Source organism: Uloborus diversus, unplaced genomic scaffold (genome assembly GCF_026930045.1).
Source record: "Uloborus diversus isolate 005 unplaced genomic scaffold, Udiv.v.3.1 scaffold_1247, whole genome shotgun sequence".
NCBI classification, from domain to species: domain Eukaryota; kingdom Metazoa; phylum Arthropoda; class Arachnida; order Araneae; family Uloboridae; genus Uloborus; species Uloborus diversus.
The window spans coordinates 1-55,604 of NW_026557929.1; the positions used below are offsets into that span (position 1 = coordinate 1).

The window sequence follows — 55,604 nt, forward strand, 5'->3', positions numbered from 1 at the left end:
GCAGCTGTTATGCAAAGCATGAAGCTTGCAGAAGTGCAGGATTTTGATTGTGAACCATATTTATTTGTGAATAACTAATTTTAATACTGGTGCTTTAATACTCATTGCAGATAAAACTCATTCTGAAGTGCTAATATATAGATATATTCTGAAGATATTAGTTTCAAAATGTGTGAATTGATCTGTATAACGCCAAAACCTGTATAACGCAAAAGCTCTGGTCCCAAGGTGTGCGTTATAACGGTCTTCTACTGTATTGCCACCGAATTTGTACATAAAGTTCCCAAACCCGCAAATAGTGAGCTAATGGATTAGTACACTACGCTGGGCGGTCAAACCTCAGTATCCACAGAAATCAGACATTTGAAGAAACAGGTTTTGGATTCAATATTAACAACAAGAAAATTTCAGTAAGTTACCGCCCTATAGCCGGGGCTAAGCAGAGCACGATCATCCTGATATTGTATATGGGGCACATTTCTATTTCAGGGCCCCCCTAAGGTCTGACTAAGATTTTTGAAGACAACAGGCACGAAATTCATTTTGTGCCCCCCCCCCCCATTCCCAATTTTTTTATATGTTGAAGCAATAAAATATTTCAATACTTGCGTTTTTACACAACCATACTAAATTCGGTGTTACCTCATATCACAATATAATATATACATTTAAAAAGTAGAAGAGATGTAGTAGTATACGATAAATATATAAAATGTGGTTAAACGTTGAAGTAAACCAAAATTATCTATGATATAATTTTTATTAGTAAAGACAGAGTAAACTTGGAGTAGTTTTCTGATTTGCAAAAAGATCATATTTTTAAGGGGAATTTTACCAACAAATAGATGTTTTCCTTGTCTTGGCATTTGCAAAACTATCAACGATATCATTGTACTCTAGATTCTGAGTGAAATCATTATTTTTTTTTAATTAGCAGGATAAATTGAGGGGATTTTGGCCCCCCTGAAATCTAAGAGGAGGGGCCTGTACCCCACATGCCCTTGCAGTAATCAGGCTCTGGGGCTAAGGCAGAAATACATAAAATACACCGGCAGCTAAGTCATTCCAGCCGAGGACTGCAGTTTCGTGCTCATTAGCACTCATCAGCCCCGCATAGGAAGTGACTGAGCTGGAGGTGGAAAACCTCTTAAGGAAGCCAAGAGTGCCAAACAAACTGGTAGCTAATACCGTATTTTCCTGCGTATTACGGATAATGCGATGTAAAAAGATTAAGTTTGAATTTAACATACCATTTGAGCAACTAAACTAAAAACGTGAAAAAGTAATTACTTTGAAGGCATAATCAAAACTGATCTGAAATATAATCTAAAATATATTGATTTCTTCTTGAAATCTTGGTTATAGTAAGCTAATTACTTGAAAAACAGAGTCGAGACAAAGGAGCAAGCGGTCTAATCTTGTGCAAATGTCTACCTATTTCACTGTAATCTTGTTTATTTTACGTGACATAATTCGCCAAGAGGAACATTCAAGCAACGTAAAATAACCAACATACGGGCAGGCAGCGAAGAAGAACATGCATGCTTCGTAAAATTACAGGGGTCGATCCAGGTTTTATTTTTTGGGTCCCCATTTTGTGAAAAAGCAAAATATTTTGGTGAATTTTCTTTATTTTTGTAAAAAAGAACTTCATGTGATTTTTTTCTTGGAAAAGATTATATAAAAGCATTTTTAGCTGTCGTATCGTTATAGAAAAGCATTAGACAGGTTTCAGGGGTGATTGCAAGTTCTTGAAGAATACCTGAAAGCTGTCTAGAGAAAATGCGCTGGGGGAGGAGGGAAGTAAGACCCTTAACATTTTAATTGTAATTTGATACACATTACATTTATTGTTTTTTACAAATATACATATGCAAGGCACACTTTCTTAAGGTGAAAATCTCACAACAGATTTACTGTTTGCCCTTCTCAAATACTTTTAGATCAATGAAAATTGCACATGCTGCTGAACGTAATGATAACTCCCAATAAATACAATATGAACAGACTTAAAAATATTACATATTTCTTAACACAGAAGAATGTATGTGTTTGAAAAACTTATAAGTAATTAAAACCCAAAATAATACTGCACCAGCATTCAGCGTTTAATTTTTTGACATTTGACGTTCTTACAGAGTAGGTATTTCGTTTAAAACTTTGCAATTTAATGATGTTAATAAATATATAAAGAAATTTTATTTGTTTGCCACTTAACAAGGTACAGTCAACATCAAAAATGCGAAAAATTCATTTACCATGGCGCATGTAAGGAAATCAAGATCTTCGAAAGAAATAAAAATATAAAAACAGCATATAAAAGAATTTTATTTTTAGTAAAGTTATTTTAGAATTGGATTTCGAAACTCAATACAAATTGATACTAAATATATATTGCGTAATCAAAGTAAAATTTAGGATTTTCCTGAAAACAACAGAATTTTGGTATTTTCAAAGATAAATGTTTTGAACTGAAATGTGGGATAAATACGTGGCATTCTTACCACAAGTTAGCAAATGTTTTTTCATTTCATTGTCATCTAAATTTACCCCCAAAAATCTAACTAGAGATTCAAAATTCTAAAAAATGGCCCATTGCTTCATGATTATAAGTACAAAATTTGAATAAACTTACCAATCAATTTTCTGTTTTTTTTTTTTTTTTTTTTTTTTTTGCTTCATTTCCAATCTCTTCACTTTCAGATTTTTTTGAGAATTCCTTCTTTTGCACTAGATTTTTGTATATTGACAGCCTCTCTGTGATTTTTGCTGCACTCATGTTTTTTTAAAACTCTATAGGGTGACAGCTTTTCTTGATATCAACTCCAATATTTGCTCAAGGTTTGTTCAAATCACTAACATTCATGAAAGATGAACATATTTTGCACAAAAAACCCTTAGCTGAATAACTATAGTAAAGCCAGCTATACACCTTTTCATAATTTGCAATGTACTTTTTATTTATTGCATGCTTCTTATTTCCATTTGTACTCCCAAATACAATGCTTGAATCATTATTTGATGGCTCAATCTCAATATCATCATCAGTTGAAGTTGCTCCAGATTCACTTCCAGTATTTTCTGCTCAAAAATCGTTATACTTTCGCGAACTGACTCACTGTCATTTGATGTACTATCTTTTACCGCATTTCCCGAGCCCTCCAAAACGGGAACATTTGCGTTACTGTTACTGCATGATGAAGTGGTGGTAGCGATTTTATCGGGGTTGTTAATTGCTGACTTGAAGAAATTCACAATATTTTGGGACCGAACGTTCGAAGAGCGAAATTTTTTAACATAATACGCACAATTTCGGGAGGTACCTCCCGTTGCAGGACGTCCTCGTTTCATATTTTAATTTCTTGAAGAATAATTTTCAACGAACAAGCAATCTCTCCAAACTGAGATTATTGCGGCTATCTCCAGCGCTCCATTATCCGTTAAAATTATCCATTATCCGCTCCCACACAAATTATAATCGAATAGAATATCAATTTATTCTTTGATGCGCCTAAAAAATGTCCTCTTAAACACGCGAAGGCGCGAACAAGCTAACTACGAAAAATATCGTTTGCGCTCCTGGATCGCAGACGATCTGTTACAAAAGAAAAATTAATACCGAGAAAGAAAACGAACTGGAATAATATACAATTACCACATTTTTTTAATTTATCGTCTGCAGATTACGCGATTCCCGCCACTTTTTAATAAAATCCCACTCAATAAAACTTCCTTTGCGCGCTGTTCCCGTTGCTCACCATTAGCGGACATGCGTTAAAAAATTGAAATTGCTCATCTGGAAGTTTCATATTTATCTTAAGAAGACAGCAAGATTAAATAGAATGACCGACGATATTTTTCAGCTGGCATTGTATTTTATCAATAAAAGAAGGAATCTAGGAATTAAACTACAAAAAAATAATACCGTTATTCTTTTGGTTTACTGTATGCTGTACGCTCAAACTAGCGTGATGGAAGTTATCTTTTGCTCTTACGCGTACAGTCTACAAGAAAAATAGCAGGAAAGAAAAAATGAATAATGCATTTTAAACCAGCAATTCTCCGCAGGCACCGGTCCGCGAGAAAATTTGACCGGTCTTCGAAGAATTATACCCGTTTCCAATAAAATAAAATTTCCTTATTTTAATTATATTCCTAATTTTATACAATATTTTATGCATTAATATATCCATTACTTTGCATACGTTGTGGTTTCTCTATAAGATTTATTCGCTTATGAAAATTTACACAAATTAGCTGCGCTTATTTTTACATTCAAAGTGTGTAAGTTATTTTAAAAAAATCTTACAATTAACTTTTGTAAGTTTATTTTAAGTAGAAGGGTTTTCTTTCTCGCATTTGTTTAAAAAAAAAGGACAAAACAGATTAGTTTATTTTAGTGAAAAAAAAAATAAAAATTTCTACCGGTCCGTGAAATTTTTTGACGAAGTTCTACCGGTCCGAGATTCAAAAAAAGATCAAGAAACGCTGCTTTAAACTAAAGAATATGAGAAAAAGTGGGTACCCCTGGCCTAATCACACCTTTTTTTTCCATTAAATGCAATCGTGTCAAGTGAGCTTTCGAGAACGCACAGTATCAACTACAAACTACAGGGAATTTCGCCAATCGGTTTTTCGGCGTTTCCCGCGTAGTCACTCATACTCTAACAGGATTTAATTAATTGCCATACAATATGATTTGCATGAGCATGCGCCAGTATTCAATGCGAATTTCTATGCAATTGATTAAACAAGGAAAATATAAGATTTTCGAATGTTCTTTTAAACCTTCGTTCGGGAATAATTTTCAGAAATTTTGCTCGTCCGTTCCGTAAGATAACCCCCCCAACTATGAACCTTAAACTTTTTCAAAATGAACTGAAGAAAATAGGAACAAATTGAAAAAAACAGGTGAATATTTTTAAAAAAAATTAAAAAAAAAAAAGAAAGATGAAAAAAGCTAGAAGATTTGCAACTGGCAAGGTTTCAATTTGCAACTACTTTTGAGAATTAAAAGTGCATAATTTGGCAAAATAATATGGATAAAGGAAGGATGCGTGCAAGTAAGACACAATTGAAAGTTACAATGATTCAAAGGAATATTTAATTCAGAAGTATTTGGTCATTGAAGCAAATCAAACCAACAGAATATAGGCGATTAATTTGCCGTGGGGTGAAATGAGTCAGTCTTCAATTCGCACTCGTGGAACAGCAGAAAATCATCGAATCAATTCTTTATCACGTGCTCATCATTTTTCTTGGGATTTTCGCTAGCCACCAATCACAAGCGTCCCTCTCTCGTCCCCCCCCCCCTCTGACGCTCTCAAGCAAAAACACCTCACGCAGCACGCAAAAAGATAAGATGGGGGAAGGTGGAAGAGGGGTAGGCTTCCGCGTAGATGCGTACACATTTGCGGTTAAAAAATATTGTGAAAAGGCTGCCTTTTTATAAATTTTTGTGAAGGGGGCTGCTTTTGAGACGCGGAATTTTGTGAATGGGACCCGCTTTTGCGATGGGGAATTTTGTGAATGGGGCCGCTTTTGCGACGCAGAATTTTGTGAAAGGGGCCGCTTTTGCCATGCGGAATTTTGTGAAGGGGCCGCAAAGCGGCCCCAATTTCGCGCTGGATCGACCCCTGAATTAACAACATCGGTCACTTGTCTGTGCTAATTATATTAGCTACCAGTTTGTTTGGCACTCTTAGCTTCCTCAAGAGGTTTTCCAAATCCAGCTCAGTCCCTTCCTATGCCGGGCTGACGAGTGCTAACGAGCACGAAACCACAGTCCTCGGCTGGAATGACTGAGCTGGCGGTGTATTTCAACAGCAAAATGTTGGAATTGAACTTTAATTTCCGGCGAAAACTAAAACAGGAAGCTTGTGCAATAAAGCTAACATAATAGAAAACAAAAATGCAAAAAATATTAAAAATTTGCAGTGACCGCCCCTTTTACCTGCTGACGGCAGCACAGTGCTGTACTGTTTTCTCCCTCCCCCCTCCCCCTCAAAAAAAAATACAAAGAGAAAGTAAAACCCACCTGACGACGTCAGAGGTAGTCAGTGCAGGGAAATATTTCTTCAGGACCGCAACTTGGGCTCCGATGTTGAAGTTCTTGTACATTTCGTTCAGGCCGAAGAGCAGATGCTTGCTGGCCAGCCTCCTGAAACCCCTGGAGAGAGGAAAAAAACAAGAATTAGACTTTGCATCGCTTCTATGTTCTTAATGTTCATTGTAGAAGTGACTGTAGGTAGGTCCGTCAACAAATACCTAGTTTTTTAAAACACGAAAAATTATATACGAGCATATTATATACAGTAGACCCTCGTTTTACGCGGGTTTATTTTACGTGGTTTCGATGATACGCTTTTTAAGATTTGACGCCTTTGTTTTATTTTACGTGGATGAGTTTCAGTTTTACATGAATGCGGCAATGCGAACAGATAACATTTTTCCTCTTCCAAAATCCAAACTCTTAAAGATTGCAGATGACGCATAATCGACTGCATTTTGGCGTGCTAATCATCGAGCTTGAACCGCCGAAGACATTTTATGCGATTGGGTTCCAGAGCTCTTTCCAGAAGTAAAGTTATTCAACTCACACGGTTCAGAACTCAATGGAAGAAGAGCTTTCAGGAGTGACAAAGGAGGCCAAAACCAACGAGGATACCGAGGTCGTTGACACACAATCAAAAACGTTCACATTGAACATTTTGAGCTATTCCTAGACAATGGAAATGATCTTTCTGATTTGTTAGTGGAGGAAGATTCTATCATGGAAAGAAAAATCCTTAATGACTGCCAAAAGACTATCATGACCAGCTCCTTTTTCTAAACAGAACACTAAATTAATGTAAGTTTTCTTTATGCATGTTGCGCATAAAAGTCGATATAAGTACACATTAAATTTTCATAAAATTAGTTAGGGCCAGATTTAGGGGAGGGCAGGCGGGGCTACTGTCCCGGGGCCTCCACAATAAAATTTTTACAAAATATCCTAACTTTCACGGCTCGAAAATATCGGATACAGTAGAACCTCTCAATGAGGGACACTAATGGGACCAGACATTTTGTCCCTTAAATAGAGGTGTCCCTTCTTGGGAGGTATTTTAGTTGTTTATGCATGCAATGTGTTAACTTAATAATATTTTTTATGAACTTAGATTATTGACGGTTAAGATTAAATACTATACACTTTTCATACACAACTAAATAAAATTCACACTTTTTAAATTTTTAATTTTTTAACGTTTTTATTATTTTATTAATTATAATTGAGTCAAAAATTTGGCAAGTAAAAAATTTTGCAGCATAAAGCAATTATTTGGAAGTAATTCATTGCATGAACTTGCTTCATGTCACATAACTTACAATGTCTTGCATTCAATTCACATTTCAATTACTACATAAAAAGCTAGTCAGTTTGTGCCCTCTCCTTTGGCCCTGAACCTACTTGAATAAATATCTTGATGGGCAAATCGTGCATGTAACTTTCAGCCAAACTTTTACAATATATACTTGTTTCTTTAATATATGTTAATGTTAAACTCTCTTCAATTAATTTCGAGAGGAAAAGTGAAACTTGAATTCCAGTAAATTCACTCTTTCTTATGCATACACATAATTTTTTGTAATGTGACTATCCCTTAAATAGAGTGTCCCTTAATTAGAGGCAAATACATGGAGGTCCCTATTCAAAGGGACTGGGACCAGAAAAAGTGTCCCTTAAATAGAGGTGTCCCTTATTCGGAGGTGTCCCTTATTCGGAGGTGTCCCTTAAGGGAGGTTCTACTGTTTATACATATGTATCAAAATATTCAGATATATATATCAATGTATCGGATATTTTGGAAAATAGGATGATCTTTTCGAACCCTGATTAGGGGCCTCCACTCCTTCATTGCCCCGGGGCCTCCACACTTCCAAATCCGGCCCTGAAATTGCTTGTCACTAGACTGAAGTATTTTGTTATCTGCGGGACAAAACCCTTATTTTAACACTGGTACAGTAACCCCTCATTACATCGCGCTTTTCGGGGGACAAAGAAAAGGAGCAATATATCCGAAAGCGCGATATAACGGAGATCATTAAAAATAGTTATAAGTCCAATACACAAGTAAATTAGCATTCGTTCTTTTTGACAAGATTTTTTAATGGTTTGGATGTAGTTCACGAATGTACTATCACACCTATCGAAATTTTAAGTAAATTTTCACCGTCAGAAAGAACATCAAATGGCGAATGAAGACGATCTTACTGAGCTACCGAGAGATTAAGAGTGAGCATTCCAATACCCTCTTATTCCCAATAGATTTTTAGACTTTCTAATCCGTTTGACTTGCTGTAGAAAGGATGTGAAAAGTAAAAGTAACCACATTGTTTACAGAAAACTCCTTTGCCCGTCCAGATCATTCTTACTTTCTTTGATGCTAATCCCGGTCTATGCAAACAAGACCAATCTTTTCTGTACTAAAATAAGAGCATATGTTCTCTTCTACATGGGCTACTATGACACTTGCTTCATGTCTCTCACTCATTGTGAAGGTAATGTATGAATACAACAGAAGATGTCCAGTAGTTTGCAGACTATCTTCAGCTGAAATATACTGCACGGGTATGTATATTTGGATGACAGGAGTTGTGCTGCTGCTTTTCCAGCAAATCCAGAAGAATAGCTTCCTTTTGGTCATTTACAAAATAAAGAAAACAGAGACCTTCTCTGAGCAATATCATATGTTTTCAGAAATGGCTTCAAACTTAAAGCAAAGTTTTTTTCTTATATTATGCTTTAATATTTCGGGAGACTGAAGAAAGGAGCGATATATCCGAATGAGCAATATAACGAGGCGCGATATAACGAGGGGCTACTGTATTAGGTTTCAATTTATGCAGTTTCGATTTACCCGGCATTTCCGTGGAACGCAACCCCCGCATAAAAAGAGGGTCCACTGTATAAACACAATCAGAATTGTGAAAAAAAAACTTTACAACTACATAAAGGAAAAACTTGGTGTATCTTTTTCTCTTCTGCTTGTCAACCGATTTTCTTCATTCTTTATTTGTTTAGTAGCTATTGCACAGTTTCAGTACTATCAATAATTTTTTTTAAATCACACTAATTAACGATACCATTAGTTTAAAAAAAACTCAGGCACAGTGAATCAAAGCTCAACAAGTGAAGTATTAGGTAAATGAACTGAACACAAAACAAGTAAAGTATGAAGATGATTCAAATAAAATAAACAAATATGTCAAATACAATAAATAAATGTGTGAGATTTTATTCCTTTTTTTTTTTAGACTGTTTTAAACGGGAAAACCTGTCGACAGCTTCGCAATGGCAAAGTTGTATTTTCATTTATTTTGGGACTGGGCCTTTTTTTTTTCCTTTTCTACAGTTCTGTCATAGACACCCACCAGTGGTCTTGTTCTGTTTTAATTTCATCTTTAGTGAGTCTCTGCTTACTTCATTTAACCAATAGTCCAGTCTAGAAGGCCGGATATCTTTTTTTCGAACATATATAATGTTTCTTGAATGTTCCTATGCTGTTTTCACCTGCCGCTTCCAAATCCGTTGAGTGCCAGACTGCCAGACAGGGCCCGATTCGGGAGTGTGGAGGCCCCGGGGCAGCGAAGGAGTGGAGGCCCCAAATCAGGGTTCGAAAAGGTCATCATATTTTCGAAAATATCCGCTACTTTGACATATATCCGAATATTTTGATACATATGTATATATCCGATATTTTCGACCCGTGAAAGTTAGGATATTTTGTAAAAATTTTATTGTGGGGCCCCTTTGTTGTGGACGGTAACTTGTGTCCCCCTCCCACACACACACAAACAAAAAAAAAAATATGTAAACATGTAATTCATGCAATTCAAAAACTATCAGGGTTCGTGATTTTTTTAATTTTTTTTTAAACAGAGATTTTTGATCAGATTTTTTTTATTTAAAGCAGATTTTTATTAAATGTTCAAAAATGTGTAGATATTAATTACTTTACCATTTATAAACATAATATATTTCATTAAATAGATGAATCCATTCAACTTACCTAAGATAAGTTCTCTAACTATTCAATAATATTTTAAGATTTATAAATAGGTTATAATGCTTAGATAAGATGTGATTTTATGCCTTGCTAAAAGATAATCGAGTTCTCGAATGATCCCGAATAATTGAGCGATTCGATTACGAGAACTCGATTATGCCCATCAGTAACTTGTAGTGCTACTTCCAGCCAATGGGATGTTTCCACTTTGCTAAATCGGTACTGAGTATTGCCGAGGACAACACGTCATCATTCAACTACACATTAAGTACAAACCCCACATCAAAGTACATCAGCAATGAACTCTCCGTGGACCTATCGAGACTAAAAAAAACGAAGAACGCGGACTCACTGAGAGCTGATGAGGCGCGAAAGGTCTCTGGGGTTGAGGTCGGTGAATTGGTAGCCCTCCCTCTTGAAGGCCAGCACTGCGTTGGGGCCCAGCCACACAGATCCATCCATGCGGGGGGTGAAGTGCACCCCCAGGAAGGGGAGCCCCGGGTGGGGGACCTGCAAAAAGTAACAGACAGAAAGCTTCAATATCCAGCAGAAGACTGTTATAACGCACACCTCGGGACCAGAGCTGTTGCGTTACGCGGGTTTTTGCATTATACTGTAGAATACCTTTATAACGCCGATCTGTATTACGCAATTCTCTATAAACCGCACAACTTTTCAGAAGTAAACAATAAGTTTTGAAGTTTAAAAAATCCTCCTGTTTTGCCTTGCAAACATAAAAATTGTTAGGAAAATTAAATTTTGAAACAGTTTTTCATCTTTCCATCTTATTTCAAAGCTTTTAAATTGAAAATGAGTACTCAGAGTAAACAGAAAATACCAGATGATTCTTGAAAATGCAGCTGTTATGCAAACCATGAAGCTAGCAGAAGTGCAGCATAGTTCACTTTCTTGTAATAAAGAAACATATTTATTTCTGAATGACTCATTGTATAATTAGTATTTTAATACTCACTATAGATAAAACTTATTCTGAAGTGCTAGTATATAGATATATTTTCAATATTAGTTTTAAAAGTTAGTGAAATGACCTATATAATGCCAAGTCCTGTATAACGCAAAAGCTCTGGTCCCGAGGTGTACATTATAATGGTCTTCTACTGTATAGATCATCTCACATATTGTGAAACTAATATATTCAGAATATATTTGTATACTGGCATTTCAGAATAAGTTTTAACTGCAGTTTGTATTGAAGCAATAATTGTACAATGTACTATTCAAAAAGTATGTTTCACAATCAAAAAAGCAATAATTATTACTATTCAAAAAGTACAGTCGGCTCCATAGGCGGATTTAGGCCGAAATATTTGGGGGTGCAACAATAACAGGGATCTGAAGAGGGGGGGAGGGTTATTCCCGGAATAACAAGGCAGTGGCGAAATCAGAAAATAATTTTAGGGCGGACACACTTTTAAGTCTAAAAAACCGCGATGTAAACCATATTTAGTAAGATTAGGGGATGGACAATTCTTAACATTTCAAACTGCAGAAAAAGTCTTAAACGAAAGTCGATATTACACTGTTAAAAAAATTTCCTGAAAATAACGGAGAAAGTACCGGCAGCAAAGTTGCCGTAAATATTACGTTTCCGTTCAATGACTTTCCGTGATTTAACAGAAGTTCCATTTCTTATTTCTCCGTAGTTGTAGTTTTCCGTTTATAAATTTCTCGTGACTGAACGAAAATTCCATTTCTTATTTTTCTGTTCATTTACGATCTTTCTGTGTTTTAACAGAATTTACGTTCCTTATTTTTTCATTGCGATATTTTTTCCATTTCTCACTTTCCCGTATTTATGTAAAAAGATTTTATTTTCAAAAAATATTTAAAAAGATACGTCAAGTATTGACTTTTCGTTTCATTAAAAATTTAGTTCTTTAAAATGATATACAATACAGATATAGTTAACTGTTCTAAAATTATTACTTTTTTTTATTTGCATTTGTTACTCAAAGATTTTTTAAATTAACATCTGGAGAGAGAACTTACCTAACATACCAAGCATCCATTTGCTGACCAAAACTTTTTATATCAACTTCAGATGAGTCAAATTAATCAAATAGTACTAGCAGAAAAATTGATGGATTTGAATAGAACACCAATTATCCCTGCTGATACTGTTCGATATTCCCTTCGTCGTACATTGTCTGGGGTGGCATGGAAAAACATACATGAAAATTATGATATTTTTATTTGCAGAATATGTCAAATAAAATGCTATTAAAAGCAGGTTGACGTTATCATATAATAATATACCTGATAGAGAGTACCGCATATCTATTGTGTTTAAAAACAGAATCATTGACATGCACGTGAAGAATTTTTGGTTCCCAGATGCTACATCCCCCCCCCCCCCAATGATATCCAAATTTTTCACTCATTGGAATCACAACGTAGATTTTTAGTACATAATCATTATTACTTAAGCATATATCAATCAGTTCATTTTACCCGAACTGTTTTTCCAAGAAACTTGCAATAATCTCAAATAAGTTGATGGATAAGATCTTAATAAATTGAATTAAATACTTATTGTAGCCAAAACTTTCAGTGTATATATAAAAGATCAACAATACACCTTTATTTAGAGATTTAAAATAGTTACTTTCAGTATTCCAAACTGTGAAGCGAATCCCCCCCCCCCCCCCAAAAAAAGAGTGATTTTTCCTATCTTGCTCGCATACCACGATAATCTCCGGTATAGATACGAAATGGCATTTAGTGTATTAACTTTCAAGAATTCATAAGAGCAGTAAAAAATAACTCTATAATAGTTGTATAAATTCTAAATAAACTATCATCGGAATTCTATCAAATGCATATTAACAAGGAAAATACATTTGTATTAACATGTACAAAGATATTCAACAACACTTACATATGACCAGCGGTGCTAAATGCATCTGGATACAGCTAATCCAATAGGCTTTATTTTAAATTGATAACACGAGATCCTTAAACTATTCTCACTGCTAGAGCACACAATATGACTAACGAATAGAATTGTTCAAAGTATTGAGCAAAATATTAAAACCACAAAAATATTCTAATACTGACTGAGTAAAACCCACATCAAATCACCAGGGCGATCAAAACACATCTGCCAGTCTAAAAATGGCGCGAACATTTTTCCAAACCTACAAAGTTCAAAGGCTTATAAACAATTTCGACATACGAGTATATTACTCTCCAGACATGAAATAGCAAGCTATCTATTTTGTCTACAGCATCTGAGTTGTTATTCTAAATATGCTTTTAATTAGCAAAATTTAACAGTGCGATTAATAAGCACTATCAATAAGTGATGTTTATCATGACTTGAAGACTAATCAGAGCAAAGTACAGCACAGCGGCAACCCTAGAAATGGAAAAATTCCGTTTTCGACGGGATGTTTACGGTTTTGTAAGGAAAAAATACATTTTGAAGCATTACGGAAATATTCTGTTAAAATCAATCAGAAAACTACCTGAATTTTCAGGTTTTTTTTAACAGTGTAGAAGCAATGTTTGAATCTAGCTACTGGTTTGGAATGGGATTCACGCTCCAGAAAAAATTTGAAATAGTAGTTTTGTAAACGCAGTTTTACAGTTCTTGGTGATATTTTAGAGGCAAGAAAGGTACGTGTGGCTCGAAGGCTATTTTTAGAAATTTTAGTCTTATAAATGTGATTATAGTTCATATTTATAGTTTGGGTTATGAATGAGACTCATAGACTGTCTCCAATCGATTTTTTGAAAAGCAGATAGAAATACGTAACCCCTCCCCTATCCCCCACGCTACCTCTTTAACTTTTCATAATTGAAGTTTCAAAAATACTACGGAGGACAATTTTTGCTGCTGTTACCGGACGGTGTGTTCTAGAACTCTCCACTGGAAAATTTTCGAAATTGAAGTTCTTCTGCAATAATCCATGGTATTAAAAAAAAAAAAGATTCTCCCGCTTAAATATTTCGAAATAGTGGTTTTCAAAACCAAAATATTAACACCTCTTTGATGATAATAGAGAAAGGGGGATCAGAGGCCCTTGTTCGAATATTTTCCAAAATTAAAGTCTTAAACACATGAGTGTAAGACCATATTTGGTAACGTTAGGGACACTGCAGTTTTTCAAAACTGAAGCTCCAAAAACGCAATTTTAAACGATTTTCGATGTATTTAGGTGATTAGAAGATCTTCCTTGAAAATTTTGCGAAAGTGAAGCCCAAGAAACAAAATTTGAGATACTCTAATACCTTTAACTGGAGAAAGGGCTTTGGAGAAGAAACATTTTGAGGACTAATAGAAAAAATGAAAACAAAATAGAAAAAAAAAATAAAAAAAAAAGGGAGGGGGAGATATGAAAGAAAGAGGATATTGTGCGAGAAGGCACACAATTCGCCGCCAATAATCTGAAGCTGTTGAAAAATTTATATGTCAATATTTCTTTTTGAAATAGAAATTAAGAATTTTTCCCAACATTCTTTTTTTTCCCAACATTCTTTTTTTTCCCCCCGTAAAATAACTGCGTTTTCTCAAAATGAGATCTTTTCTTCTCTTCAATAATAAAGAATATTTTTTTTAAAAAACATCTACTCAGCATTTTGTGGGGAGGGTCATTAGTCTTGTGCCCCCCCCCCCTGTATGCACAACTGCAGCAAAATGTCCGGAAGTCCTCCTTCAAAAAATTTTGATTATTTACCTTAAAATTGTTGGTTTTCGGTTGATTTCGGTGTAGATTTTATTGATCAAGTTTCTTGCAATAGCCATGTTTTTTTTTTGGACTTTATTAGCCATTGTTGTTTTAAAATAGAAGAGTTTGTATTGATATACGAATAATTACCCAATTACAGAATATGCAATTATTCTATACAATAACACAGCACTGAACAATAAATTGTTTGAGAAGTTTATTTGCATGAAATTATTTATTAGGTTTTTTTTTTTTTTCCAAATGGATAAAATTACTTCAATTCTTAATATGAGCACAGTTATGTTTTTCTTGCACTAGTGACGTGTGGTGATACACTGGATTCAAGTAAATTTACTAGTATAGCAGCTATGAATTTTTTCCCCCAACTGCGTTTCTGAGTGAAATATACTGAACTAATTTTTTTTCAAAACCCGACCAAAAATTTTGGGGGTGCGGCGCACCCCCTGGCACCCCCGTAAATCCGCCTATGGTCGGCTCTCCGTTTAACGACGCTCTATTTAACGACTTTCTCTGTTTAAAGACGACTTTTCGCGGTCCCAGATGGTCCACTGTAGTGTTAAAAGCATTCTATTTTCGGACGCTCTCTACTTAAGAACGATTTTTTTGCGGTCCCTCGAAAGTCGGTAGACTGAGAGCCGACTGTATGTTTTACAATAAAAATAAAGTGTAATCTATCTTTATGGTTTGCATAACAGCTGCATTTTCAAGAGTGATCCGGTATTTTTCTTTTTTTAAACTGCAAATTCTAATTTTCATTTAAAATCTTTGAATTCAGATAGAAAGATGAAAAACTGTTTAAAAATTTAATTTGCCAAACAATTTTAATGTTTGCAATGCAGAGGGCTTTTTTTAACTGCAAAACTAATTGTTCACATCCGAAAAGTTGTGCGGGCTATAGAGAACTGCGTTATATAGGTCAGCGTTATAAAGGTATTGCACACTATTTACTTAGGAAAATATTGCTACAAAGATGAACTGAAGCACCTTGAAGACAGGGGCTGTAGGTGCCAAAACCAAAAATGTGGAGATGGCCCTGCTAAGCACAAAAGCACTTTTTATCAAAATTGATTTACTCTCCCGAGGTGCAATAAATAAATAACTTTGGGCCTAGGAATAACAGGAAATATCCAACCTTGTTTAGCACAAATGCACAGATTACAGAACAGGATTGGCAAAAACCCGGGGTTTTTTTAAAAAAGCCCATTAATCCAGGGTATTCCGGGTTTTTTTAAAAATAAAAGCTGGGTTTTTTAAAAGAAATGTGTTTTTTTTTTTTTTTTTTTTTTTTGTCTTTTTTTAGGAAAAATGTGGGGTACTTGTAGCATATTGTAGCGTAAGTATATGGACAAAGCAAAAAAATTGTCTTGGGGCAAAAAACGCTGGAAAATTCAGCGTTTTTTGAAGAAAAGTAAAAAATATGACGAAACCAAAAAATGGTGAAGTTTCAGATTTCTTAGTTTCTATGATTACCAACAGTTAAGGCAAAGTTACTTCTTGAGTGATAAAATCTATTGTTCGTTTGTAATTACATTTTTTTTTTTTTTTTGCATTTTACTTTATTGTATTTCATTTTGTTATGCAAAACTACTGTAGAACCTCAAGCAGTTTAAATCCCTTTTTACTGAATTCCAGCTTCATCAAGACATTTCTTTGAATTTTATGTCGCCTGTTTTCCTATTCCTGTGTACAGAGTAAGAAATATTAAACTTTTTTGTAAGATAATGAAAATACTGTACCTGTTCTGTTTTCTGTCGACCGTTTAAAAAATCTGTTTATTTCTAAAAAATATACCTTGTGTTTATTCAAGATTTGTGACGTGTTGGTTAGCAGAAAATAATTCAAATGAAAGCCTTTTAACCGGATAATTACATAGCACAAAATAAAGTCAGGTTAAAACTTAAATCTAACTTTAACTTAATGTGCAGTCATTAAACTATTCTATTATTAACTTTTTATTAACAAATTTTCGTTCATCTGTTTGGATGGATTATTGAAACAGGTAGTATATCTATTGACAGGCTAGTAAAAAAATATTTTAAAAATATTATATACATAAAAAGTGTTTCTTTAAAAGTTTTTGCACAAATTTCTTTGAAGCTTAAGCTAGGAGCTGCTTTTATTTCCAATGTACCTAAGCGTAGATTTTTTGCAGCGTAAATTTGTAAGCAAAATTCATGCTTTTAGTTTTAAAATTAGAAAAACTAAGTTTTTGAAATGATACACATTTAAAATGTGAAAAAGAACAACACAAAAGCGTTATATCATACAAAATCTTCGGATCTAATTTGCGCTTATGTTTTTTTCTCAAATTGGAATTTCCTTTAGTTTCAACTTATTATTGCTTATGATATAGTTAATCTGCGTAGGTGCTAATTACTAAAATAACTTCCCATTTCTTAAATTAGGGACTGAAAAAATAGTTTTCGTCTTATCCAGCAGCGAGATTTGGCTTGTTGGGGTGTGTGAATCTCTTTCTCAAAATACCATATTTTTATATCGAATTACATATGAAACTAGACAGAAATTTTCTCTAGACTTCAAAATCGTGGTTATTTTTTCTGCGATTAACAGCAAAAAATATGCGTACCTTCCAAAGAGACTGGAAACCATCCGGCTATTCTTGCTCGCTTTGTGTAATACACCGCGGTCGTAAGTGCTAAATGAACTCAAATATTTGGTATACACTTGATATTTTTAAAATTTCCGTGGGTCTGGTACAACATTAAGTATTTTTATTTCTCAGTCATCTTAAATGATAGGAGTGAGTCATCTGGAAATTATAAATTTAGATGAAGGTCGGCTGTTTAAGCTCCTCTATATGAGTGTTTTTTTTTTCCTGAAGAAACATAATTTTACACGAAAATAAACTTTTTTTGATGGAAAGTCTGCTTCCAGTTTAACCCTGGGAAAAATATAAATAAAATCAAACCGTAAACGATTTGTAACTGTGACGACAAAAATTTCGCTCTCTACATAAATATAAAAAACAACTATCATTATGGCAATCTTAAAAATCAGAGCAACACCAACTTTGGTCAAGCGAAGATAATAAGTAACTTGTGATTGCACCCCCCCCCCAAAAAAAAAAGAACTTTTTTTCGAGTCACTTTGAAATTTGAGGAATGAGGATTCATAATGGAAGACTTACCGGGTAAATGTTGGTGGAGATCATCTTGGCTTTTTCCGGTTTCAGGACCAGGTATTCCCCCGGAAAGGAATGATCGGGGGGTCCGGGGGGCATCCCGTCAGTCCCGACAGGAGGTCCGACTGCAGCCCCCCACAGGTCACCACCCACTTGCAAGGGATGCTCTGGGGAAAGAAAAGAAGTTTGTGAAACGAAAACCGAGCTTATTCGTTGCTCCTTCACATTTGAACATTTTTTTTTTAATAGGAAGAACAATAACTAATGTCCGAATAAAACAAAAAACAAGAAATTAAAATTCTCAAACCATTCTACATATAAAACTAGATAGTAAAAAGTTTTCCTTGGACAATCCAATCCTCCTCCCCCCCCCATAAAAAAGGGGGGTGACAGTTGTATCTATCCCCAAACCAGGGGTAGATCCAGTAATTTTTGTAAGGGGGTTGTCAAGTTTCAGTAGCCAGTAAAGTGGAAGAAAAATCAAGTACAACTAGAACTTTCTTTAAAATAATATGCAAAATAATTTTTTTTCTTTAAAATAATATGTATTAAAATTGTAATGAAAATTGTTGTCGTGAAAACAATTATAAAATTGTTTGAATAAATGAAAATAAAACATTTTTTATGCTTAATGTGTCGAGAAAATTTTCGTTTCAAGGAAAACGAGAAAGGCACAACATTAAATTATGCGACAAAGTTAAAAGAAGTACAGGATTGCGGACATACGTTTCAAACTTTGAATTGTAAACTGCCCTGATTAACGCTTGGGGCTTACTGGGCCTAGACTCAGCCCCTGAAATTTAAAACCCCTATTTTTTACAAAGTTACATTACATGTAAAAGAATTTGTATTTATTAGACTTCAAAAGACAAGTCCTACAAGACTAAAAGTAAAAAGGAATTGACATTGATTACCTACACTAAAGTTTCCAGGACAAAAAATTGACATTTAACAATAATAATAATAATGCAGGGTTGGGTTTTGGACTGTCCAAAACTGGTTAGGACAGGACAGGAGGTTTTTACCGTCCAAAACTGTCTAAAACTGTCCAAAAGTGTCTGAAACTGTCGAAAACTAAAGCGGTGTAATCTAACCAATTCTTATTCACTGCACTATTCGTAATGCATAAATATAGATATTAATGAGGTTTAATTTATACATATATATATATATATATATACACTGGTGTCCAAAAGTTAAGCATAATTGCTATTTATGTGAGTAATGAATGAAATATACATCGGAATAGGAGTAAACGTGATATGCAAGTGCAACACGGTTACAAAACAATGAAACTACAGTCGGACCTCCATATAACGAAGCAGCAAATTGCCGGGGAAAAATTCGATATATAGAAATTTCGATATATAGAAACAATCTAATTTTCTCATAAAAATCTCCTAAAACATTAAAATTAAAGCTAATTTTCGTGCATGAAACCCAATTTCTAATTTATACGAGCATTGGATTAAACGAAAGTTAATAATTGAAAAATTAACAGAAATTACATTTTTGTGCCTTCATACATCTTCATTCTTGGCAGTTTAACTTGATCCGCAACATTAGGGGGATTTTCGTTTTGACAATGTAATCCGAGAGAAAAGTAAAAAATCAATCTACTTAACTTGAATTATTTTTACTGAAGCTAAAAAGACTAGGAATGATAATCAACAGACAAAAAGGATAACTTGAAACTAATTTTACAGTGTTAGTGGTTACAACTAAAATTTGAAATAAACTCGAGGGAATTTAAGAACTCCAGAACGGAACAACGACTTATCTACACACCCCTCAAACCCAAATTTCTTATGAGTTTCTTAGCAACCGTTGGTAAACATGATTTTCTCCCGTAACCTTCATTTTTTCTCGAAAAAAATTTCGATATATAGAGATTTTTTTCGATATATAGAAACAATTTTTCTATGTAATGAACATTGAAATTTGCTGGGATTTCGATATATAGAAAATTTCGATATGTGGAAGTTCGATATATGGAGGCTCGACTGTATTAAAAAAAACTGTAATTTTTACTTTTATTATTCAAAAGAATAGTTTGAAAGAAAATTAGGCGTATGAGGAATCTGCTCTTCACACAAAAAAAAGAAAAAAAATATGATACTGAAGTTTAAAAATGTGTATGACCACGTCTGACAGCCATGCACTCTGCACACCGATCACTGATGCTTTCTATGACATGGTGGATGAGTTGTGGGCTCAAACAGTTCCAAGCATGCTGGAGAGCTCTTTTTAGCTCCGGAACGGAGCTTGGCGGGAACGAATGGGCTGGAAGTTCTCTCGCGAGAATATCCCAGTCATGTTTAATAGGGTTCGAATCAGGGGAATTCTCTGCCCACGTCATTCGCTAGATATTTTCTGATTCAAGGAAGTTTTCGACCACAGCTGTACGGGGATATGGCGCATTATCACCCATGAATATGAAGTCAGGACCGACAGCACCTCGAAACAAGCAAACATAAGGTTCAAGAACTTCGTCTCTGTATCTTTTACCAGTGACAGGACCTTTCTCGCCCATAAGGAGGTCGCTGCGACCGTATAACATAATGCCCCGCCCACACCATTACTCCCACTGACGCAAAGTGATGTCTTTCTCTTATGTTTCGCGGTTGGAAACGAGTTCCCTTTTCTCTCCATGCTGTTATCTGATGAGAATCACTCTGTAGAGTAAAGCGGGACTCATCACTCATCATCACATTGGCTCGCTGTCCCCACACCCCAATGGTGATGTTGCAAGCCCCAGTTTAAACAAACGAGTTTATGCGCTGACGTGAGAGGAATGCAAACTGCTGGTCTTCTGGCATACAGACCAACATGATTGAGTCTCCTGTAAACAGTTTGCCTCGAAATTGTTATTCCTGTGGCGGCACTGAGCGCCAAACTCAGTTCTCTGGTACAGCTGTCCCTATGACGTCACGCAGAAATTGCCAGAAATCGATCTTGGCGAGCGGTTTTGACTTTTGTTCGACCTGGTACTAGTCGTCGGGGAACATCTCTCGTATTTTGAAACCTCTGTCACAGTCTCAAGATTACACACTGAAGCACATTAAGAATACGAGACACTTCGGATTGTGATTCCAGCATTCCAACGATTATTTCCTCCGCAAACATGTCCAATTGGCACCTTTGTACCATTATTAATCTTGTTTCAATAAAACCATTGTTTTTTGGTACAGCAATTGCATGAAACGCGCCTGAACTTTCTAAAATGTGAGAGTCGTTTTATCCACACTCCGACATGCGCACCTATTTCGCGAATGATACCATCGACTATGACATTTTGCATAAGCATAATGTTTCTTCTTCAACCAATGAATCTCCATAAGTAATTTTATATAATTTTATGAACATTTACAAGAATTTTCTCACATTTTATGAATTATGCTTAACTTTTGGACAGCAGTGTACAGTAAACTCCCGATTATTCGCGGAATAGGGTGGCACGGTAACCGCAAATAAGCGAAACCGCGGATAATCCAAATAATAAGTAATAAACAATACTTAGTGTATACGATGGCAAAAAAAAATATATATATATATATATGTATATATTAATATTAATAACACTCGCGCATGCATTTAAATTATAACTGAAAACATTGCTACATTGCATTTACTGACATTGATTATAAAAAACTGTAAAATCTAAAAGCGAACAATCACACGATCATAATTTTGGGGGGGAATGTGAAAAGAGCCGCGGATAATCCGAGCAGCGGTTAATCCGACCGCCGATAATCGGGAGTTTACTGTATATATATATATATATATAATGATATTTGATAATATTTTTCTCCAAAATATTCATTTAAAAATATTTTACTTTAAAAAGTTGTCAATAACTGTTACATAAAAAATTCCTTATGTAACAGTTGGTAGAGTTGTGAAAAGAAATTCACAACACTACCAAGACAACTAATTTCAGTTCCATTCATAACTCAAAGGAATGTTATTAAATGTACAATATTTAGGTGCAAAAAAAAAAAAAGGTCTTTGCAAATAGGTTTTACATGATGTTTTAGTAAAAACTATTTTTTAAATCATAGATTAAAGAATGGGAAACTGATGATTAAACACTAATGCTATAAAACTTGTGCTATTCTTTTTTTAATTCATATTTTTAATACAATACATTCTGTAACAAAAAAAATTGTAATTTATTGCATTTAAGTCAAGTATTACACTATGTTTTGAACACTTTCTTTTGCACACATGCATAAATGTCGAAAAATTTGGTTTGTGGAAGAAAAAAAAACTCCAGCATACAAATTGAAATTTTTAATGAAGAATTTAACTTCTACATAACTAGATTAAAATCAGCTGAATAAATAAGTTACATATATATTTATACTTGAATGCTCACTTTGAATAAATATATTAAACACTCAAAAAATAATTTTGACACATTTTGTTCTGTTTTTGACATTTTCTCACAAAATATAGTTTCTCAAAAAGTAGTTTTGGACACTAGGATTTTGAACAGGATGGTAAAAACCTTGTTAACCCTGCTCTCATTTGCACACACGCATAAAGATAAGGAAATTTGGTTACTAATGTCAAAAAAAACTAAATTATCTCATGCATACAAATTTTAATTTTAATCAAGAATTCAACTTCAATGTAACTGGATTAAAATCAGCTGCATAAATAAGTTGAATGCTCTCATTGAACAAATGTTCAATATAAAACATTACTTTGATACATTTTATTCTGTTTTTGATCTTTTCTCACAGAATAAAATTTTTCTAAAAATATAGTTTCAGACACTTTCACAGTTTTGGACAGGACGGTAAAAATCAGGGTTTTTACCATAGTGTCCAAAACCTTGCCAACCCTAGGAAAAATAAAATAATAATAATAAAGAAAATGTTTCTTATCACAGGGGGGTCAGCTGACCCTTTGCCACCCCCCCCCCCCCCTGAATCCGTCCAAACAGTCGATGGCTTCGTTAAATGTAGAAGAGTAGAAGCAATTTTGTCTCATCATACCTAGACGGGCGATTTTCTATTTCATACTTACCAACCTCCGAAGGAATAAAAACAGGAGATTCCACAAGAGGTATATAGGTGATTCACCAGAGACATATCTTCACAACAGAATTATTAAATTATGCATTTAAATAACATGAATACTAAATTTAAAGTGAAATGGCGATTTTTCGCAGATGTAAGCAAATTGGTAGCAGCAATAAAAAACACTGCAAAGGAAAAACCAAATAATAAGGAGCGAATTTGCTTAAAGTTTTGTACATTCCTCAGTCTCTACCAAAAAAGTATAGCTACAAAAATTTAATTACTAAAATCCCTCCCCCCCCCCCAAAAAAAAAATCAATATATAATGAAAATAAAATATAAAATAAGTAGGTAGAGGGTAGCACATGTTAAAACAACTTCAGACTTTCAAAATAATTGAAATATTTTCAAGATGCAAAGAGATTGAAATCTGCTGTCATTTTCAGCAAAGCATGTGCTTCGTTGAACAATGCAATGTGGAAAGCTTCCAAAAAATTAATTTTTACTAAACCAGTTATTAATTGGAAAAATTCTTACTCCCTAACATTGGTGTACAGTAGAAGACCGTTATAACGCACTCTTTGGGACCAGAGCTTTTGCGTTATACAGGTTTTTGCGTTATATAGATCATTTCACACATTTTGAAACTAATATTCAGAATATATCTATATGTTGGCACTTCAGAATGAGTTTTATCTGCAATGAGTATTAAAGCACCAGTATTAAAATTAGTTATTCACAAATAAATATGGTTCACAATCAAAATCCTGCACTTCTGCTAGCTTCATGGTTTGCTTAACAGCTGCATTTTCAAGAGCCATCTGGTGTTTTCTGTATACTATGAGTACTCATTTCCAATTTAAAAGCTTTGAAATAAGATAGAAAGATGAAAAACCATTTCCAAATTTGGTTTTCCTTACAACTTTAGTGCTTGCAAAGCAAAACAGAGGGCTTTTTAAAACTTCAAAACCTATTGCTTACTTCTGAAAAGTGGTGCGTTTTATAGAGAATTGCGTTACATAGGTCGGCGTTATAACGGTCTTCTACTTTACTAGAACAGGGCGATATCTATTGAGAAAAAAGTGTAAGTTCTTTATGATTGAATGAAAAACTGCAAAAACGGGAGAAAATCGTAAAAAACGGTAAATTGGTAGATGGAAGCAATAAACCGGAGTCTCCCGTTGAAAACAGTAGAGTTGGCGAGTATGCTATTTGGTCAGTGAGTGGGGGAAGGGAGACGAAGGGGGGTACCCACCGTGGATTTCCCGCAGACGAGGCATCTGGCCAAGAAGTGCTTGACCTCAAAGTCCAGGTAGAGGTCGGCCCCCGAGGTCCGGCAGTCGTCGGCATAGCAACGGGTGACCTGCTTCCAGTCCACTATGCCCGTGGAAGGGGACCAGATGGCTTTTAATCCCTGGAAACAAGATCGAAATTAATTTTATTTATTGTCATTTTGCACACTAAACATGGTTAAATATAAACTAAGGCTTGACCATAAAGTTTTACGAAGCAATTTTGAGTTCCTCTTTTATAAAATCAGAACTTGCCCGTAAATGGACGAAAAGACTGAATTTTGAATCATTAATTTATGTTATTCCTCTTTTGCTAGGAAATCTTCTTTACTAATAACAAAGCTGAAAGTCTGTCTGGATCTCTGTCTGTCTGTCTGGATGTCTGTGACGTACATAGCGCTTAGACTGTTTGGCCGATTTTCACGAGTTTGATGGTTCTCATCAAATAAAATCAATCTTGCCCATCTTCGTTACACCTCCAATGCATAAGGAGTTGTTACACAACAAATTATAACACAAACAGCATTCTTTATAAGTCTCTGATTAAAGTCTGGGGGTTTCTCCAATAAATGGAAAAGTTCTGTCATTTTTAGAAGAAAAAAATGTAATTAATATATCCATACTTTTTCTTTCATAAAGCAGAGGGTGGCAAATATTACCGCACATAATGAAATTATATTCAATGTCCAGTAAATTACCGCTCAATAGCCAGGGCTAAACATGAAATACACCGCCAGCTCTTCAAATATTTTAAAATCCTTATGCTGAAAGCAAACAAGGTAGTCCAGATAAAATTTTAAAAATGGTATCTGTACAGGGGTGTGCCTTCAAATATTGGGGGGGGGGGAGGGGATTTTCTAAATTTATTTACATCAATCTATTTATTGATTTCTTTTTATTTTTAATTATTTATTTTATTTTGTTCTGTTTACATTTTATTTCATTTATTTATTTAGTTTGTGTGTGTGTTTGTCATTAAAAGTCAGAACTTTTCTAATAAAATAATAATAATTATTATAAATAAATAAATAAATAAAAAATATTTTTAAAGAAGTAAAATAATAAAAAGAGAGCTAAAAAATAAAAAAATAAAAGGAGGGTTGAGGTTTTTTTTGGGGGGGGGGTATTTGCACCATTGAACTTGGGGGGGATGAGCACCCTTGTTCCTGTACATAATAAAATAAGAGTAGTACAATCACGAGTATTTAGAATTGAACGCAGGTATTATTTGACATAATCACACAACTAAACATGAAGGGGAACTAATTCAGTTTACTGGAAAAATCGGCAAAAAGGGAGAAAAAAATTATATTTTGCAAACAAAAATAGTTTTTTAATAGTTCTTAGAAAATATAGTGTATACTGTTTAAAAAAATATATGTAAAATATTTTTTTTCTTTTTAAAGGAAGCATATATAAAGCATTTACTATTAAAAACAGTAGCGTTTCTGTGTCTTAACTGCAGGTAGTTTTCCTTATTTGAAACAACAAAAGTTGTATAAATTAGTCAAAATATCATTCAACCAACAAATTTGAATAGGATGTGCTTTTTGTAAAACGTCATTCGATCTTTTTGATAGTCATTAACAGTTTTTCTTTTTCTCAATTATAAATTGAAAATTTTAAACAAAGCTGCAGTTTTTTAGCTTGTTATATGCATTTAAATATGCATCCAAATTCATATATAAACAGTTGCGGAAATCCCGGGGGGGGGGCAAAGAGGGGGGTGACTACCCCGCACACTTTTCATCATCAGATTGCCTAAATGTTAAGCTTTTAATTTAACAATTTCAATTTTTTTATTCGATTTTGTGTGAGATTGCTCAAACATTAACTTATACAGGGTGGCGACAGGAATTGTGAAAAAAAGTTCCCTGATTAAGTTCACCAAATTTCCCTGATTTACGTTACCAATAACAATGGTTTTCTTTCTTTGCTCTACTTGAAATCCATTGTACGTTTGTATAAAATGCAGTATTTTAAACGTTTTAAGTTGTGTAAAGTTGTTGAACTAAAGATATGTTTTTAAAAAATACTACTTTTTAAATAAAATGGTCAAAAAAAAAAAACATATCAAGTCAATTTCTTTTGAAAAAAAACCCCTACAAAGCAGTATGGAAAGATTATAGGAAATTTAAGAAAAAAAAAATACTTTACTTCCAGAAACCACTTAACATAAGAATTTTAAGAAACTATTAAAATTACTCTTAAAAACATATTTGTATTTATGATAGAACTAAAAAGTAATTGAACTTATTTTGAACTAAGTTTTCAAACAGTATAATAATGGTTGCAAGAATAACAAGTAATAGTGAAAGAATAGAAGTAATGTAGTTACTCTTATATAACTAATTGACATATTTATGCAAAACAGATGAAATCATTTGACATCCATTCATAGGGAGGATTTCTCTCATCAAGAACATAGGTTTTAATGAATGAATACAGCATTTTAACAGTAAAAAATAAAGATATTTACTTAAGTACACAAGTTAACTCTATTTCAAATGATTTCAGTATGTAACGAAAAAAAATCTTAAATTGCTTTTGTAACAAACAACTTTGAAATGCAAGGAAAAAAAAGAAAAAAAAGCAATTAGTTAATTTCAAAATATGTAAAAGAAGAATACAACTTGGTTATAAAATTAAAGAATCACTTAAGTCTGAAGAAAAGAAAACCTTTATAATCTGCGGTGACAACAAATAGTATAACGGCAAAAAAAAAAAAAGTTTTTTTTATTGAAAGTTCAATTTTAGCAATTGAATTAAAAATGCGAAGAAGTAATAACTTTTAAGCTTTTATAGTATTAATTCAAAAACCAAAGATTTCTTCTTGAAATCGTGATTATAGTACACTAATTACTTCAAAATAATGGAATAAAGGCAAAGGAGCTAAGGCATTAATGAAGGCTTCCTCTTTGCCTGTAGGGTTGTTTATTTTACGTAGCATTGAAAACATAAAAGGAAATTTCAAGCTAGGTAAAATGAACAACCTAACATACACAGAAGCAATCTTAGGAAGTTCATCCTGTGGTTAAAAAGTAAGATTCAATACTTTGACGTTGAGGAAAAAGATGCACAAATATGCGGCAGTGTATAATCGCATTTCATTAATTTAGCTTTTGTTTTGAACAGATAATTGGCGGAAAATGCATAGGGAATTAAAGTACTTATTTTTGTAAAGCAAAAAGATTTTTTTTCTTCATAAAATCAATTTTCCCTGATTTTTTGTTATTTTTTCAAAATTCCCTGATATTTCCCTGACTTTTCCATGATTAATAAAGTTCCCTGACTTTTCCCTGATTTCCCTGATCTGTCGCCACCCTGTTATATTGCTTAAAATTTCAGTTATAAAACTTAATTTTGAAAATTTTCCAGGATAAAAAATACCTGAACGCACTCCCTCCTTTCTTTAAATTTGAAGACGACCTAAATTTGCGTTTTAAAGACTCCAGTTTGAGGGGGGTGGGAATGAGGAAGAGAAACCTCTTTGATAGCGTAAAACTGCATTTTTTAAGATTCTAATTCAGGAGGGGGGGGGGAGATTTTCGGAGATCTTTATCTGAAGTCCCAAAAGGAAGTTCAAGTTTTAAGGATTTCATCAATTAAAAAAAAAAAAAATACTGGGTGAACCTCTGAACCCTCTCATTCCTCCTTTCAATAAAAGAGAAAATGTGCTAAAAGTCGCTTAGAAAACATTTCAAAGTTTAAAATTTCTGGGAGAGAACCCCAAACCCCTTGCTGCAAGTTTGCTAAAGATGGCTTTAATTTGCCGCTTTATGACATCAGTTTCAGATTTTTTTTCCTCGAAGAGCCTTTCTTGATTGGAAAACATTTACGCAGGAGAACTTCAGAAGACCCTCCCCTCCCCCACCAGGGTTGTAAGAGTTTCGGCCATTGGTGGTTTTTACCACGGATCAGGGTTGGCTTTCTGCCGACAGAAACTAGTTTTTGCCGTGCGAGTAGCAGAAACTGTTTATAACCGGTTAAAACCGGCAGAAACTGGCAAAAACTTAAAATTGTCTTAAATAACTAAAGTCATTACTAAATGATATTTGTTTAGATAAACTAAAAAATGAAACTTCATTTCATCATTGTAAAAAAATAAAATGTTATGCTAGTGCCCTTGATTTAGTTCAGAAAGGGAACTTTTCAATTGCTGATGCTCGTAATATTTGGATTAATCTAACAAAGGACGAAAATAAAATGGGTTCTTAGGAAAGAGGCGTGACATGCAGAATTAAACTGGCATTACTGTTTGTAATTTGCTCGAAAATAAGCTTCATCTAAATTGCTTGTGATTGAAATTATCATGTGCTTCAAGAATTTTGCTTTCCAATATTAAATCTAGATTTTGTACCTAATATCACAGCCCAACAAATTGGCCCCACTTCTCGAAATTCATTTTTCCACACAGTCGAATTTTCACCACTACCCTAATTACTACATGATGGACCAGTTTAAAAAAATATACAATTTGAAAGTTTTATGAATATTGCTAGTTCTTTGATGCATTGCCTGCTAGCTCTTCTGTTGGAAGAATATTCTAAAGTTTCTCATTTGAGAAACTTTAGAATTTTAGAACCACCTTTTCCAAGAAGCAACTGCGGGGTCCAAACAATGTAACATTTGATTCTGAATTGTGATAATATTGTAAATTAAAATGTGCTTTGGTTAACGATCAATTATGTTTTCCATGCATTTTCTACTGTCTGTCAATAGTTTTTTTTTTTTTTTTTTTTTTTTTTGTCGTTTTGGGAGTTTTTGCCAGTTTCTGCCGAAAGTGGTTTTTGCCATGCCGGTTTTAACCGGTTTCTACCAGTGGTTTTAACCGCCCCGGCAGAAGCTTGCCAGCCCTGCCACGGATAAAACCGGTTAAGACCGGCTTGGATAAAATCCGTTTTGTCCAGTTTTGGCTATCGAACGTGGATATAGGAAATAAAGTTTAAAATCAAAATGGAAATGAGTACATAATTAACAGACACATTAAACATCAATCCTATGATCAGTCACTATTCATTATTTAAGTAAACAATTTATTTTATACCCTATGGAAGTAATAAATGACGGCATGTTCCGAAAGGGTCAGTCAGATAAAAGGAGAATTATGTGATTTTTTTCTATTTAAATATATTTCAAACAGTATAAATAGAATAATATATACCTGTTTCCTAGTTTTATGCAAACAAAATGAATTTCAAATTTATCAAAGTATATTATTTATTTCTTAATACATTGAATTCATGTTATGTAAGAAATTATATGCTCTAAGCGGTTACATTGCGTAACACTTGACAGGGATCCCAAGATTAATAACTCGGGATCTCCATAACTGCGTAATGGGGCTTTCCGCGGTTGCCTACTGCGCAGATGCATGAGAGTGCCTGAGTTTATATGGCTATAGACAGTCATGAAGGCATGACTGCAAAAAAACCTCCCGACCGAATAGCGGGATAACTTTATGGCATATCTCTTGACCGCTATTCCGGAAAAAGGGCAACTTGGCTGCCCATCATGTATATTGTGAGTAGAAAAATAAATTAGTTTGTGTGTGTTGTGAACATGGTCTCTTCAATTCTCTCCCTCTCCAAAAGTTGATTTATGGAAAATGTGACAAAGAAGAAGGGGCAAAAATCCTCTTCATGTTACAACTTTTTTGAAGAATAGCTATTAGTTTCTATTGCAGGGTGTTTAGCATTCCTAATAAACGAGTGTTCTTTGTCTTTGTTATGAACAATTTTCAATGTTAACATAAGAATAATGGTATTTAAATCAATAAATCGGTTTTACAATTTATTTCAATAAAGAGAATATAGATATATAGAGATATATATTAAAAGAAATAAATATGCATCTTATTTATTCTAATCATGCATTAAAATGTGCAATATTATGCATACAAACTGTATGTGTACACTCATTAGTGTGCATTTATGCAATAAAGTTTTGGCCAGCTCTGTGTTGGTTAGATCCAGTTTTGGCCGGTTTTAACCGGTTTATGCCAGTGGCATGGCCAAAATAGCTTTTTTTTGTCCGGCTAAAACTACAACCCTGTCCCCCCACTCCCTAGTTACTCAAAATAGCCTAAAATGGTCTTCAACTTCCAAAAAAATTCCCCCCCCCCCACTTATAAGCCCCAGTCCCCGCCTCTGTATATACACCACACTTTTTACCGAATCGGAGCTCAGGAGATTAGAACTCACAAGAGTGTCCTTCGATGAAAGGATCAGAGAATCACCTGGATGTGCGGCTCCATCTTGCGGATGTCCTCAGGACCCAGCAACCGGATGTCCTTGACCCCGTTCTCCAGGGCCCTCTGATAGAGGGCCTCCAACCGGCCGATCTCTTCCGGTTCGACCGCAATCACCAGCTGCAAGGACAAACAGAAGGTCAGTGGCGAATTCAGGGTTTAGTTCTGGGGGTGGTTGAGATCATTAAAAATGTATGTCTCCTTGACATCACCAAAAGTTCATTGATGTAAACGAAGTCGTTTGAAAAAAAATTTTTTTTTTTCAGGAGGTATCAATGGCTAATGAAATTTTCTGAGTCACAGTCGAAATGATCTAAAATTTGGTATTTAGTGATAAAATTTTAAAATTTAAATGTCAGTAAAAATAAAAATAAATTTAATTTAATTTAATTTAAAAAGAAAATTTAGACATTATTTTTTAACAATTTGAAGGCAAAAATAACAGTTCTTGTTGATTGTAAAAAATATTGCCCATGGCAAATGCAAGTACACTAAATGTAAGTAAGAAAACCAGAAAAATTGTGGACTAATAGTTAAAAAAGGGAAAAAGAAGATAAAATTCTGAGAATTGACATTAAGCGCATTAATTAAAGAGGTCTGAAATTTTTTTTTCTCTCTTTCTTCTTATACAGTAAATAAATAAATTTTTTGAAAAGGCAGGGAAAAATTTCCGAAATTCGAAAGGAAATTTCGGAAAACAAGTATCTACATTACTATAGCAAATTCGTGTCCTGAGGGAAAACGAATAAAATGATAAAGATAGGATAGATATAGGAAATAATATATTTAATTATTTTATATTAACATACATACACAATAAAAAAATTCTAATAGAAAAAAAAATTAGTTCTAGTCTGGGGCGGCTGCAGCCTCATAGTCGCCCCTTTGGATTCGCTACTGCAGAAGGTCAATGACAAGGTCATGCACTCGCATTTTCCCCATTTGCTGCCGGATGAAGACGAATAACTTAAATGCCGATGGTTTGCATTCGCATGAATAAATTAATTATTTTCCCCCAGCATCAGTTCATATGCAATAGAATAGAGCGAGGAAAAAAAATCCAATTTCGAAAAAAAAGGGGTTTTAAAAGTAGCCTTTTAGCTACATCTTAGCCTCCAAGGATAATATCTTAAAGTTCCAAAATTGCTCCAAAAAAAATCTATCTTATTTGAGATTTTTATATGAAATTTAAAATATACCTATATCATTTTAAAAACATTTTTAGGTGTAAATATTAACTCTAAATGAAATCAGTACTTTCTAGACCCCTACTTCAGTAAAGTATTTTTTTTTTTTTTTTTAATACTCTAAAAACAGCAAAATAGACTAAAAATCGACTTTTTTCTTCTATTTTCATGCGATGTTGCAAAACAAATATATTTAATAATAATTTATTACATTACATTTAAGAACTTTTGCTGCATGTCATTGTTGTAGTTTTTTGTACAAAAATGGTACAATCCGATCAGGGCCGTAACCAGACTTTTGTTTCCAAGGTGGTTTTACCAAACATATTTTTTGAAACATTTATATGGTCTATCAAATTTGGTTTCAAATGTATTCTATTGATCTTTGTTACACTTTATGATCTAAATGGAAGGAGGGGCTGTTCTTACAAAACGTCATATTGTTACATAATAAATGAATTTCTCAATAACTAATCATAAACTACCATAAACATACAATGAGTTTGTACAATTTTTCAGTCATGCTAATTTCTTTTCCCAAATAAAACTGAAATAACACCGATAACAACAATATTATTTTTATCTTCAAAAAATAAATAATAAATAAAATAAATAAATAAATAAATAAAATAAATAATGGGAAGTATTTCTTTGGATGAAAAATTTCGGACAGGGTTTGAACCCTACAAACCATCCCCTTGTCTACAGCCCTGAATCCAATTAACGAGCATCCCGCAAAAATAATTTTTTTTTTCACCAGTAAAAAAGTGTTGATCATAAAATCCCGTAAATCCCTTTTACCGAATTTTCCTTTATGCAAGTCCAAATTAACATTACTCAACTTCAAACAGGGTTACCTTCTTTATAGGGTGGGGGGGGGGGGGACATGAATTTCCGAGTTTCGAAATGTACAATTCGTGTTCTTCGCAAGTGAGCAAAAAACATAAAATTGCAACTCCAGTTGAACATCATTGTACAATAATAAAAGAACCCACAGCAATTCCACAGTGTCGGCCGTAAAATTGCACGAAATTTAATTTAAAAAACTAACACATTTATTGGTTAACGATTTTGAAACAGATCAAAATATTTTTTTCAATACTTACCAATGTATGTAGAAAAAAAACTGATAAAAAATTTTATTTTAAGAAAAAAAAATATTTAACTCATGGAGTCAGATGTATGAGCTGAATCTGAAAAATGAGACTAGCAAAACTAAAATCTAAGATTCAAGTCAATGGCTTAATCTTCAACAATGAAACTACTTTTACGTCAAATGCAAAATATTGCAACTATAGTTTGAGAAATACCAATTTCAACAAAATATCAAAAAATCCATTATGGCAACATGTCGAAAATACCTCTGTTCAAAGGCTTGTAACTCTTACAAACATAAACTTTTGTGGCAATTTTTATTATTTTCATACAATTCAACTAATAAGTTTCAAAATGATACCTAATTTATGAGAGAAAAAAAGATTTAGAAAAATTGGTCATAAGCTCCCCATTTCTGTGGAATTTCCCCCAGCTCAAAATACACCTGACATATAACAGTTCTGCACAGAGAAGCTGAAATTACACAGCAAAACACTATTGATTTCTTAACATTTAATGAGCAGCCATTTGAAGGCTTGGTTATTATTGGTTGATCGAAAGGTACCAACTAGAGATGTACCGAGTACTCGGCAACTACTCGGTACTTGACCAATTTGCCGAGTATTCGGCACTCGACTAAATTTTTATCAGATACTCGGCCAATACAGAGTAGTTGTATAAAATGGAACATTTTTGAGACAGATTTTACAATTAATAAAGAAGTGCAACCATATAATATACTGAAGTCATTTTCAATTCAAATTAACAAGTCAAATTTAAATTTTGAGAATAATGAAGTTTGTTATGCTTCAATGGAGTCCATCTTTATTTTGATGTCCCCAAAGTTTATAACACTTATTTATTAAAAATGGGGCAGTGTAAAAAATATGAAATTTTTGTATTATTATGTTTGGCGGACTAGAATTATAACAGCTTGATATAATGTGTTTTAATTCCAATGTGATTAATCATACCTTTTATTCATTTGTTGATTTCTAATTTTAAAAATAACTTTTTTATAAAATTTTTTACACAAACAAAATCTCTTAAATAATGCATGATTAAATTTCAGCTGGAATTTTGTTTTAAAAACGGACATTTATTTTACGGACATTGAGGTCCATACTACTATTGCAATGAGTTCAAATTCATCGCGTGTGTGTCTGTGGTTCTTCTTTAAACGTAAGTGGAACTCGATAACTCGTTACTTGTACCAGTAATGAAAGGCCGAGTACCAAGTACTCGGCAACTCGACCAAAGTGCTACTCGCTACGTCTCCTAGTACCAACATGAATACTTGTGTGACAGGATGCGTCATTTGTTGTCTAGAGTTAAAAGAATGAATGAATATTTTATCTCTGGTGTCAACACTCCTAGTTCTTGGCCTCACTCACAATTTGAGTTTTTATTGATGGTACACGATTAAGATTCATCGACTGCACAAATGACCAGAAACTTTCAACACTACATTTTGCGCTACTATCATTACGCAGCGCCTTGGGTAGGGTAACAGTATGCAAGAGTCCCAAAAAGCTTTAGCTTTTATAGTGCTTTCCTTCAGAATAAAAAATCTTTATTTATCAAGTTTCAATTCTCAAAAGACTGCATCAAGACTGTTTCTATAGGAATTTCACTAACACAAAAAACTTGACATTTGTGGCACCAAAACTCGAGGAGATATTCGAGTTTGAAGTTTTAAGGGGACATACAGAAGATGAGACTGGAACTTATCGCCCTTTCAGAAGAATGACAGTTAGTCAAAGTAAAAAAACTAAGTACTTATATTTTTCATTGCTATTCAAAAATAAATGAGAATGTTATGCCACAATACTCAAAAACACACTACAAAACCTTGAAAAATTTGAAAAACCACTCTATACACACATATAATTTTAAAAACACTTGCTTACGGCCAGGGGCGGATACAGAAAAATCTTTTGGAGGGGGCCCTGGAAATTGAATACCCTCCCCCCCCCCCCCAAAAAAAAATGTTTCATAAGAAAGTTTTCATGACTTTATTTTTTTTTCGTTTTGGATCCCTTCAGGCCAATGAATCTACTTTTCCAAGTACATAAATATTATACACTAATATACTTTGAATGTGGATGTAAAACATCTTAATCGTTTCAAGTCAATAAAGAACTAAACCCTGTATATAATGTTACTGAGATGATATGCAATGAGCGGTTTTAATTAGGAAAATTGTCATTATGATTATAGCACGAGGGCAAGGTTATTAAATAATCCAGTACCTCATTTGAGTGTTTTAAATTAATTTACACTTTACTATTATATGATAAAGAAAATCATAGTTAACCAATAATTAACATTTTTAATAAAAATGTTAATCATTAGTTTCATCATAGAAGAACTGATATTACGCTTCCTTGAATTCCAAACCAGCGAGTTAAATGTATTCTGCCACTTTGGCCAACAGCTCCAGTGTTTCTGATTTTGCAAACAAAAATACTTTTATTCAAAATATGCTCTGTGTGTTTTGTGTTCTTTTTAAATAATTATGAAAAAAAAATCTATAGAGAAGTCAATTAAAATTTTTTTAAAAAAAATTCTTAAAATAATTGATCCTTTTGGGGGGGGGCACGGGCCCCCAAAAGGTGTTATTGATGGCGAATGAAAAGTGGCGTAAGTCACAAAACACTGCATTTCATATCTCGGGGAATATTGGTAGTACTAATGACAAACTTTTTGTGGTGGGATTATTTTTCAATAGAGATTATTTCCCTAAATATAACTTAAAGGACTCGGGGCCCGTATAAAAAGCTAAATTTTGTATTTTTTGACTCATTTTTATTTTTGCTTTAAACTTTCAATATCTTAACTCCGCACCTGATTTTGAACATTTTTGCAGTGGGAAGTATATGCATCTAAGACTGATGGCTGCGAAGATAAAAGTCCTACAGGTTAAAATGTATATCATGATATTGTAACGGATCCAGTGCAGCTTCCAACTTTCTCGAAAGGACGACACAGTTCTTGATCAAAAACACAGAAATTTATTTACACTACGTACAGGAAAGAGCGTCAACAACTGCTAAATGAATCATCTGCAATGAAGCCAATATCACTCAACACCGTAAACTCAACGGTTACACACGTATTTACCTCCAAATATGCAAAACAACACAGCGAAATGCCTCGCAATAAACAGAGCTAATACACTCCCGGTACACATTCTCAATCGAAACTAAACTTTTTATCCTGCGTAACGGCTTTTTATACACACCGAAAGAGAACTCTCAAATATTCCACAAGATTCCCGAAAAATCGTAGACCGTTGTTTTATTTCTTTTCCATTCACAAATTTTATCATTCAGAAACGAGGGGACGTATACTTCGGCCGAATGTACGGGGGCCGTATATTCATTACAAGAAACTATTTACAGGTTACGTTACTACAATAATTACTATTTACAGAATTTGTAACAATATATATCAGCGAACCCTGGATATCAATAACAAACAATCGATAAAATGTGTCCGATCGAGCCCTGGATTTGCTCACCTTCCCGCACTTCTTGTAGGGGATGTTTTTGTTGGTGCAGTACTGGTAGGCCAGGTCTAGGCCCTCCACGCAGAGTTTGGCCTTCAGGGAGCCTGGGGTGTAGTAGAGGCCAGAGTGCACCACCCCACTGTTGTGCCCACTCTGGTGCATAGCTGCGAGGAAGAGTCAGAATCATATCACAGTCAGAAAGATCATGCAGTAGAATACATTCGTGTATAAAACATTAACTTGACACATTGCATTCTGTTTCTGATGTTTTCTCCGAAATACCATTTTTCTAAAAATACAGTTTTGGACATAAGGGTTTTGGACAGGATGGTAAAAACCAGGGTTTTTACCGTGGTTTTTACCCTAGTGTCCAAAACCTTGCCAACCATGTCCCAAAGTGCCCCGCCTTCCCCTATACTGCCGTGTGCAGGTAAAGGGTAGTAACTGCAATTTTTTCGTTTTTCATTTTTTTGCACATTTGTCATCTATTGTACATTAGCTGTATTGTTCAAACTCGCTTATTTGGTTTCCGCTGAAAAAAAAGCGCGAAAAAGACATCTAATTCTAACATTTCCCTGTTGTTTGTATTAAATCCAAAACGCGTTTCTTCAAATATCTCGAAAACTGATTTCTGCAGATACTGCCGTTTACCTGCACACGGCAGTATAGGGGAAGGCGGGGCACTTTGGGACAGGGTTGGCAAGGTTTTGGACACTAGGGTAAAAATCACGGTAAAAACCCTGGTTTTTACCATCCTGTCCAAAACCCTTATGTCCAAAACTGTATTTTTAGAAAAATGGTATTTCGTGAGAAAGCATCAAAAGCAGAATACAATGTGTCAAATTGATGTTTTATATTGAACATTTATTCAATGTGAATATTCAATTTATTTATGCAGCTGATTTTAATCTAGTTACGTAGAAGTTGAATTCTCAATTAAAATTTCAATTTGTATGTATGAGTTTATTTATATTTTTTTTATTGATAATAGTAACCAAATTTCTCAATGTTTATGCATGTGCGAATCAAAGCAGGGTTGGAAAGTTGTTTACCATCCTGTTCACGTGTCCAAAACTTTTTTTTTCTTGAGAAGCTATATTTTGTGAGAAAATATCAACAGAAAGATCAAAATGTGTCAAAATTACATTTAGTTAATATTTTTATTCAATGTGAACATTCAAGTATGAATATATGTGTAACTTATTTATACAGCTGACTTTAATCTAGTTACAAAGAAACTAAATTCTTCATTAAAAATTTCAATTTGTACCCATGAGTTCCCCCCCCCCCCCCCCCCCCCCCCCCCATTAACCAAATATTTCGACATTTAAATAAAAGAAAGTGTTCAAAATGTAGTGCAATAATTGACTTGAATGCAATAAATTACAATTTTTTGTAGTTACAGAATGTATTATATTCAAAATAAGAGTAGCATAAGTTTTAAAGTATAAGTGTCCGATCATCAATTTCTTGTTCTTTAATCTAATTTTAAAAATAAGTTTCATTGAAACATCACGTAAAACTTATTTGCAAAAACCATTAAAAAAATTAAGCCTTTTTTTTTTTTTGCACCTAAATATTGCACATTTAATAACATTATTTTGAGTTATAAATGGAACTGAAATGAGTTGTCTTGGTAGTGTTGTGAATTTCCTTTCACAACTCTACCAACTGTTACATAAAGAAGTTTTTATTTAATAGAATTATTGGCAATTTGTTTAAAAATATTTTTGAATGTACATTTTGAAGAGAAATATTACCAAATATTCATTAACTAAGCCTCATTAATATCTACATTTACGCATTACAAATATTGCAGTAAATACGAATTAATTATATTACACTCCTTTAGCTTTAACATACTTATAGACAGTTTAAGACACTTTTGGACAGTTTTGGATGGTAAAAACCACTTGTCCTGTCCTAAACCAGTTTTGGACAGTCCAAAACCCAACCCTGCTTTGGGACATACCCCACCTTGGGACACCATAAATTTCAGCTTTAATTTTGTATACAGAAATGAGTTCTCTTAGGACACCATCAATGACAGCAGGATCTATTCTTCTCGGAATTTCTCACACGAGCTGGAAAAGACCGATCTCATTTTCTTTCTTTCGAAAGGTTCGGAGTTACATTATTCGGTGTTTTCGTTGTTAAAATGTTTAGTGGGAAATGAAATAATTTCAATTGCAGCATGTGAGAATTAAAACATGTTCTTTCATAATACAGTAGAAAACAATTTAACGCGAAGCTGAAAGGACCGGAAAAAAAAATTTATGTTAAAAGATTTAATATTTAAGTGCACAGTACAAAGTCCGGATCGCTACACCAGTTTACGTAAACCGATTTTTCATGTTGAGCGTTTTCGTGTTAAACGTATTTCACTGTAATTTTAAGGTATTGTACTGCTAAGCTTAACTTTTAAAAAGTTGACATATAATTACATCTTAAGTGGGGCAGTCGGACACTGTCCCGAGCTGCTCCACCAATGTACAGTGTACAGAAAAAGCCCAGTTCATTGTACTTAATGAATCTGATGATTTTGAATGAACTAAAATTGAGAAAATGGTCACTGTTTCACAGAAAATTGATTTTTCTTTGTAGGTAAAGTATTAAAATAACAGAAATAGTGAGATCCAGAAAAAGAAAATATCAAGTTCCCTGCTGCTGATGCATCTGTTGTTGAACCGAAAATGTTCTTAGCAATAATATTTCAATTATTTAAGATTACATTTATGAGGATTATTGCTGGTGTCCCAAGGTGCCCTACTAAATAATGGAGTAAAATAAATTTTTAATTAAAAATAATTGTTTAAAAAACTGAAAAAACATGTTTTCGTAGCAAAATGAACTAAAAAGTGAAAAATAATCTTTGGATGATAGTAGTTGTCCAATCACTTAATTTTAATGCAATACAAAAAAGCGTGGGGTGCTGTCTGTTTACATTTTTGCTTGGACAACAAATGGAAGAAATTCAAGACAACTGATAAGAAGCCCCCCACGCTTTTTTGTATTACATTAAAATTAAGTGATTGGTCAACTACTATCATTCAAAGATTATTTTTCACTTTTTAGTTCATTTTGATACGAAAGCGTGTTTTTTTAGTTTTTTAAACTATTATTTTATTTTCTTCTTTTTAGTTTAACTTGTTTTACGAAAAAATATTCATTTCAACGTTGTTCAAAATCTTTTATAGTCATGAAATTTGCCCAAAAAAAGCTAATCCATCTCAGTCATCGATGTATGTGTGCGGGAATTCATATCTACATTACTTTGAAAATTTGAGATGCATTTGAATAAAAGTTTTGTTCAACAATGGTCTGATCAGCAATGAATTTCCAATTGAAGGCTCACCTAAATTTTGGCATGAAATGAGTTGAAAACAATTATATTTCATGTTCTAATTACCTTGGAACATTGGAATAAATTTGGTCTGATGCAGAAAAATGAAAGGTTTTTGTAGATATTTTTAAATAATTTTTGCGAGCATTTTTAAATGTATTTTTTAAAAGTTTTCCTTTTTCACATTGTTGGATTTATGCCAAAATATTGATTAAAATTGGAGGAAACTAACAATTAAAAGAGTTAATGAATTTGATTATAGAATATTGCATTGTCATCGGGTGTGAGGTCGCGTGCCACATTTCAAAAGAATCCGATCGCAGGAAGTGGGCGAAATTTGAGCTGCAAGATTCCATTACAAGATACATACATACATACATACAGGTGAAGCTAATAAAAGCGTGTTAAAATACAAAAATGTCTAAATTGCATGTTCAGCTAACGTTGGTGAACATTGGTTTGAAAATAATTTTCTGAAAACAATTATCTAAAAGGTGCCCCACCTTCCCCTACCACTGAAAAGTTTTGAAGGAATATAGAAGATTGTTTTCTATAATAAAATTTCAGTCAAAAAGAGCTCTTTTTCTTGAATGAAAGTGCTCTTTTATCTGAAAGCAACGTGCTCTTTTTTTTTTTTCTGTCTACAGGAAACACTATATAATTGTACTCAAACATATATATGTCTGCATGAATTCTACGCGGCAAGTGAAAGAGCGAGAGATGACGTAAATTATCGTTAAGCACTGAAATCTATCAGCCTTAAATATGCCGACTCATTAGTCAGCAACCCATTACCAGTGGCTTTTTCCTTTTCGACGAGCGCGAGTTTCAGACCGGGATTCCTCAGCAACAGTTCTCTGGCGGTGGCTGTGCCGATGATTCCACCGCCCACCACCACCACATCGTATGCGAGCCGCTGCATACTTCACCACACGAACATATTCATCTTCCTCGAATGGCGAAAATCCGATTTCAAAGTCAAAATAATCGCTTCGTCGCGGCGCCCATGCTTGTTTACAAGAAATGGAAAGTCACGTTTTGTTTTACATTAGATGCTTTGGCGCCAGAAGAGGGTGAGAGTTTCATACGTTTGGATCCTTCTTTTCAATATGAACGCAGGTGAGGGGGGCGTGCACTACATTGGACTGCAAGACTTCTTTTATGCTCGAAAGATTAATAAACAGCTAATCTTTTTCTTAACTATTGAACTAAAGCCAAACCAAGCCAGTCATTTTAAAAAAATTTATTAGGTCCGTCCTTTTAAATTTTTACAGGGACAACTGACTACAACTGTATTTATGTCGAGGACTGCATACTAAGTGCCTTGCCTCCATTATTTTATTTACTGATAGATGGCAGCACCATCACCGGATCGAACAGTTAATGAGAATTTAGAACTAGTCCAGAAGCTGATAGCTACCTGGTGCTCGCACCCCCAGAGGTATCGTTTCACTTGGAGGACATGGAGACCCGAGCCTATTTAACGTCGCCAGTCCCCTTTAATGACGACGGTGGATCTTCGACCATCGAGGTTCGAACTCAGAACCCTCCGGCCCCGAATCCGACACTCTACCGATCGGGCTACCACGGCCCCGCAAGACTTCTTTTATGCTCGAAAGATTAATAAACAGCTAATCTTTTTTTAAAACTATTCAACTAAAGCCAAAACAAGCCAGTCATTTTTAAAAAATTCAGGAGGTCCGTCCTTTCAAATTTTTACTGGGGAGGGGGAGACGTAAAGGACTTTAACCCCTCATATTGTATATTTTACCAAAAAGAAAAAAACAGCATGAATCAAGCAAACTTACATGTAAATATTAAGACACCCGGCAATGTGTCGGCTGAGTTCGGAAATTAGAAAATAAACGGGTGGTGCATCTGCCAGTGTGTATCTTACATGAACCATTTCAATATAAGGGGGGGGGGGGAGGGGGGTAACCATTTCAATGTAAGGGGGAAAAAAGGGAGGAGGTTGGAAGTAGACTTCCAACCCCCTCCCTTTTTTCTAAACTAATATATATCTACATGCTTGAAATTGTAAGTGTCTAATAACGTTCCATCCTAAAATCCTAAATTTCGTAAATATAATTCTTAATTATTAAGATCTTAAAAATACCATTTTTTACAATGAATGATTCGCTCATCAAAATGGTTACTCACTTCCAAATGACTCACATACTTAAAATTTGGCATAAATATAAATTTTAATGCATATGTGATGGAAAAAAACTAAGAAGTCAAAAAAACTACATAAATACAGTAGAACCTCCCTTAAGGGACACCTCCGAATAAGGGCCACCTCTGTTTAAGGAAAAAATTTTCTGGTCCCATTCCCTTTGAATTGGGACTTATATGTATTTACCTCTAATTAAGGGACACTCTGTTTAAGGGACAGTCACAAAGTCAAGAAAATGCTAAAAATAATGTATAGACTTTTAAGAAATAGTGAATTTAGTGGAATTCAGGTTTCACTTTCCCTGTAAAAATTAATTGAGGTAAGTTTGACATAAACATATATGAAGAGAATAAGTATTGAAAGAAAACTTTCCTAAATTAACATGATGCATGATTTGCCCTTTCAACAACTTATCCAAGTAGGTTCAGGGCAAACGGAGTGTGCACAGCAACTAATTAACTCTGTATATGAAACTTTAAAAAATTGAACATTAATTGTAATTCACATAGTATTTCATTGTAAATTACATACCATAAAACAAATATATGTAATGAATTACTTCAAAATTATTTCTATATGCTACAAAACTTATTCTTTACTAAATTTTTGATTAAATTTAAATTCATAAAATAATATAAACTTAGAAATTTGAATAATTGTGAATTTTATTTAGCATATATGAAATATTTTCAGTATTTAATAACAATTGTTTAATGTTTATTGTGATATTATATTAATAAGTACACGGCATGCATCAATTCCGATCACCTCCGAATAAAGGACACCTCTGTTTAAGGGACAAAATGTCTGGTCCCCTTAGTGTCTCTTATGGAGAGGTTCTACTGTATTGGAGAATACTACGCTTTTTCCTATGAGCATCATGGCACGATCACTACACGGTGCGATTTCAAAATGTAGCGAAAAATAAATCAAAACAAAACTGCTAGTCAAACGGACAAAACAAGGTTTTATTCGGGTAATCTCGGTAACTCTGGGCTAGTGCTGGAGGGTAGTGCAGGGTTAGAGCAATTCTGGGTAGTTCTGGATATGGGGAAATTCTGCGTAGTTATGGTGTTTGGGTAAATCTAGGGGTCTGGCGCAATTCTATATAACTTTGCGTTTTGGGTAACTCTGGGGTTCAGTAATTCTGGGTAAAAAATACCGAAAACCCCAAAAATACCCAACCCCGAGAAAATAAAATAAATGTGTTACAAATGGCGCATTGAAATGAAACACAGACGTAATCCTTCACAAATACAAATAGTAGTTACAGTCGCATCCCGACTTACGCGAGGGATGCGTTCCAAGACCCCTTGCGCAAGTCGAAATTTTGCGTTGTGGAACAACGCATGTTTAGAAATATTTTACAAGCATACCCAATTATTTCAGACCTGTGTTAACACACCTCCAATTGTTTCAAACTATTTCTTCACTATATATTATAATTTCTTTTGTAAAGAACTGACTTTTTACTGTATTTTAGAAAAAGAGTTTAAATAAATTACTGTTATGAAGCACAAAATCAATTATCAATGAGAGACATGAATTAAACAGTATGGTACTTACATTAAGTACATTACATTACTGCATTTATACCACTGAACATAAGACATCGTAAACTTAATTACATTTTTTTAGATGATGAAGATGATGATTTATGCATAGTTTGGGGACACCCCTCTTTCTGGCCTCTTTTATCCACAATGCATGAGCAGCTTCTATTTCATGATGTTTGTAGTTTGCTTAGACACTACTGTGCGAGCTTCAGTTTTAAAACTAAGTTCTGAACGATGACGGATTTGCTTTTCTTGAATTTTAATTGTACGTCTCGAAGATTCACTCATACCTAACTGTCGTGCTACCTTCGAAGAACTTTTTAACTGTTCAAGCATATCGAGAATCTTGTCCTTTTTTTGAATGCTCAGAAACTTTCTCTTTTTCTTATACCATTTGCACTAACTTTAGATAAAAAAGCGCGTTTGGGAGCCATTCTATTTTATTAACCGACTTCAAAAAGGAGGCGGTTATCAGTTCATACCGTATGTATGTTTTTTTTTTTCGTTTGTCCACTCATAGCGTCTCACCTAGTGAACCGATTTTGATGATTCTTTTTTTAATGGATAGGGGATGGCTCAACTTAGGTCCCATTACTTTGTTTGACCATATTTGTCCTTTAGAAAAAAAGTTATGGGCAAAAAACCATAAATTTCATGCAATTTCCCTATTAAATGATATTGTAGCGAAGTTCGCACTTTTCATCCGCGGATAACGGTGGCTCAGTGATAGAATTATCGCCTCCCACACGAGCGACCCGGGTTCAAATCCCGACTCGGACAAAGTGAATTTTACTAAAATTTCGTTTCTACTGTTTCCCGTATTTTCTCGAATGTTCTATTAATTTCTGTATCTTTCCAAGTCTGGAAAGTTCCAGCACTTTCTCAAGTTGTATATAAGGAGATGTAACGTTCATTCGTGGTTCTGAATAAAGATCTCGAGTTCATTTGGCTTTCACATTGTCTTCGCTATCTTCATCTACGCGACAATATGAAACTCATTGTTATAAAAGTTTGGTGCCATATAACAGTAACATTAATAGTAATTGTAATGATAATTTTGAATAAAGGCTTTTCTAAAGCAATACAGTGATATAGAGCCGAACTTCTTACTAGGTAACTTCTTACTTTAACTGAAATATCTACATTTACACTAAAAAGAATGAAATAAAAAAATTTTGAAAAAAAAAAAAATAGAACCGACTTCAAAATTGCTCTAAAAAGTGAAAAATAATTTTATTCTTTAAACACCATCGATAATACTTTTAAACATAATTTTTGAAGTTGGCGCAAAAACAGAAAGTGAAATCCATTGTAACCATGCTTCGTTCATATTTTTATCAAAAAATCATCCAAAGTTAGGAACGAAACATTTATATCGTTAAGCAAATATGCTGTCATCAATGCGTAATGCATGTGGTAGTGAAGAAACTGGACCTGGTTAAATTTATACTTGTAGTTGAGTTATGGCTGTGAATGATTTTATCGATCGTTTTTGCGCCAAATTCAAAAATTATGTTTAGAAGTATTATCGATGGTGTTTAAAGAATAAAATTATTTTTCACTTTTTAGAGCAATTTTGAAGTCGGTTCTATTTTTTTTTTCAAAATTTTTTTTATCAACGTTCATGTGTAAAAATGAAAAACAAACGTTAAGAATCTGAGTGGTTATTTGTATAAACTAAAGCAAAGCGTTGTTTAGACTAATACAGTGTGTTTATTTTCGCTTTTAGTGACGCAAAAGTTATGAAAGTCCATTCACAAAACTAATATTTAATGTCAACGAAGCTCATTCTAACACTCCGCCGCTCTTTTCCAAAAAAAATCATGTTGCAGACGAGCAATTTGTGACCGCAATAAAAATAAAAAAAAATCGTTACTCATGGAAAAACTCGCGTTATAGCCATTTCGCGTAAGTCGGATCGCGTTGTAGCGGGATCCGACTGTATTCACTTTTATTAGTGAGACATAATGTGTTTCAGGGATGAATTCGTACATTTTGCGAGTAAATGAACGCCAATTAGAAATAATTGAATCCTGATTTGACGCCAGCTTTTCCTGAAAAAGGAAATCCGGAAGGCAGAACAGCTACGGTGTTCCGGCCTTAATTTATCCTGTACTACACATCAGTTAACCATATCATCGATGAAATTTTACTTTGAAGATTGAAAAAACATCACTTTTTACTGCAGAAATAACATGTTAACTAATGTAAACAAAGGTCTTCCCGATCATACTACAGCATCCTCTTGTGAGCAAGTCGACAACTTCGATCTTTCGAACAATGATAGAGCCTGATGATAAGACGCGTATGGAGTAGAGCCTTGCCGAAACAAATCAACAAGGAATCCAAAGATGACTGCGTGTGCGTGCGATCAAAAAATGCACCACCCTTTAATGGCGCATTAGCGCAACTTCTGCTGCGGAGGCGTTAAAACGTAGTCCTTTTAGCCTCCCCACCTCCCGTGTGTTGCACCATTACTTTCAAACGTAACTGAGTTTTGTTGCTTGGGGAGGGTGGGGGCAGTAATAAAGCTGTTTCACAGAAAAAAAAAACATGTAATCGCAAAGTATTTTTTTCTCTTGCATTCTCATTGGCAGCAAAATGAAGCAGAGGCCTTACTTTATGTGTTCGAAGTGGCAAAGTTGCTTTTGGCGGAAAACAACACATACATTTTTATGGATGAAACCCTTTAGTTTGATGAAGAAGTTGAAAGTTAAGTGTGATGTCATTCGTGATGAAACAAATGCGTTGAATCACAGGAATGTAAAGGTATTGGTTTTTCAAACTGCTTTATTTCAATCAGAAACTATCTTTTACAAAAAAAGAGGTCATCATGTTAAGTAAATTGTTGATTAGAAAACATGAGCGGCTCAAAGAGATTTTGTTTTTCCTTTTTTTTTTCTCTTGCATTCTCATTGGCAGCAAAATGAAGCAGAGGCCTTACTTTATGTGTTCGAAGTGGCAAAGTTGCTTTTGGCGGAAAACAACACATACATTTTTATGGATGAAACCCTTTAGTTTGATGAAGAAGTTGAAAGTTAAGTGTGATGTCATTCGTGATGAAACAAATGCGTTGAATCACAGGAATGTAAAGGTATTGGTTTTTCAAACTGCTTTATTTCAATCAGAAACTATCTTTTACAAAAAAAGAGGTCATCATGTTAAGTAAATTGTTGATTAGAAAACATGAGCGGCTCAAAGAGATTTTGTTTTTCCTTTTTTTTTTCTCTTGCATTCTCATTGGCAGCAAAATGAAGCAGAGGCCTTACTTTATGTGTTCGAAGTGGCAAAGTTGCTTTTGGCGGAAAACAACACATACATTTTTATGGATGAAACCCTTTAGTTTGATGAAGAAGTTTAAAGTTAAGTGTGATGTCATTCGTGATGAAACAAATGCGTTGAATCACAGGAATGTAAAGGTATTGGTTTTTCAAACTGCTTTATTTCAATCAGAAACTATCTTTTACAAAAAAAGAGGTCATCATGTTAAGTAAATTGTTGATTAGAAAACATGAGCGGCTCAAAGAGATTTTGTTTTTCCTTTTTTTTTTCTCTTGCATTCTCATTGGCAGCAAAATGAAGCAGAGGCCTTACTTTATGTGTTCGAAGTGGCAAAGTTGCTTTTGGCGGAAAACAACACATACATTTTTATGGATGAAACCCTTTAGTTTGATGAAGAAGTTGAAAGTTAAGTGTGATGTCATTCGTGATGAAACAAATGCGTTGAATCACAGAAATGTTAAGGTACTGGTTTTGAAACTGCTTTATTTCAATCAGAAACTATCTTATAACAAAAACGAGGTCATCATGTTAAGTAAATTGTTGATTAAAAAACATGAGTGGCTCAAAGAGATTTTTTTTTTCCTTTTTTTTTTCTTGCAATTCTGCTTCATCCTTACGATCCTCGTTCTTGAAAAAAAATGAGAAAGAACGCTTCATCACCCTCTGTTGTCCCTCTCCCGCCGATGCTGCCCTCAAGGGCCCATCATCGGCTGCATTCCACTAGATGATGACATCATCGATGAAGAGGCCATCATCGGCTGCATTCCACTAGATGATGACATCATCGATGAAGAGGCCATCATCGGCTGCATTCCACCAGATGATGCCATCATCGGCTGCATTCCACTAGATGATGCCATCATCGAAGAAGGGGCCATCATCGCCTGCATTCCACTGGAAGATGCCATCATCGAAGACGGGGCTATCATCGGCTGCATTCCATTAGAGGATATGCCATCATTGAAGAAGGGCCCATCATCGGCTGAATTCCAGTAGATGATGACATTATCGAAGAAGGGGCCATCATCGCCTACATTCCATAAGAAGATGCCATCATCGAAGAAGGAGCCATCATTGGCTGCATTCCATTAGAGGATGCCATCATCGAAGAAGGGGCCATCATCGGCTGCATTCCACTAGATGATGCCATCATCGAAGAAGGGGCCATCATCGGCTGCATTCCATTAGAAGATGCCATCATCGAAGAAGGGGCCATCATCGGCTGAATTCCATTAGAGGATATGCCATCATTGAAGAAGGGCCCATCAGCGGCTGAATTCCAGTACATGATGACATTATCGAAGAAGCGGCCATCATCGCCTACATTCCACAAGAAGATGCCATCATCGAAGAAGGAGCCATCATCGGCTGCATTCCATTAGAGGATGCCATCATTGAAGAAGGGGCCATCATCGGCTGCATTCCATTAGAGGATATGCCATCATTGAAGAAGGGCCCATCATCGGCTGAATTCCAGTAGATGATTACATTATCGAAGAAGGGGCCATCATCGCCTACATTCCACAAGAAGATGCCATCATCGAAGAAGGAGCCATCATCGGCTGCATTCCATTAGAAGATGCCATCATCGAAGAACGGGCCATCATCGGCTGCATTCCACTAGATGATGCCATCATCGAAGAAGGGGCCATCATCGGCTGCATTCCATTAGAAGATGCCATCATCGAAGAAGGGGCCATCATCGGCTGCATTCCATTAGAGGATATGACATCATCGAAGAAGGGGCCATCATCGGCTGCCTCCCCTGTATCCCCGATGACTGGTACATTCCACCACCTGTGTAATTAACATGCAAACATGCTGCAAATGTTGCTTTCTGTCTTAAATTAATCAAATATAAACACGTCAAGTATTACTTGGTAGTACTGCTTTCCTAGTTTATAAATACAAGGTATATTTTTAACCCCCAACACACAAAGGAAGGGGGTTATAAGTTTGACGTGTCTGTGTATCTGTGTATTTGTGTATCTGTTTGGGTTACTTTAGCGCCTAAACGGATGGACCGATTTTGGAAAAAAAAAACGGTTCGAAAGGAGAGTTGATCGAGAGTGTTCTTAGCTAGGTTGCGTCTTTGGATGACATTCATTGACGAAGATATTAATTAAAAACCTCTAAAAGGTTTTCCGTGATTTTTGCAGTGAAAACATATTCAAAAAATTTAAAATTTAATACCAAAATAAAGAGTTTTTTTTTATGCGTCTGATAGAATGTGTTTGGAGCTTCCATGTTACACAGAATTCGAATTATAACGTTTTTTTAAAACAGATTTTAATAACGGCTAAGCCTTCATTCACGCGATTGATCACCGAATTCATTGTTGGCCGACAAGGAAATTCAGCGCAATGATTTAAAATTTCTATCTGTTGCCAGTTTCTATTTGTTAGTAAATAAAATACTTGACATTGATTTTCTTTACTAATAATAAAGCTGAAAGTCTCTCTGTCCGGAGGATGTCTGGATGTCTGTGACGAGCATAGCGCCTAAACCGTTCGGCCGATTTTCATGAAATTTGGCAAAAAGTTAGTATGTAGCATGGGGGTGTGCACCTCGAAGTGATGTTTCGAAAATTCGATGTGGTTCTTTTTCTATTCCAATTTTAAGAACATTACGGAATTATCATGACGTGGAATGGGAGAGCGAATGAACATAGCCAATTGGCGAGAAATTCATCATCCATTATTCGTAAATATACAGGCGAACCAAATGACCTTTTAATTTTCTACTACGGGCAAATCCGTGCGGGTAACACTAGTTAATAATAAAAGGCTCTTAAAAGGATTTTCAATTTTCCGTCTTGATTCTACAGTTGCGACTCAGTAGGTTTTTTTTATTGAGCAATCACGATTGCTTATTGTTCTCATTTGACCGTCTTTGATGTTCCGTGTCTTTTTCAACCACCACTGCCACCTGCTGGCTCGGCTCCGTCCTCCGATAGCCGCTCCTGGTCGGTGGCGTCCATGTTCTAGACACATGCACGCTCATACACATACGCACTCACACACATACACACACGCCAACGTGCATACACACAGGTCTACGCACACACAAAAGCCTACACATACACAACTAATACACACGTCTCCGTTCAACAGGAGGGTAGACTTGGAGGGACAAGAGCCGTGTCTAGAAACAAGTGAGTAGAGTAGTAACCAATGAGAAGGGTCCTGTCGCAACTCGTGATTGCGAAAAATATAATTTGAATTCAAATTTTAAGAATTCAAATTAATTTTTTTAATTTTTTTTTATTGAGCAATCACGATTGCTTATTGTTCTCATTTTACCATCTTTGATGTCCTATCTTTTTTATTTTCCCACCGGCACCCTCCGCACCATCACCGTCGACCGGCTCCTCACGATGCTGCTCCTATAGCGAAAACCGTCTCCAGGTTTCGTCAATATCCTACACTTACACGCATACATACACGCACCTACACACATACACAAACACATACACACACAAACACACACACACACACTCACATACACACAACTACCCACACACTCATGCCTGCACACAAACACAAACACATATGCCTACACACACACATACCCTCCACACGCAAACACACATACGCTTACATATACACACACACTCGTGATTGCGAAAAACATAATTTGAATTCAAGATGACAAAATTCAAATTAATTTTTTTTTTTTTTTTGAGCAATCACGATTGCTTATTGTTCTCACTTGACTGTTTTGGCGTGCTATCATTTTATTTTCCCCCCGCCACCCTCCGCACCATCACCACCGTCGACCGGTTCCTCACGATGCTGCTCCTCTAGCGAAAGCCGTCTCCAGGTTGCATCCATGTCCTACACACGCGCATACATACACAACTACACACACTCGCACGCACGCACGCACACACACACATTCACACACATACACCTACATACACAGACACATACGCGCATACATACACAACTACACACACACAAGCGCACACACACAAACACATACACCTATACACACATATACCTGCATACACAAACACATACACACACACAGAAACATACACACATACACACAACTACCCACACATTCATGCCTGCACACAGACGCAAACACACATGCCTACACACACATACACATACCCCTACACACAAACGCACATACCTCCCACACACAAACACACACGCTTACATACACACACTCGTGATTGCGAAAAACATAATTTAAATTCAAGATGTCGTCAAAATTCAAATTAATTTTTCTTTTTGAGCAATCACGATTGCTTATTGCTTTCATTTGACTGTTTTTGGAGTCCTATCATTTTTATTTTCCCGCCTCCACCCTCTGCAGCATCACCGTCGACCGGCTCCTCACGATGCTGCTCCTATAGCGAAAACTAAGGCCCCTGTATATCCGAGACGAAGCATCAGCTTGAGATCAGCCATTTTGGATCGGAGCGCGTGTTTGCGTGGTTGTCTTTTCTGGCGAGTTATCGCGTTTGGCAATTGTTCACTCTGAGCAATTATTAGCGGCACGTGAATTTTCAGCAAATTTGGCGATATACGAAACTTTACTGTGGTAACCCTAGCAGTGCAACAGTGAAAAATCCGATCCAAAATGGCACATACACAAACACATAAACACGCGCATACATACAGACACGTACACATACACACAAACACATACATACATAACTACACACACGCATACATACACAACTACACACACGCACACACACATACACACACAAACACACGCATACATACAGACACCTACACAAACACATACACACGCGCATACATACAGACACCTACACATACATACAAACACATACATACACAACTACACACACGCATACATACACAACTTCACACACGCACACACACATACACACACATACACACACATACACACACGCATACATACAGACACCTACACAAACACATACACACGCGCATACATACAGACACCTACACATACACACAAACACATACATACACAACTACACACACGCATACATACACAACTACACACACGCATACATACACAACTACACACACGCACACACACATACACACACAACCACACACATACACAAACACATACACACACGCATACATACAGACACCTACACAAACACACACAAACCCACACATACACACAGACACCTACACATACACACGAAAACACATACACACACAAACACATACATACACGCATACATACAGACACCTACACATACACACACAAACCCACACACACACACACACATACACCTACACATACACACGAAAACACATACACACACAAACACATACATACACGCATACATACAGACACCTACACATACACACACAAACCCACACATACACACACACACACAGACACCTACACATACACACAAAAACACATGCACACACAAACACATACATACACGCATACATACAGACACCTACACATACACACACAAACCCACACATACACACACACACACAGACACCTACACATACACACGAAAACACATACACACACAAACACATACATACACGCATACATGCAGACACCTACACATACACACAAACATATACATACACAACTACACACACGCATACATACACAACTACACACACGCATACATACACAACTACACACACGCACACACACATACACACACAACCACACACATACACAAACACATACACACACGCATACATACAGACACCTACACAAACACACACAAACCCACACATACACACAGACCCCTACACATACACACGAAAACACATACACACACAAACACATACACACGAAAACACATACACACACAAACACATACATACACGCATACATACAGACACCTACACATACACACACAAACCCACACATACACACACACAGACACCTACACATACACACGAAAACACATACACACACAAACACATACATACACGCATACATACAGACACCTGCACATACACACACAAACCCACACATACACACACACAGACACCTACACATACACACAAAAACACATGCACACACAAACACATACATACACGCATACATACAGACACCTACACATACACACACAAACCCACACCTACACACACACACAGACACCTACACATACACACGAAAACACATACACACACAAACACATACATACACGCATACATACAGACACCTACACATACACACAAACACATACATACACAACTACACACACGCATGCATACACAACTACACACACGCATACATACACAACTACACACACGCATACATACACAACTACACACACGCACACACACATACACACACAACCACACACATACACAAACACATACACACACGCATACATACAGACACCTACACAAACACACACAAACCCACACATACACACAGACACCTACACATACACACGAAAACACATACACACACAAACACATACACACGAAAACACATACACACACAAACACATACATACACGCATACATACAGACACCTACACATACACACACAAACCCACACATACACACACACAGACACCTACACATACACACGAAAACACATACACACACAAACACATACATACACGCATACATACAGACACCTGCACATACACACACAAACCCACACATACACACACACAGACACCTACACATACACACAAAAACACATGCACACACAAACACATACATACACGCATACATACAGACACCTACACATACACACACAAACCCACACCTACACACACACACAGACACCTACACATACACACGAAAACACATACACACACAAACACATACATACACGCATACATACAGACACCTACACATACACACAAACACATACATACACAACTACACACACGCATGCATACACAACTACACACACGCACACACACATACACACACAACCACACACATACACAAACACATACACACACGCATACATACAGACACCTACACAAACACACACAAACCCACACATACACACAGACACCTACACATACACACGAAAACACATACACACACAAACACATACATACACGCATACATACAGACACACACACATACACACACAAACCCACACATACACACACACACACAGACACCTACACATACACACGAAAACACATACACACACAAACACATACATACACGCATACATACAGACACCTGCACATACACACACAAACCCACACATACACACACACACAGACACCTACACATACACACAAAAACACATGCACACACAAACACATACATACACGCATACATACAGACACCTACACATACACACACAAACCCACACACACACAGACACCTACACATACACACGAAAACACATACACACACAAACACATACATACACGCATACATACAGACACCTACACATACACACACAAACCCACACATACACACACACATACATACATACAGACACCTACACATACACACAAAAACACATGCACACACAAACACACACACATACACACACGCATACATACAGACACCTACACATTCATGCCTGAACACAGACACAAACACATATGCCCTCACACACATACACATACCACGCCCCCACGCACACAAACACTCATACACACAACTACCAACACTCATGCCTGCACGCAGACACAAACACACATGCCTACACACACATACACATATCCCGCCCCCACGCACACAAACACTCATACACACAATTACCAACATCCATGCCTGCACGCAGACACAAACACACATGCCTACATACACACACACACTCGTGATTGCAAAACACATAATTTGAATTTAAGATGACAAAATTCAAATAACTATTATTTTTTTTAATCGCTTGGAAATTGCTTAAAACTGCAAGGGAATACATCTGATGTAGATGTAGAGCGAAAAAGAAAAGGTTCGAAACAGAGCGCAAGCCATTCTATCCTTGCGTTCCTCAAACCTCACCGGTCGACCGGTTAGTAACCGACTACTAACCGCAGCGTTCAATCATTTATCGGTTACCATTTTAAGCTGTTGATTGGTTGATTGAAACACGTGATCAGTAGCTGTCACGTGATTGGTCACCGGTAGCGGCCGGTTGAGCTCGTCGAACGCAAGCTGAGAATTAGCCGAACTAACTAATAAATTATCGTCTGCAGCGTTGATTGTTTGTATTTTATTTCAGCTGTCATTTCTTTAGTGGCAGCACTTGGTTATGTTGACGATATGCCGCTGAAAATGAGAAGTTCTTTTCTTCTACGTCAAGAGATTCCTTCTTAGCATTCGAGAGGAACCGATTCATTTCTTCTATTCTAAGATGGAAACATGTAAGTAAATTTAATTAATATAGAGATCAAGTAGAATAACCTGTTTTGACATGTCTGTTTACATTATTTATTCAAATGCTCAAGTTTGCGACTAGAAATCTTCGAAATGTGGAATAAAATTGTACGCAGTTTCTACTTCGTTTCCCGGCATGAGTGAAGGAAACTGCGTTTTGCTATTATTATTTAGTATCATGGGCGCCCATATGCAAAATTGTAAGGGGGGGGGGGCTCAGATATTTTAACCATGGTTTAGCAGGATAGTTAATTCATGGAAGATTTCAAGACAGAGTAGAGTCATTAAAATATAACATTTTTAATAACTTATTCATTTAATGGCTGGAGAAGAAATGTCTTTACATTTTTGCAAAGAAAAAGCACTAAAAGCAATGGAGTTCTAATTTCTAAGGGGGGGGGTCTCGAGCCCCCCCCCCTTGCCCCCTATATGGGCGTCCTTGTTTAGTATGAATTATTTTTTTGTAAACGCATCTATTTACGAGATGTTTACTGTTCTTTCAAAACTGTATGACAGAAAATCAAAAAGCAGAACAATGACATCTGTGAAAATATTTTACGGGACATAATCTGCAAGTAGCGTGTATTTGTATTAACATCTTTAATTTTAAGTATTTCTCATGTCCGATTTAGATTTTGTGGTATACTTTACCACGCAGACTACGTTTTGATGGTTGATT

The 55,604-nt window shown here is 35.2% G+C and overlaps 1 pseudogene; it reads right to left on the reverse strand.

Moving 5' to 3' along the window:
- Positions 1 to 6,037: 6,037 nt before the first annotated feature.
- LOC129232533 (L-2-hydroxyglutarate dehydrogenase, mitochondrial-like) lies at positions 6,038 to 40,654 on the reverse strand (annotated as a pseudogene).
- Between the last annotated feature and the right edge of the window lie 14,950 nt (positions 40,655 to 55,604).